The 72,089-nt window shown below is 39.7% G+C and overlaps 4 protein-coding genes across 7 annotated transcripts in view; 1 reads left to right on the top strand and 3 right to left on the bottom strand.

The window, feature by feature from the left end:
* LOC144705388 (Thioesterase/thiol ester dehydrase-isomerase superfamily protein) overlaps positions 1-24 on the bottom strand; it is a 1,900-nt gene extending 1,876 nt beyond the window's left edge. The window contains exon 1 of the mRNA XM_078578022.1: positions 1-24. This exon is cut by the window's left edge and continues 696 nt beyond it. Coding sequence (XP_078434148.1) covers positions 1-24 — 24 coding nt within the window.
* Positions 25-54: 30 nt separating this feature from the next.
* Positions 55-5,752, bottom strand: SYN4 (sister chromatid cohesion 1 protein 4). The gene is made up of 15 exons (XM_078578020.1): positions 5,112-5,752; positions 4,229-4,490; positions 4,041-4,138; positions 3,897-3,946; positions 3,506-3,561; positions 2,837-3,333; positions 2,437-2,763; positions 2,146-2,284; positions 1,877-2,013; positions 1,431-1,781; positions 1,165-1,343; positions 1,040-1,073; positions 620-731; positions 410-545; positions 55-320 (listed from the first exon to the last, which is right to left on the bottom strand). The coding sequence occupies exons 1-15, from the start codon at positions 5,233-5,235 to the stop codon at positions 222-224; spliced, it is 2,601 nt and encodes an 866-aa protein (XP_078434146.1). The 5' UTR covers positions 5,236-5,752; the 3' UTR covers positions 55-221.
* Positions 5,753-14,752: 9,000 nt separating this feature from the next.
* Positions 14,753-46,607, bottom strand: LOC144705503 (carbon-nitrogen hydrolase family protein). Of its 4 annotated transcripts, none has more exons than XM_078578211.1 (14): positions 46,475-46,607; positions 45,939-46,137; positions 45,238-45,543; positions 44,311-44,534; positions 38,866-38,969; positions 36,417-36,551; positions 18,800-18,968; positions 18,590-18,725; positions 16,413-16,551; positions 16,133-16,309; positions 15,615-15,782; positions 15,452-15,547; positions 15,254-15,382; positions 14,753-15,161 (listed from the first exon to the last, which is right to left on the bottom strand). In XM_078578211.1, the coding sequence occupies exons 2-14, from the start codon at positions 46,130-46,132 to the stop codon at positions 14,943-14,945; spliced, it is 2,196 nt and encodes a 731-aa protein (XP_078434337.1). In that variant the 5' UTR covers positions 46,133-46,137; positions 46,475-46,607; the 3' UTR covers positions 14,753-14,942. The 4 variants fall into 4 exon arrangements, with proteins under 4 accessions (XP_078434337.1, XP_078434338.1, XP_078434340.1 ...); XM_078578212.1 differs by having other exon boundaries at positions 46,517-46,574; XM_078578214.1 differs by having other exon boundaries at positions 46,506-46,524.
* A 14,843-nt stretch (positions 46,608-61,450) lies between these two features.
* Positions 61,451-68,698, top strand: LOC144705362 (2-alkenal reductase (NADP(+)-dependent)-like). The gene is made up of 5 exons (XM_078577984.1): positions 61,451-61,744; positions 61,870-62,047; positions 67,563-67,729; positions 67,863-67,945; positions 68,050-68,698. The coding sequence occupies exons 1-5, from the start codon at positions 61,517-61,519 to the stop codon at positions 68,426-68,428; spliced, it is 1,035 nt and encodes a 344-aa protein (XP_078434110.1). The 5' UTR covers positions 61,451-61,516; the 3' UTR covers positions 68,429-68,698.
* Positions 68,699-72,089: the final 3,391 nt, after the last annotated feature.

The raw sequence follows: 72,089 nt of genomic DNA, 5'->3' as shown, positions 1-72,089 counted from the left end.
ATGCTGGTAGTTTTTCACAAACATCCCCGTTAAAATAAGTTTTGAGAGTTCACACCCAGGAAATTCAATTCTCTTGAAAATATATATTACAACCGTCGGCGTCAGAATACACTACCCATACAGGTCATGTTAATTTAATATATTCACAAATAGACGAGGGTGAAATCTACAGAGGATACAGGATGGGACTCTGGGTTGACCAAGACGTTGACTTGGACTCGTCAGAATTCAGATTTCAGGAGCTTTGACATGGGTCTGATGTTGATGTTCTCAAAGGAGCCTTCTTGGTCAACGAGTATGAACTCCTTGGTAGACAACACCTAAAAGTCAAAGAAAGAGATTTTGATGCACATAATATATGCACATTGACTATGTACATTGGCATGATTTTTTTGGGTTTAGGGCGTACCAAAGTCTCGAAGAACATTCTAGATGCTTCCTTGCGGGTTTTACCCGCCAGGAGCCGGTCAACGGCCACAGCGGCTCCCCCCTGCCTGGTCTCGTCGACGTCGACAAACAGATTCTTGAGGAATCTCGCCACGCCCCTTTTGGATCAGCCGTTAAACAGAGATCGACGAGGAGGGGCAAAATAGGTATAAAGATGAGGACGAGGAATTACTTGGTGCGAGCCGACCAGCCGCTGTTCTCGGTGGACTGGGCTTCTTCGGCGTCGGGCTCTTCATTTTCAACCTCCTCAAAGTCAGCTTCATCGTCATCGGCAATCAGGAAACCTGAGAAAATATTGTCACATGTTCAGCAGAGTGTCGAACACCGGAGGTCGAGGCGATGACGAATAGCGGCCGGGGTCTGCGAGGATGATGGCAAGAGAATCATCACCATCATCATTATGTATTTGTCATTGTCTTCAGGAATGACAATGACAAATACATAATCATTGCCAGGAATACAATGACAATGCATCATCCCCTCTCGTTGATGAACGACGACAACGATAGAATCATCCTCAATGCTCAAGCAAGCAGCCGACGACGACGGGTTTTTGGATGAAGCAAACACGAAAAGGTGAAGGGAAGCAGACCTGTGTCGTTGCCTCTGACAGCGCTGCAGAAATCCTGGTTGACGGCATCGGAGTGAATATAACTCAACAATTAACACGAAGGAAAAGATGAGAGAAGAGGTTTTGAAAAGGGTTGGCTCGCTCACGTTTGAGTCCTTCGGAGCGGCAGAGTCGAAAAGTTGGCTTCTTTCCAAGTCCATTTCGTCGTGGCAACCGGAGTTCTCCCCCACGGTTGATGGGTTCTCCACTAAATCTGTCTCCGAGGCGCCGGTCAATGCTTCGGTCAACCATTGACTCTGGTCAACAGTTGACTCTGCCAAAACACCTGATTCTCACGAAGTTAAACCATGTAAGGAACCTTTTTTAATATTAAACCAAGTAGGGTACTAAAGTCTCTGACTCGAGATATCACCTTCTGGATGACTCTCCACAGGATTAGTGGGCACATCGTGGTCAACCTCAGCAGGTTCTTTGTCGTTGACTTCAGATCCTTCAATGTTAGACGGTGACGTCACTGCTGGCGCTTCTGAGAGATGCTGAGCGACCGGCGAGGTTGGTGGGGCTTCGCCGCCGACATCATCAGAGACAGGAATTTCCTCTTTTTTGCTGTCGTCTTCAACCTGGTTTTCTGTTTTGTCCCTAATATCGGAGTTTTTTGCTTCAGATGCTTCTGAGAGGGGATGATCTGCGTTGAATTCTGGATCAGGTGCATCATTCAGGTCAAATGTTTGGTCGTGTAGACCAGCCAACTCTGCAGGTAGACCTGAATGCAGCTCGCAGATCAAATCAATGCGTTCAAAGAAAAGATAAATTAAAAACTTTGTAGTATCAAGAAGTTGTTTTCTGAACAGTTCTCACCACTCAAAATGGGTTCGCAGAAAATTCGTTCTTCCAGTATGCATTTTTCGATCATCCAGATTTCAGGGCGCGTGCAGGGAGCCTTTCTTCGAGTTCGTCGTATATCCTCAGTATTAATCAGCTGTTCCCGTATTGCACTGATGGAAGGAAATGAGAATCAATAGTTTTTCTTTGTGAAGAAAAAATGAGAATCAATAGTGAGTAGTAAAACCAAAGCCATAGTAAAAAAAACACATTTATTTCAAAAAAAAGTAAAAAAAAACACATACTCTGGGAGCAAGACCATTGTTTCATCCAGCAGAGTCTTCCTCTTGGTGACTCCGGTTTTGGGTGTCTGTCTTTGTCGTTTTAATGGAGGTGTGGTCGAAATAGAGGGAGTTGACTTCAGCTTCAAAGAGCTCCGTCCAACTAAAACGATGAGCCATGAAAATAAGACCTCCATACAGAATTCCGCCATCCAGGGTTTAGGGTTTAGGGTTTAGAGGTTAGAGGTTAGAGGTTCGGATCGAAGGTTCAGGAGTTTAAGAAAAAAAGAAACAGAGAGTAAAGCATGAACGCACCTAGAATAGATGCCAGCACATCATCGTCATTATGAATATTTTTCACCTTCCTTCTCGATTTGGATGCCCTGGACGACTTGCCAAAGCTTCCTATCAACCGCGGACTGTTCTCCGTCACCTGTCTCTTCATTCCACGCGTACTTATCCCTCGATCAACGCTTCCATCAGACTCCATTACGCCTTTGTCCGCCAAAGGACGTAGATCTTCTAGATCCTTTGCAACGCCTTCACCTTCCCCAACGGCTGAAAGCATCTTCTCTGGTTCAGGATAATCACTACTCGCTGAGCAGTTAACCTCTACCCTTGAACTCTTAGAGAGGGCTGTTTCTGTAGAGAAGAAATTGGAGTAATTACTGCATTGCTATTTAAGTAATATGCTAAACATGTAACAGAAACAAACCTTGTGACTGATCTCCTACTTCTGGAAATTCTGATGCATCCATGACAGGAACTTGAAGTGGTGGGTCAGCGTTTGTATCCTGATCTAAACCAGATGTGCAGCGTTGGAGGGTAGAAACGGAATTTAACTTATCAGCATCCATGCGGAGGCCTGCGGCTTCTAATTCGTGCTTATCCTTAAGTTCACCACTCTCATTGGAGATATGGCACTCCGAATCTGTTTGCAAACGGGATGGATTTGTCAGGATAGCTTCAGCATCGATAGAAGGTGAGGCTTTTTCAAAATTGGCAGGGATTGCTTCTTGAATCAATGCAGGTGTTCCTGGCGTTTGGGCGTTTTCACTCGTGTCTAGAAGTTGACTTTCAGTCAGATCAGAGATATCCTGCACCTTTCCCAAAGTTCCGGCAATATGTTGCTCTTCTGTGTTTGTTTCGGGTCCCTCGGCCTCCATATTTGGGCAATTTTCTTCATTATGGAGCGGAGTATAATGTTCCGTGCTGAAAATTTCATGTTTTCCCATTTTTAATAATATAAAATACATTATACGGACTACCCGCCGTGAATAAACAAGAGTATCGAGCATTGCAAGATAGTTCCAAATAATTTAAAATAGGCAGATAAATGTTAATGAAAATAAAACCCCATAACTAGGATACAAAAGAGACATACCCCTCTGGCTCCAGAAGGTTATCAGGAAGGGAGGATTCCTTATCCAGGACAATATCCTAGGAATAAAAAAAAATCAATGGAGATCGTAAATGAACATGAGAGACGCAACAAAAAATTCTGGTAATTGGAGAGATGATGACTTCTCCATAAAATTGTAAGTGAAGTCAAATGATTTAGATTAAAGGGGAGGATGCATAAAACAACAATTTTTGGCTCCACGCTAGGGCTCTACCATACTATCAGGTTTAAGATTGTGAAATTTACCAGCGAGAGAAACGAGATTTTTTTCCTGTTATATTATATCCCAAAAAGAAGCATTAAGTATATAATTAGCCCTTAGTTCGAGAGAGATAATTCATGCACATATTGAACAAGCGACAAATGGACTTACCTCATCAAGATTTAAGCCGATTTGAGAAGCATCTCCATCACCGAATCTCTCTGATGTCAAAAAGAAAAATTACTAAATTGTCATTGAATTGATCAGACTACAGAAGATAGGCGCAAGCATGGTGGGAAAAAGGAAGACACTGACCATCTGACCCAAACTGTGAGATAGAATATCCCGATGCTCCAACATTGTCTTGAAGTGTGATCTGTTCTCTTGCACTTATATGATGATCAACAAAGTTCCTGCAGAAAGTGACGAATAAAGAGCGAGGTAAAGAAGAGCAACGGCGCTAGCACCCGAAACTAGGAATATTGAAAAAATTTAGGACTCACCCGCTCAGTAAGGCAGTATCAGGTAACTCAAAATCATCAAGATCAAAGGTTTCGGGAAGCGTGATGGAATGATAAGGGGCAGTAGATTCCTCTGGAGGAAGATCAACAGCCGTAGAACGAAATGCATGTCTGACCTTGAGAAGGGTCTCACTGCAATCGTGGAAAAGATAGTTCACCTTTCTCGAATATATTCTCACAACTCCCAGAAGAAGATGGCTGGACAGGCGAAGGGCGATGGGGACGTCAGGGAATAAAATTGAGTCTGTAAAAAAAAATTTAATTATGTTAGAAATCATCACACAGTAAAAAGAAATGGGGAAAAGCCGTTGATCTGATCGTTTCAAATTTTTGACAACCAAATAATAGACGATTTTAATTGGGATAAAAGATTTTCAATATTTGCTCGTAAAAAGCAGAGTCGGAGTTCTCACATTTTATATTTCAGTAATAGTCGGGCAGAAGGCCATAATGGGTAAACACTATCATCATTTGACTTCCGACTCGCAAATGAATATTTAATTGGCCAGAGCGTTCCACTGACCTTGGACGCTCTTAATGCGTCATTTTATCTTAACAAAATGAAGCATAAACAGAGAAGCAGATTAATAGGGAAAGAATTTCTACTAGTTACATTTCATAAAAAAGCCGGTGCAAATTACGAAATTCAAAATTCGAAGACTACTTTGAACTGCTTCCCCTAACATAAGAACCGTTTACATCACCCAACGACGAGAAAAAAATCATCAAATAAAGACGAAATTTCTGTATCCTATACCTGGAGATAGAAAAAAAACGAAATCTTTAGATGGGCATCAGGCGAAGACATTTCAGTATGAGAAGAGTAAGGTTTATAAGAAAACAGTGAGGATGAATCAAAACTCACCCACTGATTCCCCAATATCGGTATCAGCCACCTGGTTCTTCCTCAGCTTCCGCTCTAAGTGAGCTGCGATCCATATCGTCCCAAGCGGTCCTTTCCTCGCTAAGATAAACTGAGAATAAAACATTCTCGCTCGATCCCCGCTTCAGAAACCCTAAAATCCCATCCCACGCCAAAAACAGCAGCACCCAACTCCTCCACTTCTGCAGAAAGCATCCAAAACCCTAAGCCGCATCTATCCGGAATCCCGTCAGATCTGGCCAACGAACAATTGGCAAACCCTAATTTTTCAAATTCGGAGAATTCGGGGGAAAAGCCACAGCAGAAAGAGCAAACACAAACTACGAATACTAGAAAGGTTCGAGCAGGAGGCCGATTTCAAATGGGTGGGAAGGGATTGAGAGTTGGGAGATAGGGGGGTCGAAATTTCGGCAAAAAACTCTCAAATTTGACGAGATTGAGAGATGAGAAAGCGGGGAAGGAGTTCAAGGAGAAGATGGAAGGGAAATCTGTCCAGATCGCGATCGGCGAGAGAGTTGAAATCGCCACGAAGTCGTCAGCTCGAAGAAGAAGGTAGTCAACAAGCTCCAAATCTCTACAAATTACGAACTCACGGGAGGAAAGCTGCATAGAGAGTGGGAGTCTTCATCGCCGCTTGACAACCAATCAAAACGCGCCACATGGATATTGCTCCAGAATAGTTCCCCAAATAACCAGCCCAGAATTTAAATTTAAACCTCTACCCAGAAAATGCCCGTAGAAGCTCTTCCGCCAATGGGAACGCGACACGTCTGCGAATAAATTTAATTAATTATAACATAAATAATGATAAAAATCATTTTATTTTGACATAAATAGAAATAAATAAGCGTAATAATCAGACTGCATTTATGAAAAATGAAGAAAGAAACATCTCGCCATGGCCCAGCCACCAATTAAAGACATGAACTGCACTGGTGACCCTTTGTAAAATTAAATGAGTGGGTAATAGAGACAAAATTTGAGACAGTTTGACATAAATAATATCATAACGATTAAATTATTGGATTCCTGGAGACGAATGTCATGTATAGAAGCCCCCACTCAAACACCAATTAATTTATGAGATGAGATCCCTGGTAAATCGTAAATAATGGGCTTCTATTTAAAATTAAACAAACGATAACAATTTCACAAATATAAATAACAAAAAATTGCTTCATCTACTATTCAGATTGAGAAAGGCATAATAGAAGACATTGTGGCACGACACTTGTGCAGACACCAAAACCTTCACATGATGCTTATAACACAATCTAATAAATGAAAAAGGAAAAAAATAGAATATTTATGTAATGATATTCTAAAATTTCCCCATTTTGATATATTTATATTATTTATTGATACCAATTTCGTATATTAATTTATTTTATACTCTATAATATTTTATTCAACTCATTTAAATATGCATTATCACGATGTCTTCTATTATGCCTTATGCCACAATCTGGTTTATTTTTTATTAAGGCCAACATTGGCTGTGGAAATTATAATGTACACAACTGTTAACAAATGGTGTTTTCTAACGAGTGATGCCTTTCCCTGGTACTAACTCAAATGACTGATTAGGGTTTAAAAATTAATCATACTAAGTCACTATACGGGAACAAAGGATTAAAACACAGGACAATCGTTGAAAAAAGGGTTCAACATAAGAGTTGACATATTTCTTTGTATATTCTAGAGCACAAGGTGTAGCTTATCAACACATGGACTGGAAAGCTAACCTATTGACTAGGTTAAACCAATTCTTGATTAATAAAATTATATGATGATTGAGTTAACTTATGAGGTAGACAAACAAAAGTTAATGCACCATTAAACTTTTTAACAGTCAAATTCGGTGGTCAAAAATTATTTTATTCATTGGATTGTTTCATTTGATGATTGCTTTGCTCCTGAGAATAAATAAATAGAGAGACTTTTTCTGAGAAGCCATTGGTTTTTCCAACCAAGAAAGACATTGGATGTAGTATATCGAACCATGTCTCTTGGAGAAGTGTTCATGACTCCCTCCTAGAGTTTAGTTGATTCCATTTACTAGACTGATTGACATTGGACAATGATTAATATACACCAATATTAAGGACTACTATGAAAACCTGTCAAATACTATAACCAGATGATGACACCTACTTTGAGTGCCCATCAAAGTCAGATCTTGGCTCTTCCCCTTTATTATCCAATTCTTTCAGAAGTATCCATTCTAATGAGAGTAAATGGTGATGCTATCCCCTTAGATTTCAAGAAGCATTGTGCAATGGAACAACAAGGAGAACTGTTGTTTTAAAGAACTAATGGATACATCTAGAGGCCGGACACCTAAATTGCTTGAAGAGACTTGTCGGATGAAAAAGGTGATAGCATAATATATTATGCACAAAGAAGTGATTCCATACTACTAACTTTGGCTTTATATTACATGATTCATCTTGGATTGAAATTATTTTGGTAGGTTGAATTCATTTTTATGTCAAAAACTAGTCTATTGAACCGAACAATTACTACTCATAACTTATTGTGTCAATTAAACCACTTGATAAAAGAAATCGAATAAAAAATATTATAAAGTCAAAAAAATTTTTTTTTTGCTCGTTGATAAATCAAACATAATGAGAAACTGTTTTATTTTGATTTTTATAATCTCAATTAATTATTATTTTTTTATTACTCTACTTTATAAAAGAAAGGGAATAAAATTTTCGTTTGTTATTAATAATTAGAAAATATAAGAAATTAGAAATTAAGTTTTAAAAAATAAGTAGTCATCATTCATCAATGTCAAAATTGAGAAAAAAAGTTGATTATAAACTCAAAATAGTAGCAGCAGTATTTTAGTCAACACCCTGCAATAAAAAATAAACCCAAGGTTTTGGCATCACAAATATAGTAGCCAATCCAAACTTCCATGTCTTATTCATCATTATTTAGAGATAACTATAGTCTCTTTGTCCTCTTTAGTGACCCTGTTTTATTCTTGTATTGTCTAAAAGTCCAAGGTAACCAGCATGACTATCGTATTGTTTTTCAAAGAGTACCTCATAGATGTAGTCCAAGGGCATGTTTGTGGCGCATATAAACAGAATTATCGTGCTAAACATACAAAATTTGAAAAATAAAAGTGATAAATTTATGCCAATGTAATGGATTTCAGAGAACTAATGTTGGGTTAAGTACTCTATTTTGCTTGTCAAAATATTTTTGGTGCACTTTCTTGATGGCTCATAAATATTGGAATTTTGAAAAAATAGATAGGCATGTTGGATTTTGTGGTAGTGAGTGACAATGCAAAGACTTTATGCATAGCTCAAAATTTACAGTCTTTATTTCATGCATGGTTTAAATGCATAACATAACTTCAAAATAAAATTGAATCACCTTGAGTAGAATCTAGTCTACTGTAGATTTGGTTCTTAAAATGAGTTGTCATGAACCATGCATGTTGATAACACCCAAATTTCAGTCTTTATTTCATGCTATTAGCACAATTTAATGCATTTAAAGAGCTTAAAATCGGGTTGTTATCATATATTTACATAAGTTTAAGGTTTCCAAATGATTTCTCATTTTCCCCTAATTTTCTGCTAATTTTATGAATTTTCTGGGATTTATTTGAGCTTGAAATAATTATTTTTAAATGAAAATGGCAGGTATAAAGTTTAATTTCAAGCTTAATTATTATGGGGATGAAATACTGAATTTTCCAGAATTTTTTATAATTTTATGGAATTTTCTAGAATTTATTTAGGATTCAATTGGATTTTTGAGATCTATTTAAGTGAGAAATGAATTTTTAAAGAGGAAAAGGATACATTTATAATGAGAAAATGAGTTTTAAAGCAATTTGTACTCTTCCAGGGGCTTTCTGTAATTCGGAGTTGCAATTATATCCCTAAAAACGGCTCTTGGTTGTGGTTGCAGGCGTAAAGATATCATTTAAACTATTCCAAGGTTTTATTGCAATTATTTAATATTTGTTTTAATATTTTTAGGAGAAACCAGAGGAGAGAGAGTGCGGAAGGGCACATACGCAAGAATTTTTGGGTGGCGTCCATCTGCAATTGCGCGTTTTAAAAAGGGTTTTTAAGCAAAAGGTTTAGAAGCATTTTTCGGGTGTTGACGTGGCCTCATCTCTTATCCGACGGCCCTTGATGATGGGCGCCACCGGGAGGTAAGTTCACTGACCGCATGGCGCATACAACACGCGTGCGCAGGTGGTGACGTGGCGACACTTAACTCGTTAAAGCGGAGATAAAACGCACACGTACGTGCGTATCAAAATGTATACAAGTCGCGACTTTTGAGTTGTTTTTCTGTTTTTATTTTCGCCAGGGGGGTACGTGGCGCAATGAGAAGGCACCCGCACTTAGAAGTTGAAAGGGTGCCAGCCAATCAGAGGCCGACACTTCAGCGCGTGTTTAATATAAAATTTATAAATAAATGGATTTAAATCCAATGGCTAAAATTGGTTTAAATTCATTTATTCATAACTTTTGATCCTGAAGTCCGATTGAGATGATTTTTTTATGAAATTGGTTGTCCTGGTCCCCTCTTTCTATCCGTATTGTTGGATCAGTCAGATCAAACCTAAATTGATAGATAAAAATTGATTACTAATCAGGGGTAAAATGGTAATTTTTACCATTTAACCTAAGTATAAAGCCAAATTTCAAGAGGAGGGGGTCATTCTTGATGGTTCTCTATCACAGCTGCAAGACAGAGGAGCCATAGCCTGGATCAACCGTGTTTGGTACTTTTCTCTTCATTGTATTTGAATTTTTGGTGCATTTTGGATGAAATTAGTTCAATTTCTTGATTGTTCTTCTTGATACTGGTCTGAACCTCTAAATCGCTTGGCTTGAGCGGCATGTACAAGCCCTGATTAGGATGGAGAGGAGTAATTGAGAGATTTAACTAGGTATTCAAGTGCATTTCAAAAGAAAACTCTAAAAAAAAATTTTTAATTCTAGGGTATTAAAATTTCTTTTTTCATTATTATTTAATAGTGTAGTTAGTTCTGAATTATCAAACCTACATAAACCAACCAACCAAATCAAAATTTTCTTCTTAATCCCTCTTATTGAATTCTTTGATCCTTTTATTTGGATCAGTTAATTCAACTTAGAGCTCCCTTCTTCTACTCTTCTCATCTCTTCTACCTCCCTCTCTAAATTCCTTGTCTAATTAGGTTGGTATAATCTTCATTGAAGATCAAACTAATCCTAATTAGGGTTGATTTATCAAACGAATCATTGAATTGAATTCCTTACTAGCCTCCCTTGGACGATACCTCTACTCATCATTGTACATCTTAAGTGAGGTTTTATAAATTTTATTGTATAAGCTAAAATTGACAACGACAAGGGTTTAAAATTGCATAAAGTAACCCCTATTTTTGGCTTATCACATTTCTATAACCTCTAAATGTATCCACGCTGTTTTCAACGGTTGAACCCCATTTTCACCAACTTCACAAGCAACACAAAGACTTTGAATATTTTTCTCACCATTTTGGCTGCATTAGGAGGGGAGGGTGCCCACGGAAATACTACGACCATATTTTGTTCGGGCTTAGTAACAGGACTCTTGAATGTACCATCTTCAAATCTGGGGATCTAGAGTTTTTCGAGAAAAGGTCCATCCTTCAATATCATGATTGGGTCGACCAGGCCAGATCATGAGTTAAATATCATGATCAGGTCGACCAGGCCCGTAAGTGAATAGAAAATCGGAAACGTACATTGTTGTTCCAACGGAAATACTTGGAATAATTCTACCACTTCTACTAGGAGTAGCCTTTTTAGTGGTAGCTGAACGTAAAGTCATGGTTTTTGTGCAACGTTGAAAGGGTCCTCATGTAGTGGGATTGTATGGATTGTTACAACCTCTAGCAGATGATTCGAAATTGATTCTAAAAGAATCTATTTCAACATGTAGTGATAATTTCTCCCTTTTTAGAATGGCTCCAGTGGCTACATTTATGTGAAGTCTGGTCGCTCGGGCCGTTCTACCTTTTGATTATGGTATGGTATTGTCAGATCCGCACATAGGGCTTACTTAATTTATACTGAAAAAAATTAATTATTATTACTATATTTTAAACATATCATATAATGTTCAATAAATCTTGCATGTGATCCTATAGGCCTATGCACCGCTCCATAAATGACCTCATAAGCTTTCAAAAAATTACTAACCAAGCTAATTAATAAACTACGTGTAACATTAAGATTGTGTAATCGTAGGTCAACTAAACCTAAATGATAGCAAGACTCACCAACACATTAGGTGGAAAGCTACACTGTGTGTCCTAAAAGGTATAAGAAGTTCATTTACAATTTCATAGAATATTTCTTTCGTTGGCCACTGTGGACATAACACTCCCCAAATAAGTTAGGATAGGTCAAGCATCCCTAATTGGCCATCTTCATTAGTACTAATGAATTTGACTAATTATTAGAGATTTTGTTATTCCATATTTTTACTCTTTTGCCCAATGATTTCATGGCATTATTTACATTGAATTATCTCATCCTCTACCATGGACAGATGATTTCATCTTGACTCAATAACCACGTTGTAAGGTTTATCACAACACCTAGGCTAAGACCATTTCACTCCATTATTAGAGACTCTTAGGCCACAATCATAATGTAAATGGTACTTGACTATCTCTCTTAACTATTCACAATGTAAATTAAATGTTACGTACTCATATAAGAACCATTGAATTAACTCTTTCTCAAAGTAGTGTTTACTATCTGTAATAACTACACTATATATTTTAGGATTAACCATACTAATCATATGAGTGGGTATTGCTATTATATCTAAATATTTTAATGTCCTTAAATATCTTAGTGAATGTACATGATACATATTTAAAGATAATTAATTAATTTTTATGTTCTGATCAGAACTCTCTTATCATTGTAAGTACTATTAGACATCATTATATTGATCATGATTTAAATTCTGAAATGTGTGATTTGTTTACATACCAATATATGCCTCCATCAAGATTAGCACTTGTGACATAGTTCATATGGCGTTATGCATTATCCTAATCATATCAGTAATTGTTTCAATATTTCATGCATACCTAAATTCATTGACATTTGAAAGGTACATGTGTAGTTTCTTTTGAACCTTTTGAGTTATTTCAATGGAAACATGACATAGTTTGTTGATTAGTTCAAAAGCTTCCATCATTAGGTAAACAATGTTTACCTTCAAGAAGGCCTCAAACTTAGACAACTTCTCCTTCAATACCTTGTAAACATGATTTATAGACTCCACCTATTGATGTGGAATAGGAACCTCCATTTTGTTATCCTCAGTTTGTTGATTAGTTCAAAAGCTTCCATCATTCGGTAAACAATGTTTACCTTCAAGAAGGCCTCAAACTTAGACAACTTCTCCTTCATTACCTTGTAAACATGATTTATAGACTCCACCTATTGATGTGGAACAGGAACCTCCATTTTGTTATCCTCAGTCTCTGGAAAATCCATGTTCTCTTTTATGATATTATATTCATCAAACTTTCAGTAATAGATAACACACCCGAAATGGACACCAACTTTGTAGCATCACACAAACGTCACAATGCATGTGCAAAGACATCAATCAGGTCCCACTCTTTGTCAGACACCCACTGCTTTGGAATGATGTCTACTAACATTTACAAGATTGAGTTCTACCTGGTAATGATGTCCCTACCATTAGCCTGTTGTAGCACTCAACAGTGAGTACTTGCTACCTAGTTGTTTGCACATGTTTTTCTATGTTTAAATCTTTGTGAAGTCTTCTTGATCAAACTAATTACTCATCTTCGATGCTTATGCTTGGACCTGAAGGATCATTAATCACTCAACACCAGTTTTACGTTAATTGATCCTTGATGTTGGAATACCTAGCTGTTTCCATCCACCTAGCACAACCAAATTCAAAACATGTGCGTTTCACTGTATATCACATGTTGAATCAAATGTGCCGTCCTTGCCCTTGAACTTGTGCATTTCATATCGCCACATCATCGCAGTCATTAGTTGTGTCGGCGTATACATGTAGAAAAAAATACAGAAATCATTTTTTTTTTTAAGTTCACAACTATATCAAAAATGCTAACAACATGTTTAACTTTGTTAGATATCTCAAACTCATGTAAGACTTTCAGCAAAATGTCTCCCATCGTCTCCCTTGAATGGTAGCTATACAGTTCTTCCAAGTTCAAGACAAGCTCACATCATCCACTTATTATCAATCCAATGGACAATCATCTCTAAAAAGGGGACTTAATTTTCAGGTGTCCAAGTAGTGATCGTAAGCACAACTCAGCACATAGGTAGCAATTTCTTTACAATTTTACGTTAACATCCTTGATGTCTTGAATAATGTGTTTCACACTATCTTTGCATACGTTAGTGAATGGGCATTTTATGCGAACAATGAAGAGTAACATTTAAATTAGGGAGCATATCTAAGGGTAAATAAGTAAACATAGATAAAATAAGGAATAGAGAACATAACTGAAATATAATAATTCAATTAAGGCACATATTTTTAGGGTAAAAGAAGACAGAGAAAATCAAGGAAAAATAATACAATAAAAAATAATATTTTAATCAGGGAACAAATCTGCCAGGTAATCAATATAGAAACAAATTTTCAAATTGAAAACATAAATGAAAAACAATATTTAAATTAAGGAAGATATCCGTAGAGTAATAAGTAAACAGAAAGAAAATAAGGAATAAAGAAATAAAAAAGACAAATAAGATTGAAATGAAGGATCATATTTACGTTTGTGTGGTAATAAACGTAAATAATTTAAATATTTTGGAATTAAAAAATAGGAAAATAAAAACATTAAAGTAGAGAAAATTGAGCTAAAAAACATAGCCTTAGGATAATCCGATGTCAAAAAGTAAAACAAATTAATCTAGCTAACGGAACCTGGCTACAGAACAAAAAAAGTTTCAGAAAATTCAAAAGATCTACCTTTGGAGGAGCCATGATCTGTGCAAAGCAAGGAGAACGGATACTTTGGAGAGTACTTGATGATGAGAAAAACTGAAAGTAAGGGGGAGAAACAGCCTGAGAAGGATGATGGAGGAGAGGGAAGAGAGAAACACTAGGGAGAGGGAGAGAGGGACAACGGGGCAGAACGATGAGAGAACACGTGGAAGGCTCGCGTGACAACAAGAATTAACTTTAACTCATTTTATACCTCGAGTCGTGGTTTTTGTGCACTTTCAGTTTGTGCATGTCAATCGCGCATGCACGTGGGCCAAGTGTCCTGTACTTCACATGTCACACGAGTACGATGTCATGTGCTTCACACGTCGCACAAACACGATGTTGTGCACTTTGCATGTCGCACAAGTACGATGTCCTGAACTTCACACATCACACGAGCACAATGTCCTACACAGGCTGTGCACTCATTTCGGTCATGCATTTTGAGAGGTGTAGTGGGGGCCGTTCTCACCACTTGAACATGACAATTCAAACACGACATGTATGCACACTGACCCCGAACCACTCAATAATCCCAGTCATCAATTTTAAGTCACACAAGCAGGTAACAATGAGATAAATAATGACCAAACTTGTAAAAATTGAACATAAATAATATTTAAATTATAATACATAGACTCCTCGACCCATGAGCATTGAAAGTTGGGGGCCCAGCTACAAATTTGGACACAACACGTACAAATTTAAACAAGCTGGTGACAATAACATAATAAGAACATAAATCAACAAATGAACTCGCTGTGGATTGTGAATTTAGACACCTGCCCTAGGATTGGCCGAGCCGGCGGCAACTACACCAAGGCCACTCCCATTAGTGGACCCACCCTCCAAGTCAGGGATCAGAGGAGAGAATGCTTGTTCCTTATTCTCCAGATCGGTGGCCAGCTCATCGATTTTGCGGAACTGGAATGGCCAACTGGAATTGTACAGGAACTGACGCAGGTCGAACCTGTTGTCTTCAGGGGAGTAGCTCTGAACAATCGCAGCCGGAGATGCATGCCGTCAATCAATCAATCAATCAATTGGTCAATCAACTAGCACAGGGAAAAGCAAGATCAACATACCTCCGCATGGTATGATGGTGTGAGGACGGTCATCTTGTGTCGGTTGATGGAGTAGTATTTAAAGAAGTGTTTGACCTTCTCTGCCACCTCCGATGGGGTCAACCTCCCACACCACTTGTGGCAAAGATTCTGCAAGAAAAACACCATCGGTTTCAAATTCAAGGTCAACTGATGGGTTGAGTTTGGGTTGAATCTCACTTGAAACATTGACAACGGTCCGCAGCGGAAGATCTTCCGCAAACGGCCGTACGCGGAGAGTTCTTCATACGTCATGCCCATGTCTACCTCGTCCAACTGTTTCGGATATTAAATGAGCGTAAGATAGTCCTCATTTGATATTTTTGTGAGAATTGTTTGTTACCTGGTTGTAATTTGGGCGAATGGGTTCCAGCTCGGCTGTTGGAGGAGCTTCCTCAATTTCTTTCAAAGATTTGAACCCTAAGTTGATCGCAGCCCAGCGAAGAAATGCCCGTAGGTCCTGCTTACTAACACTCCCGATTGGGTTTATATCTGCCGCACTGCAATCATACTGCAGAGCAGATTCCAGATTTAGGATGTAAGAAAAAACGTGCTCAACAGCTAAGTAGGTCACGATGTGAGTGTACTATTATGAATTTGTAAATCAACTTTTTGAAAAACCAATACGACTCGTATCATCTTCTGCGTTATTATCAATACCATTCATATCTTTCAGTTGTAAATAAATTTCTTGAAAAACCAAACTTCACCTAACGATCCAATGTTTTGCCTATTTCTTAATTAAAATAAATTCAAAGCAGAATGATCCATAGAAGTAATCATCTTGCTTACTAATATGTAATATCATTATTTTTTTGTTGAAATTGATCTATAAATATTGCTGAAAAATTGAAGATTCACCTTAGTTAGATAACCTCGAAGAGCTTCATCCACGTTTGAACTTCCCAGCACAAGGAAAAATCCTGACTTATTCTGAACCCAGGGCATGAGTGACGCTAGCATGAATGCGACAACCATTCTTATACGGGCTTGGATGTTCTGGAGCCCTAGATTTTCAGCATTTGATCCACCATCAATCTGTAATCAAATTAAAAAAAGTTGAAAGACCTTGTAATTATAAATTTACTTACTGATCATTTCCTTTCTAACTATAATTTTCTAGGGAAGCCAAAGGGATGACCTTGTAACGGGGGCGCTTCCCAGTTAGTGTCTGGAAGAGTGACAGAAGAGCAGATATTATGCTGTCAATAGCAATATCCAGGTGATAGGAGCCAACTTCATTGGCCAACGTCTTAGCCCGCAACCTCGTAGCATCAGAACTGAAAAACACAGAAGTGAGAAGCTCTTTCCCATTTTAGAAGCTATTTCTTCCCAAGTTACATTTTATTTTACACAGATCCCTAATGTCTGTCATCAACATTGAGTGCCCTTAACTGATGCTGCAACCTGCAGGTATTTTATTCTGTATCGAACAAACAAGGGAATGAAAATCTAGCCCTTCAAAAATCTAGGGCTCCAGAACCATTGACAGATTGATGGTAGATTTTCAGCAATTGATTTTTGAATCCGTCCAGCATTTGACTTCAGAGCCATTGCCATTTTTAAGTGGATTTGACACTTTAATAATCAGTTTGTCCAATTGAAAAATCATGAACCACTGCTTGTTGCCGCTCCTGCCGATTTCTGTTTGTCATTGCTGACAGATTTTCAAGGGGAACAGAATAGATCCCACAGTTCTGGGAGTCACCATTATCAATCAAAATATAAATTATTCCTCCCCCCACCCAAAACATGATCTGATCGGCATCTGGATCGCCAATCAGATTGTGTTCATCTTTGATCTGGTTTGGTTGTCAATCCCATCAAATTCTTGATTGATATAGAATCGATGGTTAGCCATCATTGATTTTTTTATCAACTATGATGTTCAAAGTGTCAGTCATGATCTATCATAATCTCTGCACCTAATTCAACAGTAGTGTCATAGAGGCAACTGATCTCACACTTAAGTATGAACATGAGGTGATCCTAGATAAGCAAAGTTCAGCACCATTGATGTTCCGTGATGACACAATGTTCAGAATCAGTCTACGGGAATCCATGATGGCATACATCATCCAGAAACCAAAGATGTACCACAACGAAGGGACTCCATAACAGATGAGAAGGCATGCTAAAGAAAGGAAACAAGTGTTCTCTTGTTGTCCACAAAAGATTTCATCCTCTTCTCCTCGTTTATTTTGGTTGACTGTGATACGATTCCTTTGAGAGTTTACGAAAGAAGAAAGAAGAAAGGAATATTGGGCAGTGAGCCAGCTGGCACTAATGTGCCAAAATAACTAACTATCTTGAAAGATAGTTAGTTAGGAAATAAAGGCGATGATATAAATAAAGGGGAGACACGGACAGAAGGAGAGGGGGGGAGGTCTTCGAGGTTTCTTGGAGCGGGATTTCCGAGAGGAGCTGGGGCTGCATTCGGCTGAAGACTCGTCGGGATTTCTCGATTGCTGAGGAGCACGGAGTATACTCTTTAGGGAGCGGAGAGACGGGAGCTACGGAGGAAGTAAGATCCAAGTTGTAAGTCGACCACCTGCATTGATTTTACGTTTTATTTTACCAATACGATACCAGTAGTGTATCAGACTGTTAGCCACTTACTGAGCCAACTGACTGAGGAACTGACTTTTGACCTGGTCAATTGACCTGGTGAATTGACTACTGACCTAATTAGAAGAATACTTCAGTAAGAGCAACTGCCGAGGAAGACCTGGATGGATGCAGATGGAATCTAGCAGTGGGAAGCAGTATATGACTTGAAGCATGAAGAATGGTAACTTGGTTGGCTGAAACGAATTAGAAGTACCCTAATCAAGAGAATGGTGTCTGGCAATTCACAGTACCTGGACCAACAATGTCTCTGCGAATGATGCACACATCACAAGCGAGAGAGAGGGCTTGGGATTGCAGACTACATTTTAGCATATCATATAAATTTTCACACTTTTGTACACAACCACAAATGCTTGAAAGTCTATTAAAAATTTGATACCTCCACTGCGCCACAGCCATGTTACTCTTTACCCCCCATAGATATCTCTCATCCCAACTACATAAATTATACTATATTCTCTCTATTCTAAAGTGTTCAATAGAAGAATGATTGAAATAATACTAAACCGGAAAAAAAAAACTATTAAAAGCTAATATTGAAAAACATCTTGAAGTTTTGAGCTGCACATAAGCCAACAGTTAAGTGATAAAAATTGCACATCTTTTAAATTATAAAAATAAGAGCTTTCACAAGAATGATAAGAAAAAACATTAATAACATCTTGGACGAATATGTGTGCAGCATACCTATTTTCTGTTCCCATATAAACAGTGTAAAATATACGGCTGGCAAATTCTTTGCTGTCAGTTGGAAACTCTCCATTATTGTATTTCCCTATTCTCACTGCGTCAGCCTTTACTTGTTCCTCCCCCTTTTTGATGTCTGCACACATTCACTCAATAAGGGCTAACAAATTGAATCAAAAAATGAGAAGCAGGTATTAAAGAATAGAACACCTTCTACAACAAGCTGGCACATTGACCCAACAATAGCTGCTACCGAAGAACTGTCTGCACCTCCAGAAAGTGGAAGCAAGAATCCAGAAGCCCCACTTCTCCGGAGGTAGTCCCAGAGCCAACAGCTAGGTCCAAGAGCAATCTCTTCTTGTGGGCAGTGGTATTTTACCTGAAACCATTGAATCATAAAATCTAAATAAAAAATTTTCTCGACTGCCATTTAAAAAAATTGGAAAGATAATCACATAAATAATGAACAAGCATGACATTTTCATTTTTTAATCTAAGATGAGAAGGGCCAACATCAAATTTTGTCCAATAGTTGCAGTCATTTCAGAGTACGCAAGAAGAACCTAATATTTTCTGCCAATCTTGTATTTGAACAATGAAGACAAAAATATGATTGATCAAATATTCGTGCAGAGGAATTCAAGAACTTTCAAGTATCACAATCTTGAAATCTTACTTGGATCTTCAATGAACTTACATGCACTTCCAAAAGATGAAAAAAAGTCGTCAGCTGAGGGAAATAAAACCCTACCTTAAATCATTCACTAATAATGACAAGTCTTAGTTATTGTGTAGAGAGAGCAAAATGGGCTTTTTTTTTGAATGAAAATATGGAAGACCACCTGGGGCCGGTGGTCTACCTGATACCATTAAAATGAAAGTCATGTACAGACCATATACAATCAAGGCCCAAAAAGGGTCTGCCTTTCAGCCCCCTCCAACCCACAATGATGCAAGCGCCTGAATGTCGTGGATGACATTCTCCACCGAAGCCTTCCTCCCCTTAAACACCACCTCGATCCGGTGCAGCCACAGCGCCCATAATGTCGCTAGCAGCCTCCCCCACTCTAGTCTGCTCCTGGGCCTCCCGTGCGTGACTGAGGCCCAAAATGCCTCGTCGGAGGAGATAACCACCCCTGGGACCTGCTGTGATGCCCATACTCTCTGAGCAAACTGACACGTGAAAAACAAATGGGAGCAATCTTCGTCTTCGTCACTTGTGCACATAGGACATTTGGTGGAGTTTTTTGGGAGCCACCTCCGACGGAGAACCTGTGTGACCAGCAAAATGGGCTTTTGAAAATACAAGTTCATAGGGATTGCGATCCCCCCCCCCCCCGCCCCCCCAAAAGATGGAGCGTTGGTGTCATGTGTACTGAACTGTCCGCATAAATAGCCAATGATGGTTAGCCATGGGTGGCTAGGTGAAGACGTCATCCGGCTTATCATTCAACTCTCTGAATGACGCCATTTAAGGCAGTTGACGACTTCAATGTACCTCCATCATTATAGCAGAATACCAACTTTATTTAGTGATCACTGCAGTCTACAGTTATCAAACCATGACTAAGTCAGCTAAAAGCTCTCCAATGAGCTGGCTGAGGAGCTTCTGTCCAGAACATATCATAAGAGGACGAACAAGCCTACAAACACGTGTGCGGCTGTCCTGGCACATGACCCCTTAAATCACACTCAAGGCAAGAAGTGTAGCCTAAAAGTCAGACTGGCAGGTGTGGACACGGTACGGCTTTCTTGATTTCAAATCGAATCAGAAAATCAAAGGGAGCAGGGAGAACCTCTCGCCTCGTACATCGGAGGATTATTGATGCGATATCTCTCAACTCATGTCTATCTTGTGTCTTCGATCCTGTGATTGTGATATGTTCTTTTCAAGAAAATACAAAAGAAAACAATTTAACCAAAGAGCCAGGTCCATGTCAGCTCAAGGGGACAAAGAGGGTTAACAACCCTATAAATAAAGACAGTGGCAGACCTACAGGTACGAATTTGGCAAGAAGTGTCTGGTCCCGTCAAGAAGCACGGGGAAGGGCTGGAGAGCAGGAGAAGCCTGCGTCCAGAAGGAGGATCTCTCGATCCTAGGTTGGTACCTTTTATCCATTTCCGTTGTAAGCTACATTGTATTGGTTTGTGAAACTCTCTTGATCTATCTTGCATTGAATCGAATTGATTGATCTTTATCTCTCACAAAGACAAGAAGAACACCTTTTCAATTTTGTTTTTCTGGATCATATCAGTTTGCGCATATCGTTGATGAACTCATTTCCCTTCTTGAAAGATATCATCTCCTTTCAAAGTTTTCATGGATTTGAATTGCTTTTTCACATAGCAATCTTGAATCTTCACCAAAATTGTTACACTGACTCACAATAATACAGATCAACATTGGCCTAACCTGCAGTTCAATCCTAGGAATCAAGTGTACAGTCATATGATATGATCCAGCAGGAACTATATGTTCAGAGGAAGGCCCAATCAGGGCCCATTACGCAAGCACAGGCCCAACCCTCAACATCTTCTATTAAAGGCCTCTCTCGAGGTAGCTCTGAGAGGAAAATCACACAGTAAGCTTTGTCCCCTTTCTCTCTTGTCATCTCTTCCTTCTCCTCTTGGTCATGACCTTCCCTTCCCTGGCTCGCAGGTTGGCGTCCTCCCTCCCTGACCTAGCCCACCGCTGCTCTCTGGCGAACCATCGCCAAGCTCCTCATCATTCCTGTTTCCTTTCTCTCCACCCCGGGAACTCCTATCTTTCGTCTCTTTTCCTCTCTCTCTCCAGTGTTCCTGCTACATTGGAACATTTGAACTTATCTCAATGAATTTGGCATTACAATTCGATCATTGATCCGTCCCCGACACGGGAACGTATTACCATACAAGCCCATTGGATGAAATCCTACCCTCCCCCCAGAAAAGTTACGCCAAGTCCGTTGCCCTGTTTTAGCTGTTACAGTGAATCACAATGATATGATCTGGAAGTCACATCTATGAAGGGAAGAAAGCCCGGCCCACTAAGGAGGCTCAGACCAACCAAAAGGGCCCACAGCCCCCTAGTGAGTGGTCCTAAGCCCTTCCTCGACACCTTGGCAGGCAACGTCCCAGACATGACTTCTTATCCTCCCTACTCTTTTTCTTTCTGCCTATTAACTGGTTGCAACCCCTCCCTCTCATCCTGCAGTCAATGACGTTCACTAAAGAACAGCAGCCCTTGGCATTACATCGTCCTCCTCCCCCATTCCTATTCTTCTCTTTTAATATGGGGAACCCCCTATCTCTCTTTCCCTTAAAACCTTCCCATTCTGCTGTGCTGTGGAACGATAGTTTGAGTTGAAGTCTTTTTATTGAAAATCTCAGATAAATCTAACATCTCAGTGATAAATCAAGTAGGGTTGCATCACAACACGACAACATACAAGGTGCACCTCCGATTCTTTTTCCAAGACCTTTTCCATGTTCTACAACAATACAGTCTTTAAATGTGCTGATTGCCCTTGACCCTTGTGATTGGACATCAAAAACGAATTTTCATCTCCCAAATCCTTGAATGACATTTGAACTCCTCATCTAGTGGCAAGGACCTCTTCATCTGGGGTAAATATTGTCCCATGAGTACCAGGATCATCTACATAATTTCCTGAGAGGAACAATTCTGCTTGACCTCCAATTTTTTATATTGAAACTGCGAGCATAACACTCTCCACTCTCACTACCTTGATGCTATCTTGACATGGATACTGTGAGCATAAAACTCAAGAGATCCATTTCATCATCATTCTTTAAAGAATTTGAGAATGAAAAGTCAAATAAAGTTAACTTTATTGGGTAAATCTTTCAATCAGACGTACTATGTTATATTCAAGGAGTCATAAATTGAGATCCTTCCTCAATGGAAACACATTCTGAACTCCATAAAAGCATATGCTCTAATTGCATGATATGAGCGGGGCATACGATGAAAAGCTCTTAAAAATCTCTAGTTTTTGCATCAACAAACTTGACCCAGTTCCGCCTCAATAATTGATTCACTTGGCCCAGTCCCATTCAAGAGCTTTCTAGCAAAGACTAAACCTCAGCCATCTTTTCAGACAAACATCCCCCCACTGTGTTGCATGTTGCTCAAATTACGCAAAGAGACATAACAGTTTGACAGTGTTTGTGTTACATTGAAATTTACTGTTTCGTTAACCACACTTTTTTTTGAATTTGGAATATTGTCCTTTAGTGAATCAATTATACAGATGGACAATCAAGGACACTTAAGGATCCATCCCCAAATGGAAGTCGGGCAGGGATGCCCCTTGGCACCAATATTACTCGTCCTGTCAGTGGACATCCTGGTCATCTGTACTGTCGAAGTATGCAAAAAAGCATGCTTAAGGGTTTTCAGTCGTAGAGTTTTCTGTTGCGGGCGGCGGCTTGCGGGCGGCGGCGCTGCTCGCGGGCGGCTGCTTGCGGGCGGCTGCGCTGCTCGCGCGCTGCTCGCGGGCGGCTGCTTGCTTGCGGGCGCTGCTTGCGGGCGGCTGCTTGCGGGCGTGCGGGCGCTGCTCGCGGGCGGCTGCTTGCGGGCGGCTGCTTGCGTGCGGGCGCTGCTTGCGTGCGAGCAAGGAGAAGATTGAGAAGAAGAAGAAGAAGAAGAAGAAGAAGAAGAAGAAGAAGCCCGCACACAGGCTTAGGGCTAGAGATGGGGATCAAGAGCTTGGCTCTGATACCATGTTGAACTCCATGCTAGGGCTTGGAGGAAGGAGAGGAAATGAATTCCTTAACTAGAATGTACATGAGGAGGGGTATATATACCCTAGGAGAGAGAGAGGAGAGAATATGAGTTAGTGATAAGTGAGGGAGCCTAGTGGGTTTATAGAACATGACCCACTAGGAGAGGCCTCTCACTAACATTTTCCAATGGGCATTCTACTACTTAACTATGCGCATGACACCACCTTCTTCATGGATGGCTCAAGGGAGGAAGCTTAAAACCTTTCAACGCTATTAAACCTCTTTGCAGACCTCTCAGGATAGCAGATCAATCAAACCAAATTCCTTTTTGTGGGGTTTGGCCTTTCGCAGGATCAAGAAGCCTAATGCTTTGAGACTCTGGGAACTCCCATTGGGATGTAACCCATGCATTCTCTGGGATTGCTCTTGACGAGGAGGCAGATGTCAAGTATGGATTGGGGATTGATGATTGAGGAGGAGAGGAGACTAGAGGGCTGGCAGAGACCGCGCTCTGTCACGAGCTGGCCAACAGGCATTACTGAGATAGGTGCTCTCTGCAATCCTGATATTATACCTCTCCGTTTGCAATCTGCCTAAGGGCGTGGGACAACGCCTGGAGTCCTCGATGAGGCATCTTTTTTCGATAGGGCCTGGGATGGCCAATAGTGGCGTATCTACCATGGTGTTGTGGGAGGTGTTTTGCCGATCTGTGGAGCAAGGCGGGTTGGGGGTACTACACCTACAAGACATGAACATAGCCATTGTTGAAAAAATTGGCGGGCAAGATTATGGGACCAGAGGAAGAGATAGCCACGAAGGTCTTGAGAGAAAGCTATGGTACGGAGATGAGCTGGGAACAGCAGTCAACCCCAATCACAAGGGCATCCATTTTGTGTCAGGGTTTGAGACAGATTATTCCACAAATTCAGAGGTTTTTTGAACCCAAAATAGGGGATGGAGCCTTATTCCGCAATTGGACAGATGAATGGTCAGCCTGAGGAAAGTTGTGAGAGGCTTCCCCTCACTTCTTTGCATTGACAAATAATCCTCAAGAGTCAGTGCGACTATTGGAACAACACATGGAATCAGATCATGGAGGGCGCGCTATCTGACCGGAGGCTGGAAGACCTAGTGAACATGCAGTAGTCCATCTTATAGCTGCGGCCCACCATTGGAACACAGGACGTCTGGGCCTGGAGGGACCCATCTGCTTTAGTTGGGGAGGTATACAAGGAGTCATATTAATATTTGTGAATGTTTATAGAAGAGAAGGTCCCATTAAAAGTGGGGATTTTTGGGTGGCTCCTTCTTGGGAGACAAATTATGACACGAGTCCTTTGAAAGCACATGATCCCATACACAACAGCATTGTACCCCATGTATGCACATGACGAGGAAAGCTGCTCTCATCTGTTTTTTAAGTGTTCTTTTGCACATGCAATTTGGAGATTGTAGAAACTCATTTGGGTGGATGTGACATTTGATGAAGCATACTAGAGCTCGCTCCAGAGTGCGCATGTAGAGGACGCTCGGGGAGGGGAAGACTCCTCGTGGTGCTCTGGGCATTATGGCTGCACCGCAATGATGTGGTTAAGGGACGGCATGTGTCTGTAAATACTGTACTTCATGATGTAAAGAACTATATATCTCTTTTTACTCTTTTTCTTCAAAAAGAAATTATATCTCTAGCAAAGACTCAACCCAGCTGTCACATGTATTTATACAGGAGCCGCATTCACGTAGGACATATTTCACTTAATGTTGTTTTTTGCGAAGACCCAAATGGGAAGGAGGACATTTTTCTCCCCGAGGGAAAGGGGAGGACGCAGACATGGTATCAGAGCCCCAGACGGCTCCTGATGCACATGTGGAGGATGAAAGATGAGGTCATACCATCTCCTACATATGCATGAACTCTGTGACGAGGTACCATTGGTTTGTGATATGAACGCACCTGACTCTATGAAAGGGAAATGGAGGTATAACTCCAGCACCATGAGGGAGTTCTTCCGATAGTTTTCTTAAGTATGCTTGTGTTTATGATGCGATATTAACCATATTACCTAATAAGGAGTATTATTTTTATTCATGCATTTCTCTCTTTAAATAGGTGTATCCCTCCCCTGAAGCAGACAGAGAGGAGTCATTAATCAAAGTTTCCATTCCCTAGTCAAAGAAGGGAAACATACATAGCTTGCCCCATCAGAACGAAGGGAGGAAATTCCAGTGAACCTGGAAATCAACCCAACAGCCAACAAGGCCGATTCAAACAAGTTAACTAAAAGGACCCGTACTATACATTCTGCAAGAAGTGGAGACGCACTAAAGTGAGCTGCCGGAAGCTACACAGCAAGCGTGATCATACAAGAAAGGCCAATATGGCTGTGTCTAGATGTCCAGGCGGGAGTGATACACCTCCCACTCCTGCTGTAGAGGCCCTCAATGCCAAAGTTCAGATGAGTGAGCTGGAGAGGATAAGGGAAGACCTGGATTGCCTAAAGAATATGCTGACAAAGTGGTGGGCCGGAAGATTGGCTGTGTTAAAACGAAATATCAGCATAATTTTTTTAGAAATACTAGTGCCTTGCAAGCCAATAGCACATTTCACATCTCCTTTAAAACTCATTATTATAAAATATTCATTATAATGCATGTGCAATGCTTATAATTGAAGTCCATGAATACATGCAATGACCACGTGAATTATGATGAGATCAAAATATGGCAATCACAAGTCTTTAAACATGTGTTCTAAATTATTCGAAGGATACTCGAGAAGGACAACGAAATATCTGGAAAGAATAACCGCCTGGTCTCACTCATATGACGACTAAGGTGGATCTTGTACCCATTAGTGGTGGAGTGATACGACCCTCCCACGCACATACATGCGAAGAAGGAAACGTAACCGTCCCCAACGTGCTGAGCAGGACGGGGGAAACGAATAGACACGAAAATGGGAGATAAAGAGTCCGCGAAGGAGACTAAGGACGGGGTTTTTTGGGCGAGAAGTGGAGGTTCTCCACCTGATCGAGGCTGGGAGGGGATTCCCCTTCCTTCAAGACCACAACTGACCGGTCTACTGGGGGTCGAGCTATCTTTCTTCTTTCTTTACTTCTGCAAACGTTGTTGAGACTTGTGCTACCATTTGACCTACTTTTGCTTGTCCTGGGTACAAGTTTCTTCTATAGATTACTCTTACAGCCAGGGGCGTAACATTTGGTATCAGAGCCGACGATTCTCGGCCAATCTGCAGTATGGACCAAGATCCAAGGCCGGAACAGTCAAATCTGGAATTCCAACGAAGAACGACGAATGTCCTTGAACATTTGATGGAGCAGATTGCAAGCATCAATCTTCGTATCAACGACATTCCACCTCCTAATCCCCCAGGAGTAGAGGGAGAAGAGTTTGCTAGACCACTGCGTGGTCACCAAGAAGCTCCTCCGTATGAAGCAAGGTTAGAGGGTATTCGTTTCAAACGAGGAGATCTGCCGTTTTTTCAAGGAGAAAATGGTGATGGATGGATCACTTGCCTGGAGCGATTCTTTCTGATGCATCCTATGGGTGAGCACGACAAAATGCAACTCATCTCAATTCATCTTAACAATTCTGCACAGAACTGGTTTATTTACACAGAGAAGGAAGTGGGATTTCATGATTGGGCAGATTTTAAGCATAAATTCTCCAACCGGTATGGGCTTTCATCTGACAGTTTATATCAAGAACCACTGGAGGTGACTCAAACAGGATCTGTCGACAAATACAGGGCAGAATTTGAGAGTTTTCTGGCTCAGCTTCCCTATATTGAACCAAAGATCAAAGAGATGGCTTATCAAACCGGACATCTGCTCTGAGGTCTGAAGGTACCGACCCTTTTGTCTTCAGGAGATCATGGATTTATCTATCCAGGCAGAAATAGATCTGGATACCCTCTGGAATACACGCCAAGACAGCACTATTTACCCAAGTGCATGCACAACAAGGAATTCTTATCGGAAGACGACTTATACAACATATACTGGCTCCTCTGAAGCTCCTTCAGCCAGTCGCCAAACTCCACATCAACGCAACGCAAATCTGCCACTTATTCCATCCAATCCAACGAATCAACAGCCTCCACAAGATCAGACAAATAAACGGCGCAATCTGAAGCTGAATGAAGGCGAATTTCAATTGTGTAAATCCAAGGGTTATTTTTTTTATTGTAATGATCGTTTTACTCCAGGTTATAGATGCAAGCAAGATTTAAATCTCATCATAGTGCTGGATGGTGATCAGGATTCCCTGCCAACTGAAGATGTCGAGGACTTCATGCAGACAGACGAGACTCCTATTACAGAAGGTTCCCTATTTACAGCTCAGCTCTCCTTTCACTTTTCTCAGTCTGTCTCCTAATGGATTAGTCAAGTTGTGGGCCAGTATGAAGGAAGACCGGTCCGAATACTCATTGACGGAGGTGCTACTCACAACTTTATGCACTCAGATTTGGTAACCGCATTAATCCATTCCTGTTTTCCAAGTAGGATCAGTCGATATTCTCTTGGCCAATGGAGTGCTCCAGCATTCAATTGGCATTTGCTTGAATATCTCCTTATACATGCAAGGGCTTCAGATTAATCAAGATTTAATACCTACACCTCTCAGCCATATGGAAGTGATATTGGGGGTACAATGGCTGAAATCCTTGGAGTGGTTCTGCAGCAATTATAAACTGTTAAAGTTAAAGGTTTTATGGAATAATCGTATCTACTCTCTTGCTTCGGATCGAGAGTTACTGCCACAAGGAGTCTCTCCAATTCAAGATACTCAAGCCATCATGCAAAGTAAAAAACAGTTCAGAGCTTTACACGCCACATGCCATCAAGATCGTCTAACGATATCCCATCTTCAACTAAACTCTATGTTTACTAAATTCGATAAGTTTTTACTCCGAGTAATATCCCACTGTTTTTACTCCGAGTCACAGCTTCCCCCCGAAGAGATCATGGGACCACAGAATACACCTGCTTCCAAATTCCAAACCTATTGATCTTAGACCTTATAGATATTCTCATCTGCATAAAAATGAACTGGAAAAATTGGTTCAAGAATTACTGGATTCAAAGTTCATTCAACATTCATCCAGGCCTTTTTCTAGTCAGGCATTGCTGATTAAGAAAAAGGACGGGGGTTGGCGTATGTGCGTCGATTACAGAGCTCTGAATCAGATCACAGTTCCTAACAGATTCCCTATTCCGATTGTGGATGAGTTACTAGAAGAATTGTATGGATCAACAATTTTTACAAAATTGGATTTAAAATCAGGGTATTATCAAATCCGCATGCATGAAGACGATATACAGAAAACAGCCTTCAAGACTCATCAAGGTCATTATGAATTCGTCGTAATGCCTTTTGGTTTGTCTAATGCCCCGGCTACTTTTCAAGCCCTGATGAATTCAATTTTCAAAGCCCAACTGTGTAAATATGTCTTAGTCTTTTTTGATGATATATTGATATGCAGTCGAAGAGATGAAGAGCATAAACGACACCTCCATGCAGTCTTTGAAATACTAAGAGACAATCAGTTTTGGATCAATTTGACCAAATGCAAACTCGCTCAAGACAAAATTAATTTCCTCGGTCATTGGATTTCGCATCAAGGGTTGTCTACTGATATAGAAAAAGTTGAAGCAATTCTTCAATGGCCCATACCCACTACTATAAAGCAACTAAGGGGACTTCTGGGACTGACTAATTACTATAGGAGATTTGTGGTTCATTATGCTTCCAAGGTTCAACCCTTAAATCGGTTGCTGAAGAAGAATTCGTTTGAATGGAGCAAGGAATCAACTACTGCCTTCAACAATCTAAAGCAAGTTTTATCCACTACTCCTATAGCAAGGTTACTGGACTTCACTAAGATTTTTATTGTGGAGACCGACGCTTCAGGTGTGGGCATCGGAGCGGTGCTAACTCAAGATGATCATCCAATCGCATATTTCAGTCAGGTGTTGTCTCTTCAAGCTCAATTGAAATCTACTTATGAACGAGAAATGATGGCTGTGGTTTTATCAGTTCACAGGTGGAAACATTACTTATTGTTCCAGAAATTTTATATCTACACCGACCAATTCAATCTGAAATTTCTGAATGATCAGAATGAAATTCCTCAACACATCACAAGTGGGTTGCCAAATTTCTTGGGTTTGATTTTGAGATTAAATACAAGGAAGGAAAGACAAATACTGTGGCTGATTCTCTCTCTAGATCTATGACTGATTTGACAATTTCAAATCTCCATTTCCACGGTCCATTGGCTTGACAAGGCAGTCCTCATTGGCGAGATTACAGCAGACCCAAAATTGTCCAAAATCAGGGAAGCTCTTCTCTCCAATGAAGAAAATCATGAAAATTATTCCGTTCAAGGCCAACTCCTTTCCTATAAAAAGAAGCTTGTACTTCCCAAATCATCAACTCTTATTCCACTTATTTTACAGGAATTTCATGATACCAAAATAGGAGGTCATGGTGGTTTTCTCAAAACTTATAAGAGGATCAATCAACAACTTTATTGGCAAGGAATGAAGACACAGATCAAATCATATGTCTCCAAGTGCCAGGTTTGCCAACAGAACAAGTCGTCCAACTTGAGTCCAGCAGGTCTACTCCAACCTCTTCCTACTCCCGACTTAATTTGGGAAGACGTCTCACTCGATTTTATTGAAGGATTACCTACGTCTCTTGGTTATAATTCAATTATGGTGGTCGTAGACAGACTGTCAAAGTATAGTTACTTTATTCCACTCAAGCATCCCTTTTCAGCTCAATCAGTTGCGGATCAATACATTAAAGAAATCGTCAGATTGCATGGAATTCCTAACTCCATACTCTCCGACCGAGGCAGTGTATTCACTAGCTCTTTTTGGCGTGAACTTCATAAACAGCAAGGCACCACTATCAAGCTGAGCTCATTATATCATCCAGAAACTGTCGGCTTAACAGAAGTCACTAATAGAAGCCTCGAATGTTACCTCCGATGTTCCTCTTTTGAGTGCCCAAAGCTTTGGGTCAAATGGCTTCCTTGGGCGGAATATAGTCATAACACTTCGCATCACTCTGCTATCAAGATGTCACCTTTAAAGTGGCTTATGGACGTGATCCACCAACCCTAATTCGTTATGGATCTCAACCTCCGCCAATTGACTCACTAAACCAAATGCTTCAGGAACGTGATATTACATTGGACAAACTTAAAACACATCTGGCTAAGTCACAAGCATATATGAAGAAGCAAGCTGATAAACACCGCAGAGATGTTCAGTATTAAGTAGGAGACAAAGTATACCTGAAGATTCATCCCTACCGCATGAAGACCTTGGCGAGAAGAAGTTCTGAGAAAATGTCACCTAAATTTTTCGGTCCTTTTACAATATCTCAACGAATTGGATCAATGGCCTACAAACTAGACCTACCGAATCATCTTCTATTCACCCCGTTTTTCATGTTTCTCAACTAAGCCAGCCGTTGGCGATCCTCAACGAATTACACCTCTAACCCCTAATCTTTCTTCTGATTAGGAATGGCAGGTCTAACCCGAAGCTGTTTTGTCCTCTAGATCTAACAGGGATGGCATGCAAGTTCTCGTTAAATGGAAGAATCTACCATATTATGAAGCCACTTGGGAAGGTGTTCTGGTTTTCCAACGCCAGTTTCCAAATTTCCAAATTGAGGACAATTTGGTTCTCGAAGAGGGAAGCATTGATACGACCCTCCCACACACATACGTACCAAGGAGGAAATGTAACCGTCCCCATCCACACGTTGGGGACGGTTACATTTCCTCCTTTGTACATACGTGCGTGGGAGGGTCGTATCAATGCTTCCCTCCCCGAGAACCAAATTGTCCTCAATTTGGAAATTTGGAAACTGGCGTTGCAAAACCAGAACATCTTCCCAAGTGGCTTCATAATTGGTTAGATTCTTCCATTTAACGAGAACTTGCATGTCATCCTTGTTAGATCTGGAGGACAGAACAGCTTCGGGTTAGACCTGCCATTCCCAATCAGAAGAAAGATGAGGGGTTAGAGGTGTAATTTGTTGAGGATCGCCAACGGCTGGTCTTAGTTGAGAAACGTGAAAAAAACTCCTACTGAAGAGGAGTTCTAAATATGGCAATCACAAGACTTTAAATATGTGTTCTAAATATTCATATTAGAATGATACTCGAGAAGGACAACAAAATATCAGGAAAGAATAACCGTGTCTAGTTTCACTCATACGACGACTAAGGCGGATCTTGTACCCATTAGTGGAGACATTAAGGACTGATGGTATGTGCTTTTTAGGAAAAGAGTTCAATGGGTTGATCTTTATGAATCCCTAAATGGTATTATACATTCGTCAATTAGGCTAATTTATGTCACAACTGTGCATGCTGTTCTTAGACCTAAGACACCAAAGATGCATTGTGGATGGACAGCTGTGTTTTGACTATGACCTACGAGTCTAAAACATCCAAGCTTGGATACAGCAATAAGTCCACGAAGGTGATTGTGTAGTCAAGATGGGATCATCCACTTCGGTATTATAGGAGGTTGGCTTAAAGAAGATGCTACAGTCAAATCCCTGGCCAAGGAAGTGGAAATATCAGAGGTGTTTTACAATGATTTGCCACACATTAGTTCTAAAAAATTCATATTCAATTTTTCCACCAGGGAAAATGTGTTAGATGGAATCAACTACTTTGACACATTTTCACTAGTGGAAAAGTTGAATATGATCATGATATCAATTGCACTGGTAGCCCACTTCAATGGGAACATAAGTCAATGTAATGTTAAAATTTCATTCTTACATGGAAAAAGTATAAATGTACACCAGGGTACAAAATTATCACATGACAGATGTTGTTTGCAAGCTCAAAAAGGCTGTGTGGCCTGAATCAATCACCATGTGCTTTGTTAGGGAAGTTCATTAAAACAATACTGAAGGGCTATGAATCTCAGGCAGACAATTGTCTCAAGAGTTTGCCATTAAATCACTCGGCAGAATTAAGTATTTCTAAAAATCAAAGTGTCCCACTCAAAGAAGGGTATATTTCTATCTTAAGTACATGTTTGACCTACTTGAAGAGACAGAGAAACAGGCCTGTAAGCCTAAAACCGGATGGATCCTCACGTTTAGTTAGGGAGAGGGGAAGATAGTGACCCAGTAATCAAGAGTCATACCAGCGGAGAGGATGATCTAACCTCAACCATTGTCGCCAGGTATTTCCTTTGTAGGAGTGTTGAGTCCTTGATTCAACACTCCTAGCCACATACAGGGTCTTATCTTTGAAGATAAGGGTTGAACAAGGACTCCTCTTCAGTAGGAATGGTGATGTTTTTTCTTGTTTTGTTTTTTTTTGTGTCTTAGCATCTATACTGGTGATGTCGTAGTACCTATACTGATGCAAACTGTGCAGTATCAGTCACATGATGTGATCCTAAATCACATCTGGATATTGCTCATTTACTGGAGGCAACTAATGTGATCCTAAATCACAGTGAGGAAGGGATGAGACAGGGATACAGAGAATGATAAATGAAACTACCAAGAGGAAAGAATCCAGGCATGAGGATGGAGCACCCATGATGTGCAACTGTGAATAACTAACTGAATAACCAAAAGCACGATTCACTTGTCCAAAATCATGTCTCCCCTCCCCATCGAAGGACTACAAGCATTTGACCAAAAGAGGAAAGATATAAAAGTCTAATATGCCCCTTGAGAAGTATTGAATTCATATAAGCAATCTCGATGTGGCAAAGCAAGAAACAATATGTGGTGGCTAGATCCAAAGCAGAATCAGAACTCATAGCACTTGCCAGGGTGTGCATGAAAGGTTGTAAAATGAGGAACTCTTAAAAGAGTTGCGAGTCAGGAAAACAGAACCGATAAGATTGCTTTAAGCTAAGAAATCAGTAATCACCATTGTCAACAACCTAGTTCCACACAAAAAGACAGGACATTCAAATTGATAGACACTTTATACAGGAGAAGGAAGAAGCTTGCATTATAGGCCTAGTCTTTGTTTGCTCTGCAGACCAGGTGACAGATATCTTGACCAAGGGCCTGCCAGGACTTGTACTGCAGAAGCTCGTGACCAAATTGGGCATGTCAAGAATCTATTCTCAGCTTGAGCAGGGAAGGGGAGGGGCTTAAACATTTCCCATGTTATATTGCAAAGCTCTTATACTCTTTATACACTCTATTTTTTTCTGAACATATGTCCTTAAGCAAACCCATTAGCAGACGGACGCTCAAGGACATCTATTTAGGCAGGCCCAACCCAGGTGTAACCTGTTTGTATATGTCCCTCATTCAGCAATGAACAACGTTGTTTTCTTGGAAAAATCCAGAACATCAGAGTGGCGGATGTATTTCTCCAAGTGGAGGGGGAGGAAGCAGATAATTTGAATATCAACCAACTTTATTGTCTATTGCATATTGTTAGTGAGATAGGTCTCTTATATGGCCAATAGGCCCTGTTCTATTAGCCCATTAGCCACTTACTCTCTTTCTCTCTCCTAGGGTATAAATACCCTTCTACTGTAACTTATCTATTATGAGTGTATCTTCTTCCTTACCTCATCGACCCTTCTCCTCCTCCTAACCCTAACCCTAGATTAGGGTTTCACATGGTATCAGAGCCAGTGCTCTTGATCCATTGCTGTGCCCTAGTCCCTGGCCCCTTTGCTGCCACTGTCTGCTAGCCAGACTCACCAGCCTCGCCAGTGGACCATACGCCTCACCAGCCTCGCCAGGGGTCCGTCAGTGCACTCGCACACCCTTTTACCCACTTTCTCACTATCTTTCCTATGACAGACTGAGTACTCCTTACCGTCTGTTTTTGACCCGCATTGCTTCAGTTTCTGTCCCACGCCGCCTTGCCGATGCTATCGCTTGTCCTCATTGGAAAGCGGCGATGGACGAAGAAATGCACGCCTTGATCAAGAACCACACGTGGGATGTGGTTCCTCTTCCGCCTGGTAAGAAGGCCGTGGGGTGCAAGTGGGTTCATACCCCGAAGCACCGTGCTGATGGGTCCCTTGAGCGTCGCAAGTCTCGCCTTGTCGCTCGGGGCTTTACGCAGTCCTACGGTGTTGATTATTTCGAGACCTTTTCTCCCGTGGCGAAGATGGAATCTATCCGTCTACTCTTGGCTCTTGCTGCTCATCATGGGTGGTTGATTCGGCAATTTGACGTCAAGAACGCCTTTCTCCACGGCGATCTTGAGGAAGAGGTCTACATGAGTCATCCTCCCGGGTATCCTCTTGGTCCTCCGGGCACCGTCAGTTGATTGCGGAAGTCCTTGTATGGACTGAAGCAGTCTCCGCGGATGTGGTTCGGTCGCTTCTCTTCCGTCATGCGTGCTGAAGGCTACACACAGAGCAACGGCGATGCTACCATCTTCTTCCATCATGGCCCGGCCGGGGTCGCTATCCTGGTGGTCTATGTCGACAATATCCTGATTACCGGTTCGGATACTGTTGAAGCTTCTCGTCTTAGACTCGCTCTTGCTCGGGAATTTGAGATTAAGGCACTCGGCCCCCATCGTTATTTTTTGGGCCTTGAGGTCGCCTACTCGTCTTGCGGCATCTTCGTCTCCCAACAGAAGTACACCGTTGACCTGCTGACACTGACTGGTATGACCGCTCTCCCCTCCGAACGCCTATTGATCCCAACGTGGAGTTGGGTGAAGGGGGCGACTCCCCGCCGGTCAACCACTATCAGTATCAGCAGCTGGTGGGGAAGCTCCTGTATTTGACCCACACTCGCCCCGACATCAGCTTCGCCGTCAACCTCCTCAGCCAGTTCATGCATTCTCCGCATGAGATCCATCGCCAGGCAGCTAATCGGGTCCTTGCATACCTGAAAGGCTGCCCCGGGAAGGGACTCCTCTTCCCACGGAGCTCGGACACGACTGTGAAGGTATGTACAGATGCTGACTTTGCAAGGTCCATCGTCGACTATCGTTCCACCACCGGGTACTGCGCCTTCGTGTTTGGTGGACTTGTCAGCTGGAAAAGCAGTAAGCAGGACAAAGTGTCCCGCTCCAGTGCCGAGGCGGAATTTTGGGCCCTTGCTGATGGGGCTTCTGAAGGCCAGTGGATCTACGGGATTTTGCACGAACTTCGTGGTCAAGTATTCCGGCCCGATCCACTTCTACTGCGACAACAAGTCGGCTATTGCTCTGGCCAAAAATCCTGGCCAGACTGGCCGGATCAAGCACATGGAGAGAGACCGCTACTTCTTCAAGGAGCGGATGGACGAGGGCATCTTCGACGTCCATTTTGTGTCTTCCTCTGACCAGGCCGCCGATGTCCTGACCAAGGGCCTGTCTAATCCCCTCCTGGTGCGTGCTGTATCCAAGCTCGGCATGAACGACATCCATACCTCGCTTGCGGGGGGGCTGTTAGTGAGATAGGTCTCTTATATGGCCAATGGGCCCTGTTCTATTAGCCCATTAGCCACTTACTCTCTTTCTCTCTCCTAGGGTATAAATACCCTTCTATTGTAACTTATCTATTATGAGGGTATCTTCTTCCTTACCTCATCGACCCTTCTCCTCCTCCTAACCCTAACCCTAGATTAGGGTTTCACACATATTATTCAAATCATATATCAGCAGGCGATTTCCTTTATTTCTTTTACTAAAGCCTGTGTTTTCTCTTATTGTATACACGCCTTCATGAGATCCACTAAGAGTATCAACCAACTTTATTGTCTATTGCATATTATTCGAATCATATATCAGCAGGCGATTTCCTTAATTTCTTTTACTAAAGCATATATTCTCTCTTATTGTATACATGCCTTCATGAGATCCACTTAGATTGGATCCATCATATGGAGTCCTCCAAGACCTGAATCAATGTAACCCACTAGAAATTCTGTGCAAATCTAGTTTAATAGGAACAAGGAATTCTTTTCGTTCTGTCTCTTCTTGTTGGCGGAGAGTTTAATTTTTACAATGCAATAAATGTTGAGCAGCTCTAACGTTGCTTTCAGATGTCAAGATTCTAATATCATCATATTTGGATATTCCAATGATAGAGAAAAAGAAACTCACCTTCAATGGAATTGTTGGGAATGTCTCGAGTTTCATGCGTGTACAAAGTTTGTAAGTCACTTTCACAGATGGAACTTTTGATTCACGGCTCGCTTGCTCTCTGAAACTGCTGATAGATCCACGATAACTGGAAACCTGCCACTCATAGAGAAGTTTTACATATTATCACCAGAAAGAATATAAGAAATCCAAAGAACATAGAGATGGAACATAGGCTAGGTCCCCAGTAAAATCAAAAAAATGTAACAATGAATACAACTTCCAGTCAAAATTTACATTTCTTATCTCCATAGCATTCTCTTGTGCATGGCATCAAAAAGGGTAAAGGGATCAAAATGTTAGACAGATGCCGTATCGCAGCTTTTGGTGGAGCTATTTTTCCCAGATTTTTGTAAATTTTGTTTGTCCTTTTTATTACTGTCTGTCGTACCCACTAATAACAGGTCTCACAAACGGCTAGTGGAAACATCTTTATGTATAAAGATTAGGGTTTCTGCCCATAGTAGAATATGAATTTTCTCGTCCTTTCTGCTCGATAGAACTTCTCAGAGCTACTCCATGGCAGCCTGATTGGAGGTGCATTCTCTCAAGCTCTTACACAGATTATCCCCATCTCTCTCCCTCTTGTCTATCTGAAGCAACGGTTACCCTTCACCAGCTTATGCCTCATTTTCAGCATCTCTTGACATCACTGAGGATGAAGCACTCAACTATTCATCATTTCCGGTTTTCATGCTTGTACACAATACTTTACCCATTAGTCTCACTTCTTAATTGAACAGAACTCATCACCAAAATATTTTAACATCCTGATATTATGATGATCAAAGTCTACAAAGGAACAGAAAATAAAAAAGCGCTTCTGAGTGAAGGGGTATTTCATGCATTTGTTTATGACTTAAGGGCTTCTTTGAGAATAATAGGTGGCCTTTACAGTTAATGGGATTGGGAAAGTAATATTAAAACGGGTTGTAAACAAGGAAGGTATCTTGCAGCAGGAAATCCTTGGACTCAGGACTCTATGAGGCTGGATGGGGGAGGTGAGCGCTCGTTCCTTATGAGGAAGTTCTGAAGCAAAAGAGAAGTCGTTCTCAGATCGCTAGCTGACAGCAGATCCAGGAGCTGGATCAGTGGAAATTGCAGCTACCACAGTATTGATCTTAGTTGATTGGAATTTATGATTCTATTTATTACACATGTATCATATATCAAAGATTAAAATGTATGCATTTGACTTTGAGTGGAGAGCGATCTAGACTGCATATGCACAAGTGAGAGAGGAATACTAAAGGAGGGACAAGGGTATACATAATTGTCATTGAGGTAAGGCTGACGTTGTGAGTGGAGACTGATATGACACCCAATAATTCTTAAAGAGAATTCGAGATTGGAAGATGTCAAGAAGGGGACTCGAAGATTTTTCTCAGAGAAGCAACATGACTCGAGCAAAAGCAGGATTGAAAGGACTAAAAGAAGAAAATGACTCAGATGCAGCCAGATCGGCAGTGTTCTTCTGGATCAAAGGACCCTCCACTCTCCAGATGCTGGATGTAGCCTCTAACAGAATTATTTCTTTTCACTGGAGAATTATTTACGGTGTTTCTTCTTTGGTCTAAGCTCCCATTTCACGTGCGTCCTGAAGTCGTGTTGCACATGGCTCCCTTCTAGCTCTCTTCTTGTGCGTCTTTGAGTAGTTGTTCGGGAGAGTCGTATCAGAGAGATCTCAATTTCTAGCAGTAATGCACTTAGAGATATTTTGGAGATGTTAAATAGAAAATGGTAGAAGTCAGAGTAAGTTTCTGACTAATATGCCAATCAACTCACCGGTACCATTCACATAACCACTTCTTGCTGGAAATAAGGATGTTGATGAAAAAGAGAAAAACCACCATAGATTATAACCACATGAGCCAAGATTATATCCAAGGCTTCATAACTTAAACTTATATCCTTCCATGGGCCCTATAATTTCTAGGAATTTCCATAGTGTATTAACTATTCCCCTGACAATAATCTACAATAGACAAAATTTCAGCGTAGAATAACCAAAAAAATTCAGCGTGAGATGTTGTGGCACAGCATAAACAAAAGATGACTCCACTTCTATCGAATCCCAGTCCAACATTACTGCCTTTGATGAGGTAATGTCCTATTTTCTTTTGGGACACCTAATGAATTTTAACAGGAATTGATCAGGAGACAACACCAATGTGTTTTCATATGTGCCCTAAAAGATATGATGAGATCTGAAGCTTACTGACATCCCTACTCCATATCATATTGATTTCGAATCACTCATTTTAGTTTAAGATAAATAAAAAGAGTTTGAAGTGATAAAGGCCTATCGTCATACTGGACAAGAAACAGACTAAAACAGTAAATGATCAGGAGAGAACAGTAATATATCATGATATGTCCCCTTAAATGTATGATAAGATATGGAACTTACGGCATCCAAGTCTACTTGGGCAGTCAAGACCTCCACATCCTTCAAAGAAAACTGAGATCCTTGGGCCACGACATCTCCATTTATGGCAATGCAAGAACATCCATCTGTGAAACCAGTCAGGCACAGAAAATGTAAATAATCAGAATTTTAATCATACTTTTTGAGACAGAGTCCTGCTACTCCAGTTTATACACATTTATGAGCAAATATTATTATTATTTTCATAAAGGTGTATAAATTGGAGTAACAGCCCTCTATCTAAGAAAAAAAATAACGAAGCAGTGAATGCGGAACAAATACTTCCCATGAAATGAGCAAATAAAGAGTAAACACACTTAAAAAGTCTATGTTTAGTGTTCTCTCTTATATCCTGTAAATGTGCCACATCCCATTTCAATTCTTTCTCTCTATCCATCCTATGCTATGTATTTATTTATTTATTTAGAATAAATATGTTATGTATTTATTTCCTGTATCTTTGGTAATGAACGAGGTTGTTTCCTCCAGTCGCATAGTATCAGAGCCCACATCTAACAAGGGCACTGTTCATTGACATTAGGGATCATCACTGTCATCACTGCACACTGCCAGTTAGCATCTATCATTACCAGTGTCACTTTAAGTCGTCTTCCTTCTGTATACACGACCAGTGAGGCTGCAGTTTCTCACTCACATCTGTGTTGCTGAGTTGCCATTGACACTTCTGTTTGCATGTAGTCCGCATGATGACATCAGGGTTTAGTATTCAGCCCGGGGACATTCGAACTGTCATCTTCAAGTGATGATGACAAGTGAAATTATCCCTCACCACTGCCATGGCCTTCAGCAGTCTAGTCACAGCTTCCAGCCGTTACAGCTGTCAATGATCAGTCAACCTGCTCCAGGCTGGCTCACCAGCTGGCAGGTTCAATGTCACTATAGTCATAGTCCAGTCAGCCATCCCATATTAATAATTAACTAGTCAATTGGCAACAGGGAGTTAATAAAAATGATGGGTGATGACAGTGTGCCTGCGGAGACTTACACATCTGTCCCTGATGTCCTTTGGCAAGTATTCACATCTCAAATGGGGCAGTCCATTATTTTCAGGGAAGTCAGGGGTTGGCCTTCTCCGTCAGGGGACATGGCAAAATATCCTTTAATTGATCATGATAACACAAATCCAAAGGTTAGTGAAGATACACTTCTATTGGGTTCCCCATCCAACTCTTTGGATTCTAACACTGTAAATCAGGTCGTGTCTGTGCACCAGCAAGCAGGACGAGATCATTTGGAAGTATTCCAGAGAAATGTACAGGATGACTGAATAAAAGATGGAATATTATGGAATGAAGAAACATGATCTCAGGCTTCTGGAGTACTTCATTGAATGCACACAGGTGCCGGAAAAGCAGTGGACTATGATGCCAATCACTAAAGTTTTCAGATCAAGCACGGACACTAGAATCCATTACGCACTGAACTCCCTTTGGGGGATTTCCAGATGAGTATTAGGCAGTGAACAGTGAACTTATGTCACCATTGGTGCCTAGATTCTTGCAAACGGCATTCATACACCTATATCATTGTCTCATTTCAACTAAGATATTTGCACCATCAAGTCCCCGTAGGGTGCTGCCTTGGAGATCATTCAGTCCACTTCATTCTTTCAGTTCAGGTGAAACCACATAATGGGTTCATGGAAATGGACATTTAGGCTTCAGAGTATGTTAGTTAAGGACAAAGCTCAAGTTTCTGTAACCAAAAAATTGTGTGCTCTCATTTTGATGGAAAGAACAGCACAGGGAAAACTAGTTCTATCTTCATGGCTATCTTCCTCAAGGTCATGCAAGGACAAGTGATGAGATACAGGTGTCAGATCCATTTAGAAGATCAAACTATTCCACATTGCCTAATATGTTTTGTTCAATTTTGACTCTTGGATTACAACAACATATCATAGTTGCAACTGAAAAGTTAAAACTTTACTCCCTCATTCTGACTATCTTGTTTTTGTGTTGTTCAGGCCCTGAAGGCTGGGAGAACATGTTCACCTTGTTTAAACTACGGAGGAGAATAAAAAACTCATCATTTTTGTCCATATTCATCATAGAAAAGTTAGTTCACTGTAATTTTTTTCCTCTCCTGTAACTGGATTTTAAAGGAGAAATACTTTTAAATCATAGATACGTAATTCAAGTTGAGGGAAAAACTCATATAACTCGTACAACAAAGTTCCTGGAACTCAAGGGGAAACAACTGAAATACCTCATTTTGTATCCCTTTCTTCTCTATGCTTCTTCCATTGAGAGACAATTTTATACCCCATTCAGAATCATCCTTGAGAGAAAACTTAACCCCATCACCTTTGACAAAAGCCTCTTTTTTTTAATTAAAGTCCATAATCTTAGAGAGAATTTTCATATCCGATTCAGAATCATCATTGAGAGAAAACCTAACTCCATCACCTTTGACAAAAGTCTTTTTTTAATTAAAGTCCATAAATATAAAGTTAACGTCTTTGAACACAGTTGCAATGGAATCATCTGCATGACTCGTGATAATGCGTGTCAGCATACTAGTGTACCGGATCCCATTTGAACTCCGAAGTTTACCGGACCACTTCAGAACAGTGACCAAGTGGGGGGCTCGCAACCAGTGAAAATGGGAAGGTACAAGCGTATCTCGGTTATCACAAGCACAACAGGCTGACCTAGTGAAGCCTTTCTTCATGGAAGAGGTACAAAACGCGATCCAAGGTTTTAATGGAGAAGGAGCCCCGGGCCCTGATGGACTCCCAGTCTTCTTCTTTAATGAATTCTGGGATGTTGTAGGCTCAGACGTGATGGATACATTGGACGAGTTCCGGATGGGTAACTTTGGCATGGAAAGACTGAATCGGTCACATTTATTTCTGTTGCCCAAGTGCTCAGGAGCAGTGAATGTGGCCGACTTCCGACCCATTGCTCTGTCGAATTCTATATATCTCATCATTGCCAAGGTGTTGGCTAACCGGTTGAGAGGGGTGATTGGGGGCCTAATCGGACCCTATCAATCGGCCTTCACTCCGGGAAGACAATTGCAAGACAGTGCGTAGGTGGCGGGGGAGATCATTTCAGCTTGGAAAAGAAACAGGACGAAAGGCTTTATTTGGAAGGTGGACTTTGCAAAACCCTATGATTCACTCGATTGGAGATTTCTATGGTCCGTCATGCAAAATCGAGGATTTCCCAAGGACTGGGTGGCCTGGGTGCGACGTTGCGTTACGTCCCACTCTTTCTCAGTCTTGGTCAATTACCAGGCAGAAGGAGGATGGATCCGCCCATAGAGAGGAGTCAGACAAGGTTGCCCATTAGCCCCATTATTGTTTGCCTTGCAGTAGACACTTTGGCCACACTTTGTCCTTAAGGCGTGCGAACACGGCCTGTTGCGCGGCTTTCACATGGTGAGCTACCCCAAGGGTATTCCACTACTCCAATATGCGCATGACACAACATTCTTCATGGAAGGAGCTGCAACAGAAGCTCACATCATATCATCCCTGTCAGAATTATTTGCTGATTTCTCAGGGTTATGTCTCAACAGAGAAAAGTCAGCCTTTGTGGGATTCGGCCTGTCCTTGGAGGAGGGGATCCAATGTGCTAATGCGCTAGGCACACCCCGAGGTTCGCTACCAATGAAGTATTTGGGTCTTCCACTGATAGGGAGACGCATCCTAGCTGCAGACTGGCAGCCAGTGATTGACAAGGTGGAGCACAGGTTGGAGGGCTGGCAGAACAAGGTGTTATCACGAGGGGGTCACCTGGTACTTTTGAGGTCGGTGCTCTCAGCGATCCCTATATTCTACCTATCGGTATATAAAGCACCGGGAGTTGTGATAAAGCGGCTAGAGGGATTAATGAGGCGGTTCTTTTGGGAAGGTGGTTGAGAGGGGGATCCTTGGGGGATACCTCTAGTAGCGTGGGATGTGGTCTGTAGACCTCTGAAACAAGGAGGGCTAGGGGTTCTCCACTTGGAATCCATGAATTCAGCATTGCTGGCTAAATGGGCCAAACGAGTTATGACACCAACGGAGGGTCTTGTTTTCAATGTCCTAAGAGACATATATGGCCGTGATATGGATTGGGAAAGGTGATGGGTGAGAAGTAGGGGGGAGTCCCCTTTTTGGCGCAGCCTACGTCAAATCATCCCTCACATCCGTGAGTTATTTGATGCCGAACTAGGAGATGGGGAAGGCTTTCGGTTCTGGCATGATAACTGGTCAAAACAAGGTCCCTTGAAGTTGAAGTTTCCCAGACAATTTGCTCTAACACGGAACCCAGCTGCCACAGTCAGCGAATGTTGGGACGGGGCTTGGGTCGCAACCCTCTCTGAGACATTATCAGACCTTCGGTTTGAGGAGTTGTTGGGAATGCAGGAGATCCTCCTATCTCTCAGCCCATCAGCAGATTATCAAGAAGGATGGGTATGGCAGGGGCCACCTTTCTCGGTGAAGATTTGACCCAGAAGTCAGGCAGGCATGTCACATAATGCTGAAACTAAAGATTCCTCTTAAAGTGAGACTTTTCGGCTGGTTGTTGAGGAGAACGAAACTCGTCACATGGGTCTATCGGCGGAGGTGGGCACCAGCGGAGCTCATCGACTGCCCCTTGTGCGCTGGGGGCGAGGAAGACTGTTCACACCTTTTCTTCACATGTCACCTCGCTCAAAGAGTATGGGCCTCGCAACAGATTTCAGGGGTGAATATCTCCTCAGATGACGATTTTTGGGCATCAGTCACGACGGGTGGATACCAGAGCAGAATGGAGTAGGGGAGAATTCTCACAATACTGTGGGCGGTATGGTTGCACCGAAACGAAGTGGTGTTCAAGGGAGGAAAGGCTTCAGTCGAGAGTGCCATATTTGACGTTGAGGCGCTAATATCTTTTTGGGGCGCAGGGGGATAAAAGCAGGATGTGCGGTCATATTTGTAAATGATGTGTACATGACTTTGTTTTTTTAATAGTATCAGGTGAGCCACCGGTTTCGGGTGGTCTGCCCTATTTTCTTCAAAAAAGAAAGAAAGAACCTCCAAGTTAATCGTGCTTGGGCGAGAGCAGTACACGGATGGGTGACCGCCTGGGAAGTCCTTGTTGGTGACCACAGCATGGGCATGTGATCACAGTTCAATATTTCAAAAAAAAAATCATCCGCATGACTCAGCGTCAACTTTCACCTTATTTTCTAAAATAAATAAATATCTAACTGGATAAAATTTTAGCCTTTATTTATCTGCACGACATAAAAAGTGAATGAAAATTTTTTGAGGAGTAGAGTGAAAAAAATAGTATTTCATATGATTGAAAGCAAGAGATCATAATTTCATAATTTAAAGAAGAGGGAACCAATAAGTGTCAAAGATGGGTATGTTGAAAGCTTCATACTGACTGTTGAAAACATCAAACACTACATAACCAAGATACCTACCATAATATAGACGACCGCCATCACATCCCTGGTGATTACTGTAAATATAAACACCTCCACAAAAAAGAGTCGCACTCTTGATTGCATCCATTCGAAGATTAAGCTTTCTAAGTTGATGATGGCTTCCACTGGCATTAGTGAACACTTCAACACCATTGAGTGCAAGAGCAATGCGAGGAGCGTCAGAAGTAAATAATTCTTCACATGTTTCAGCAGCAACAGCTCTGTGAAAAAATTGAGACATCAATATTATTAACTGGTGAACAACCCAAGAAAGGTGCAACGATCCAATCAGGCAGAGACTTGGAGGTCGAATTAAATAGAAAAATACAATTTTTAATAATTTGAAATAAAATCGAAATTTACCCCTCTTTTTCGTAAATGGAAAGAGTGAAAATATTAAATTCTAATAACCCCATTTAAATCCATCATGCCAGTTTTTGTGGTAAAAAAATGTAAGATGTAGACGATATAAAAAGAGAACCACGTTAAGATGTGATACAATCAGAATGATCCAGATTACAAGAGTGAGCTTACTGGCTTTTTATCAAAACAAAGTCATCAGTTATTTTTCTGCATTATATGGGGCCTTACTTGCTATCATCCAGGAGTTTGCTTTTGCCCAGATAAAATGAGTAAATCCTTGAAAGAAAATGAAAGTATAGATAACCGAGATGAGCAACAGTTTTCAAACATCACAAAGAATAGGCTGACGTGCAATGGGAAAATTACGAAAGGTTATGACCTTTAAATCTATGATTGAGATGAAAAAATGATTAAATTCAACATAAAGAATGTCTTCTACGTGAAAATAATATTAAACAAGGTCAGCCATGGTGCTACATTAGATGACACATACTACAATGGAGGCTGGATATCAACATTTAAGTAAAGTGGATTCTCATACAGCAAAGTATAAGGAGTTACACATCCAGAAATTGAATATATCCGTAACCAAACGGAGCAGACTCCTGCAATATGCTCTCGGCAATATCAATTGGAAGCTGGAAGTCCACAAGTTCATCTCTTCTTGTCCAGGATGAAAACCAACGAAATTCCCTGTAATTTCCATCATTTGCGAGGCACATCTTTGGGCGGATCATTACTATTTTTCGGTTCAGGCAGAAGACCTGGCAATTGTAGCGCACACTTTCGTAAATTATGGGCATGCCAACACTAGACAATATTCCATCAGTCCAATCACCTGACAATAACTCCTTCAGGCATTCCCACCTACGACATTGAGCTTCAATTAAAAGCCAAGAAGAAAAATATGAAAGAATTATTATAACAAGAAAAAGGTCTCTTGAATAGCAAAAGGTAGAGTTGATATTATCATATCTTCCTTTTCTTCAAAAAAAAAAATTATCATATCTTCCTAGATTGTATCCTTCAAACTTGTTTGATAAAAATATGACGGAGAATATGCAGATTTGAAGGAAAAAGGCGGCACCAGAGAGAGATTGAGCGTAAGTCAAAAGTTACCATTAATTGCACGACCATAACTTAAAAATATGTGTATGGAAGACTTGCAACGTGTAGACGTGTAGACGTGTAGAAAATTTTCAGAATGTTCCTTTGTGGAGATGCAAAAGTAAATTAGAGAAGTTCTAGAAGTATCTTCTTACGAGTGAGCCACGGTATCTTGTTCTAAGAAATGATCTTCACAACCGTATCCGGTTATCTCGAGTTCAGGGCCCACTCGAATTACTGCTCCTAAATCCTTAGCCCTGGTTATGCTCTCCTTAATGTTCCGCAAATTAGTATCGAAATCCATAGCCCATTGATTAAGATTACAAGTGGCAACTTTCAACAGCCTCATCCTTCCTGAAAACAGAATACAGAAACTTCTTAATTAAGAATTAATTTTCGATCCTTGATTTCTTTAATGCCAAATTCTGCGAATCGAACACTAGCTCCAATTCCGAGTTCCACGAATACAGCAAGTAGAAGCTCAAAACAGATCACCGTACTAATGCACAACCAAAATTAAAAATTGATCCAGGGAAAGTAATATGGTGCAGTACGAACAACCTCCAACTCAACACGACGAAAGGACGCCTAACAGGCTATTCGACAGATTGTTTGTAATTTAGAAACAAGAATAGGCAAGAAAAATCACAGCGAAATTGAATGTATAATCGAGTATAAGAAGAACGCAAACCAGCCACAAGAACAAGTCGAAGGATTTTCACCAAGAAGATACCAGACAACAGAGAAAAAGATCTACGCGGAGGGATAGCCGCAGAACGATCGAAAGATATGGTTTATTGTTACAGCACTAACCAACGCGCATGGACTTTCTACAATAGGCTCGTGGACGGATGACGGTTCGTCATCCGTTATTTTACGTCATCCGTCCTCGTGCGCTGGCTGATGCTTGGGCAATGATATACTTCAGGGATGCGGACGTGACGATTTTTTCGTCCCGGGACGATTTTTTCATCCCGGGACGAAATTCGGAATGAAAATTTGTCTCGGTTACCGTCGGACGGGATGGTTTTCGTCCCGTGGAACGAAAAAGCAGTCCATCCGGTCAGACGATGGACAGAGGAATGTGGACAAAATACCGTCGGATTCATCCAACGGTTGAGATGTAGCCACGTGGCCTCACTATGACAATTTGCATCAAAGTCCCTGTATTTTTTCGCGTGTACAAACTTACGCCGCTCAGAAATAATTGTACATATGTCCATTTGGATTCTCTCTCCTCCATATTTCCCATAGATAACTTAGAAAATCTATAGTAATATATTAAAAATATGAAATGATTTTTTTTCTTCTGAGAAGAGGGACGGGACAAGAATTTGACCTAGGAGAACTGGACCAGACGATTTTTATACCGTCGGACAAAAACTTGTCCCATCCTTCGTCCCTACATTGAATCCGGACGTTGAACGGGACAAAATTCGTCCCGTCCATCGTCCACGTCGGGGACGATTCAGAACTATAGTAGTGATGCCTGTCTAGGTCTTAGGCGACAACTTACGTAGAGTTGATGCCAATTTTACGTGAAGCATTGGCAGACCAGGGGTGGTGACGACGCATGGTAGGTAAACCTGTGCTTAGTAGGGTTTGATGATCCCTGGTCTTTAACATGGACCTAAAACTATCTAAACTTTGGTCTTGTTTCGGTCCGGTCTTGTCCAGTCTCATTCCAGTTCCAGTCTGGTCCTGGTCCCATCATGTTGACAAGTCAATGTCAAAGTCAAAGAATAAAAATCAAGGAGATTGGCTTGGATGTATCTTAACAGAATAATGTACACATTGCAAGGTAATATATAAAGTCCATCTTCGAAAATAAAAAAACTCCCACTACATGTTGCCGAAAATATTAATAAAATAAGAAGAAGAATAGAAGAAGAAAGAAGATAGAAGTATTAATAAAACAAGAAGAAGAGAAGAAGAAATGAAGATCAAAAGAAGGAGAAAGGAAATAGAAAATAAAAAGACAAGAATAAGAAAGGAAGATGAAAAGATTAATAAAACAAGAATAAGAGAAGAGGAAAAGAAAAGACAATAATAAGAAAGGAAGATAAAAAGATTTTAAAAAGGAGAAAAGAAAGGATGATGAAAAGAAGAATAAGAGAAGAGGAGAAAAAAACAAAACAAAAATGAAGAAGAAAATTAAAAGAGAGGAAGAAGAAAATAAGAAGAAAGGAAGATGAAAAGAATAATTCAAGAATAAGAATAAAAGTAAAGAAGAAAAGAACATAATTGATAGGGAGAACGGAGGAGAGCAACGATGGAAATATATGTGGCCGCCAAGCCAATTACACATTCCACTTCTTTTTCCATGTTCATTAATAGAACATATCCATTATAGTTCACATGTTATGCTTATAATGAAGTCCATGAATAAATGGTCAAACTTAGTGAATTATGATGAGATCGTAATACGGAGATCACTAGTCTTTAAGCATGTATTCTAAATATTCTTATTCGAAGGACACGCGAGAAGGACATTGAAGTGTCCTGATATAATATCACTATCTAGCTTCACTGATATAATGAGTATGGCCATTCCCATTGCCATTAGTGTGGAGATACTAAGGATAGATAGTGGGTGCTCTTTAGTGGAAAGAGTTCACTGAATTAATCCGTACGAATCCCTGAATGTTATTATATCGAACTGTCAATAAAGTTGATTCACGTCACAATTGTGTAAGTGGTCCTTAGATCTAAGCCTTAAGACATCTTGTGGACGAACATTTGTCTTTTGACTATGACCTACGTGTCCCTAATCATGGGATTCTAAATAGTCTTAGGTCGAGTGCATAAAGAAGTTCACGAATATGATTGAGTTGTCAATATGGGATTGTCCACCCTCGATATAAGAGGTGACGGCTCAAGAAAGACGATGTGATGAAGTCCTTGGCTAACGTAGTGAAATATGGGGAGAAGAGTTCTACGATGATTTCCCAATGCATCAGTACTAACTCGGATGATTGATTATGTTTTGGCAATTGACCATACCCAAAGTCACACTAGGAGCATCAAGTGGATGAGGGACTATACCTACACAGTAATCATTGAGGAACATATTCCACGAGTAAGACGATACACACTCCTCGATATCATGTAGAGCACGCGGTATAGTTTCGCACCCTACATGTTTGAGCCTCAACCTATTGATTGTGTTCAATCACTACGACATTAATTAATCTATATGATGATATAATTAATTAATTTCAAAGGTTAATAAAGGTTATTGGACCGCTAGAGTGGTTCACTGGACTGATACATGGGCCTAGAGGGTCACATGCACATGGTTTGGAAATACCCACTTAGTATAAATAGGAGAAGGACCTGAATGAAATTTACACATGCTGGAATTGTTTAGGGGTCTTCCCCTTCTTCTCCCTTCCCCCACACCTCCTCTCCACTCCCGATGTGATCGGCATGGCATAACGATGACGACGGAGCATGAATAGGGCCCATCAACGAGAAGGAGGAGATCCGACATGCCAAGGACCGCATGGATATTTCTAGAGGCTTCTCACTTGAGAAGCACAACTCATCTCGTTCAGGGACCTAAGAATTCACGAATGCGATCTGTGCCGAGATACTTCGTTTCAATGGTTTTATCGATGTCGTTTGATTCCATTTAAGTCGTCCGCTGCATAGAATCATCGTGTTCATTTATATCAAGGCCTGTAGAACCCAACAAGTAGGAGGATGATAGTCAAGGGGGGTGACAAGGGAGTGAGCGGCTGTTGGTAGCGGCACGACGAGGTAAGGGGTCAATGACCAGGAGTAGTGAGGTGAGCAGGTAGGGGGGAAGCGGTGACTACTATGGGGTAGACAGTAGCAAATGCACTCGAGACCAACAGCGGAAGGATGACCACAAAATATATTTTTAATATGTATTACTATTCCGTCTCTATCTGTTTTGACACTCAAACCAAATCATGACCTGTCCACCATGAAATGGTAAACATATTTTTAGGTTTGGAGAAGGCATTGGAGCTCATCCTTTGCTGATGACTAACAAGTCCAGAGTGTGCCCTTCGGGATTGACCACAAACGCATAGGCACTACAAGAGTAGAGTAATAGAATCGACATGACCACCCCTAGTTCAGGAAGACGACCTTACAGGTAAGGCATAGTGCCTTCCTATGCATTGCTCATGTAAGGTTCAAGTATCAAATTAGCCATGATGTGCGGCTTGGCATGCCTGACTTAATAAATTATTTTGGCAGCATTCAACATAATGTTCTCTCGTAAGAGCCCACCCCACTACTAATTCTGATATACTCGAAGACATCTGTTGTACTTGTAGAGGCTACTCGGCTTGTTGCACTAGATCATCAAGGCTGACACACCACTAAATTTTGAATTTTACCCTTGCAAGCTTAGCCCCGTGATAGTTATGGTTTGGTATCGGTTTGGTTTAAGCAAAAATGTCTACCGAGACCTGAACTTTGGTCCTGTCTCGGTTCGATCATGTTGATTAGCCAATGTCAAAGTCAAAGTTAAAAATCAATCCCATGTTTTGAAAAAAACTAAGAGTTCAAAGTTAGTATTAAATGATAAACATGCAATTTTGCTCATGGAACCTATTAGAGTATATTATGTAGGCCCGATAATGGCCTACCCATGTAGGCCTTTTAGGCCTACATCCTCTTATATGAAGCCCTTATTGGGCTTCCATAATCAAGCCCAATAAGGGCCTCTATGAGATATTATCTCTCTCTCACTGTCTATATCACTCTATCTCTCCTAATGGGCCTATATTAGCCCATCTACCATTCTCTCTCTCATGTGCCCTATATAAGGGTTGTATGGAAACATCACATCAATGACCTAATGAGAAAACCCTAGTTTCTCTCTATCTCCATCTCTCTCCATCTTCCTTCATCTCCATCTTCTACAGAACCAATACAATAGACTGAAAAAAAAATTGGCACGAACTTCCAAACAAGAAATAATGTCTTATAAGTATTATTTCAATATTAAAAAACATAATATTCATCTTTCATGGATTCCACTTAACATGGTCCCCCTATCAAGTTAATGACATTTCTCAAACTGGATAGAAAGTTATACAATTATGGAATGTAAGGGTATAGAAACATGGATACTGATTAGAGAGGGGGGAAGTAACAACGATACAGATATGGGTCGAGGGAGAGAGTGATAGGGAAATAGATAGTTAAAGAGGGGAGAGAGTGAATGAAGTAGACATAATTATATAAGGGTAAAGATAAAGAGGGAATGGAATAGAAATAAAGAGGGAGAGAGGGGAAAGGGATATAACTAGAGAAGGAAAGAGAGTGAGTAGGGAAGAGTTAGAGTTAGAGAGGGAGAGAGAGTGAATGAAATGAGATATTTAAAGATGGGGAGAGTAAGGTGGAAAGAGAAAAGAGACAGAGATGGGAGCCATAGGGATATATAATAATGATGAATAAATATTTCTTTCCATGAACTTAAGCAATAACTTGATAGTATGATTGGCATGAGATCCACATAATATCCATCACTAAAGACATCTTGTTGATGGGATGTTATATTTTGACTATGATCTACAAGTTCTGAACCATGTGATTGTAAACATTCTTAGCTTGGATGCAAAAACAACTTCCCATAGGTGATTATGCGGTCAAGATCGGACCACCTGCTCTCTACATAAGAGGAGAAAACTCAAAGAAGAGGATGTGAGTCTGATTGTAGGAAGATACTATGAAGGTTTTGCTTCTCGTAGAGGAGCAATCCATCACATATCTAAACAAGAATCAAACTTAATCCTCTAAAGATTGTGTGTGTATATATCTAAAGGTTAGGCATTACATGGTTCGTATTAGCTCCTAGAAGGAATTAAGGAGTCACATATTCAAACATGCAAATGCAATAGAATCATCATTTTATTGGTTTTTAGGTTCATATTCAATTTAGTCTTTTATTTCACAATTGATTTCAGACCCAGTTGATCGAGGCTACAAGTTCTAGAAATTCATCAGTATTGTAATCAACATTATCTCATATTGTTATCCGAGACCTATAGATTGTTGGATATCAATTCCCCCCTTTTGGGATTTGATTTTGCATCCATCCTATTATCAGACTTTGTATGGGCAAATCCTACTTGGATTCTATGAACTAGGTCTTTTTCCTGTTGCTCCACAATTATAACACAAATCAAAATGTCCACATTTCTCAATGCACATAAATAAGATACTTCAACCCATCCACTACGACAAGTTCAGCTTTTAGTTCTGAGATATCAGTTCTCAAGATGAAGACACACTATATCTATAATTTTTACAAGGTATTGCTTCAATTTAGCAAAATCAATTCTAAACAAGGGTGGATATAAGGGAGATGAGTGGCTGGGTTGAGCATGGGAGGTTGGTGTGTAGTAGGGCTAATTAAAAGGGTGTCGATCACTTAGTTGTGTGGGGGGGGGGGCTGCGGGGGCTAATGAACGTAGACTATTGCATTAATACCAGTATTATGACAAAGGCGATGCCATATATTATAAAATTTATAATTTTTATTATTATGTTGTTATAATACTATAACCGCACACCCATACACCGTACCTCCCATCATGCACGGTGGTTATGGGTGCATGTGTGATTGTGTATGGTATGAGTTGGAAGGTCACATGCTCCTCACATTGTGCAGGGCGTGTCAAATCCAAGGGGAGTTTTCTATTGGTAACAGCTATGGAAAGCCCACTAGATCTTTGCTCATTCTACATGTATATCACATTGGTTGTACCTGAGAAATCAATCTTTACTGAAGAAAAATATTATGAGTTTTACTTATTGTTAAGATTAAGGAAGAAGTACCAGAGATCAACTCAAGTGGATGCCTCGACTGTAATTCAACTTGTTTGGGATTGAAAACATAATTTTTTTGAGGATATAAAATCTCTGGTAAACTTGCATAAAAAAATACATTTTAATTCTGTTGGGATAAACTTGATATTCAACCTTTGAGAAGGTCTTCATGAAAATTTCAACATGATTACCTAAAAAATAACATAGATCCTCTGTAAATTTATTTTACTGAATGTATCACAAAAAATGAATGGTCCCTTGTCATCATTGACACAAAATCCCATATACCAGTAAAACCCCATACTACACAGAAAACATAGTTCCAAAAGTAAAAGCGAATCTTCCACCTAAGATGACTTTTCTTGCAGAGTGATCTTTGTTTTTATTCCTTTTTTGGTGGAATGTTTTCATCAAATTTACATAAATTCAACACTTGACCCTAGCGATGCCTCACAATTAACAGAACCATGATTTGGATCAATTTGGTTTTTTTCTCTTTCACTAGGGATGTTAATATTTTGAATGTTTGGTATTTGATGGTGATACTTAGTCGCGTATGATATCAATGAATATACATATATGCTTCTTTAAAAATTATTAATTCCATCATAAAAGATATAAAATAGTCTGAATTCAAATTTTTTGAAAAATGACTTTAAAGTGGATTCCAATATTTTCTAGTGTAAGGTAAAACAATAATATCAAATTGAAAAATAAATGGGGTTTTCATATTTTTTTTAAATTCTATTTTTGAAGGATCTCGAAAAACTTTTACATATCTTCCCTAGGCAATGGCAGGTGACAGATTTGATCAGAAAAGATGATGATTCATCATCTCTCTGACAGATTCTAGGGGAGTGTGTGATCTATTAAGATGAAAACAATACATTGATTTAGTTGAAAATTTCAGTATAAATTGAAATCAAATCATGGAACTAAATTTAAAACAATAATTTCGTTTTAAAATTTGGCTAGATTGAGATATATTTTCCCGATATTAAATTTTTTTTTTACAGATAAGATTCAATATTAAATTAATGAAATGTTTGTGAATTCAAAGATACATTACATAAATAGAAGTGTGACATAGTATCTTGAGGTATCTGAAATTTCCATTATCAATTTATAAGAAGCAAAAAAATATTTTGGAGGGCTTTAGAATATATAGGAGAATAAGGAGTGATCAAGTTTATTTGGTGTCCGTGGGAAGTAATTTTATTCATGGAGTACTAAATTTTGATTTTTTCAACTGCTTCAGTTTTTATCACTGTCCTTTTCAGGGGTAGGGTCATTCCTGAACCTGTAAAAATAACTCATGTGTCTCATACCACCATTTGCTAGAAAGGTGTGTTTCTTTTGAAGGTGTATTCTAAATATTTACTTCTAATTTTTTGAAAAACTGTTTCACATTCCTTAACAATTCATTCCATATCAGGATAAATCAAAATTCACGTGTAAAGAAAATGTTTAGAGAGATATTGGATCATTTATCTACCAAATCAATTGGATGAAATTATTTAAAATACATATTATTTATTGTATGCATGTATAATATAGTTCAGAGTTATTGCATGAAATCACATTTTGAATGAAGAGAAAATAACTTTTAGCTATTTAAAATGGATAATTTATTTAATAAAAATAGTTCACTAAGAATCAAGATTCAACTGCATAGGATCTTAGTAGAAACAGAGGCAACCAGTGGAATAATATGTTTAGGGATGTACTGCCTGATGAACCACAACAAAAAATTAATTACCTTTTTTAACATTCAATGCATCTCTATAACTAGTATTTTGTGCTTTGCCCAGATATTAGGGCATACAGCCTTCAAAAAATAATGGAGTCAGATGGAATAAGAAATCTATCTGTTGTGATGATAAAAAGTTCAATAAATTTGATAATAAAAACCAATATGCTCTATGATAAAATGTAATTTAAATGGAACCATAACTTTATTAAATATTGTATCAGTACCAATGATATTTTCACTAATTTACTGAAATTGAGAATGGTTTTGGATTTGGATTAATTAAATGGAATATAATCATTACACGCTTTGAAGAGAGTAGAATGACTTGTACAAAGGGTTAATCATGCATAATGCTTAGGAACAATAATCTTTATTTCACTTTTATGTTTTATGAGATTTTTCAAGAATGATATGTGTCTTTGAAAATTGAAGCTTTGGATAATCATGAGAATTTGATTTTGGACTTTAGAAAAATGTCTTAAGAAATTTGGAAAGAAATTCATTGAAATTACATCTTCTTTGTTTCTTTTGCATTTTTACCATAAAATTTGCATCAACACACTCAAATATTATGACTACCAGTCTCTTCAAATGATATATCCATGGTTTATGCTTCCAAATTATAAATGATGGTAGTTCCACGTTTACAATTCATAAAAGTAGTAATCACCAGTTTTGTAAGCTGAAATTAGGGTGTAGAAATACTTCTCATATTGGATGTCATTAAAAATGTAAAGAAATATGCAGAGGGACAGTGGGAGCGAAGACATAGACACAGAAATAACATTATATGGATTTTATAATTCAAAGTAGTGTATATTTGAACAATTATGTCAGCTCGTGAAATAAATCCTACCTCACATTTTAAATTCATCAATATGATGTTTTGAATAATTAACGTTAGGTCATTGGCCTAGAATGCAATTACTGATGTGTTAATGAATCAGAGATAATTCGTAAAGCTCTTGTAACGGAATTGTCATAGGCAAACCTATTTCAGTGATATACATAGCTCAAGAATATCCCAATATGTCATATGACAAAGAAATACATAATTTTGGAGTTAAATGCGTTGAATGAGTACCTAATATAAGTCTATTTATAAGATATTTGACCTCTGACAGCAAGGTCAACTTAAAAACCTATGAGTTTTGAACTTAAATTTCATGATACTGTGATAAATGTATCATGCATCATTTAGCTTAAAACTAATTTAATTGACTCCTGAAATTTCATGATAAATGCATGTATGTAGTATTGGGTGAGTTATAGAGTTAAAAATATATGTAGAAAATTTACTTGTTGGCTTGTAGTGAAGTAAATCAATTATAGTTTATATGTGCATTCTCTAGAAAATACTTAAGGAAAATTTATCTACTTGGTTCATTTACCATTAATTCGAAGGTTGATAATGATGGAATTATTAATGGCGTGAAACCCAACAACATATTTCATATCTCATTGATCATGGATTAAAACAAACCTTTAAATTATTGATAAGCCAAAAATAGGGGTGAAAATTACGCAAAATTTTTAGCCCTTGTCATTGTGAATTTTTGGCTTATGCAATAAAATTTATAAAACTCTACTTAATATGTATAGTGATAAGTATGAGTGTCGTCCAAGGGAGGCAAGTAGGAATTTCAATTTGATTTTATTTTTGGTGTTTTAGATCCTAATTAGAGTGAATTTGATCTTCAATGAGGATCAAGTCACCCTAATTAGGTGAGAATTTAGAGGGGGGGGTAGAAGAGATGAGATGAAAAGAAGAAATGTGGGCTCTAGATTGAATTAATTGATCCAATTGGATGGATCAAAGAATTCAATTAGAGAGGTTAGAAGAAATTTTTGATTTAAGTTTTGGTTGGTTTTGAGAATTTGCTAAATCAGAAATAAAAAGGGAAATCTTAATCTCCTAAGAATTAAAACTAAATTTTTTAGAGTTTTCTTTTGGAATGCAATTGAATGCCAAGGTAAATCCCTCAATTTCTCCTCTCAATCCTAATCAGGGCTTGTACATGCCGCTCAAGCCAAGCGATTTAGAAGTTCAGATCAGAATAGAGATGAAGAAACAAACAACTTAACCTAATTCATTCAAAATGCATAAAATTTCAAATACAATAAAGGAAAAAAAGTACCAGATAACTTGATCCAAGCTAGAGCTCCTCCCTGTCTTGCAGCTGTGATAGAGCACCATCCAGAATGAGCTCCCCCTCTCGAAACTTAGCTTTTATACTTAGGTTATAGGGTAAAAATCACCATTTTACCCCCGTTTAGTACTTAATATTTATCTATCAATGTAGGCTAGATCTGAATGATCTAACCATACAGATAGAAATAGGGGATCAAGACGAACAAATCCATAAAAAAATCATCTCAATCGGACTTCAGGATCAAAAGTTATTAATAAATCAATTTTAAACCAATTTAATCCATTGGATTTAAAATTGATTTATTTATTAGTTTCGTTTTTAAACACGCAATGACGTGTCACTCTCTCATTGGCTGGCGCATTTTGAATCCTCCTTTTTGCAGAAAAGTCCTTAAAAAGCCTGGAATTGCTTTTGGGCCGCCAAAAGTAATTGCGTATATGCCCGGCGCACTCTCTCCTCCGATTTCTCCTAAAACATTAAAAATATATATTAAAAATTGCAATAAAACCCTGAATGATTTTAAATAGGATCTTTACGCCTGCCGTGGCGACCGAGAGCTGTTTTCAGGGTCTTTTTGCAACGAAACGTTGCAAAAAGGCCCCGAAAAGTCTAGAAATTGCATAAATACATTTTTTTCTCTTAAAAATGCATAGAATAAATGCATTTCTTCTTGAAATAAATCCCAGAAAATTCCTAAAAATTCGTAAAAAATTCTAGAAAATTCCCTGATTAATTCCCATGTTGATAAATGTCGAAATAAACTTTTTAATGTGCCATTTTCATCCAAAAATAATTATTTCGAGCTTCAATAAATCCTTAAAAATTCATATAATTAACAGAAAATTAGGGAAAAATCAGAAATTACTTGGAAGCATTATTTTTGTGTAAATATATGATAACAACCCAAATTTAAGCCTTTTAAATGCATAAATCATGCTAATAACATGAAATAAAGACCGAAATTAGGGTGTTATCAATTATCATGTACACCCTATACTTATGATGAAGTCCACAAATAAATTCAGTGATTGGTGAATTATGATGTGATCGCAATACATAAATCACTTATCTTTAAATTATTTTCGAAACACTCTTATTCATATGATATTTGAGAAAGATGTCAAAATATCATCATAGAATAACCATCTCTATCCCCACTCATATGATGAGTATGGTTGATTTTGTAACCATTAATATGGAGATTATGAGTGGAGATAGTGAGTGCTCTTTATGGAAAGGGTTCACTAATTGATCTATATGAATCTATGGATGGTTTTTATTCCTTAATGTGAACCAGGTTGATTCAGTCATTATATAAGTGGTCCTTATGACTGAGAAACTGAATAAATCTCGTGAATGGACAACAACAGAAACAAAAAAGGGATTCATTGAATAAAGCTAATGGGTTTTCACTTGTGGATTCTATATCATGAGGAATGATCTTATTGGCTAGAAAACATTTATTTCTGTATTTTATCCCTCTATTAAAAAATATATAATTTGGAACCAACCTGAAAAGATTGATCTGCATAAAGCTAATGAGTTTTTTAATAGATTCATTTATAAATAATATAATAATATAGCATTATTATACATCCCTAAGATTTGTGTTAATATTTTATACTGTAAGAACGTTAGAGATACACAATAAAATGTTGGAAGTCGCTTACATGTTTCCACAAAAAGTATTTTTTTGACACTTTTTTTATCTAACTAGGAGTGGTTTGCTTTCGTTTTTCCTTTTCTTACTTTACTTAACACCATATTAGAAGAAATTGAAGAAGCGGAGGTAAGAAAGAGAAATGATATTGAAGACTATTTCTGATGAAAATTAACAAGATTGTAACAAATTTGATTTAGCCACTAAATTTTCAACCCTGAAGTTGATATTCAAAATTACTATAGTCTAGCTGAAAATAATAGAAATAAATTGAGACCATTTGATTCAAACTGGGCATCCACTAGGGTGAAAGAGTCAAAAGTTGAATAACAAGTAAAGGTGTAACTCTGTGCACAAGGAGATAATGAAGGTCGGTGTACTAGCTTTCCTTAGCGCATTACTGCCTTATCGAGGAAATTTCATGGTCTAAATTAGAAATGTGGCCACTGTTGGGCTCTAGAGGCCTTGAGATGGATGAACAGAACAAAAGGATGCGCAGCGGAAGACTCTTTGCGAATCGAACGGCATCAACGAAAACATTGAAACAATGTAGCTTTGCATGAATCTCATTCGTGATTTCTTCGATCCCGGAGCGAGACGAGTCAAGCTGCTCAAGTGTGCAGCCGCTAGACGTATCCACGTGGTCCTCGGCATGTCGGATCTCCTCCTTCTCGTTGACGAGCCCCATTCTTTCTCTGTCGGCGTCGTTACGTCGTCCGGATCACATCAGGGATGGAGAGGGGTGTGGGGAGAGTGGAGAAGAAGGGAAAGGCCCCTAAACAATTCTGGCGTGGGTGAATTTTGTTCAGGGCCTTCCCCTATTTATACTACGTGGGTATTTTTCATAAAACCCCCCAAAACTTAAGTATATCTTCCAACGTCCAAAAAACTATTTGTGTGTGACCCTCTAGGCCCATGTATCAGTCTAGTTAACGACTCCAACGACCCAATAACCTTTATTGGCCTTCCAAATTAATTAACTATATCATCATATAGATTAATTAACGTCGGATCGATTTAACCCAATCGATAGGTTCGACACGTGGGGTGCCAAGCTACACCTCGTGTCCTAGAAGATACAAAGGAGTGTGTATCGACTCACTCATGGAACCTGTTCATCATCGGTTACTGTGTATGTATAATCCCTCATCCACTTGATGCTCCTTGGACGACTTAGGGTATGGTCAACTGTCAAACCCTAATCGGTCATCCAAGTTAGTACTGATGCATTCGAAAATCATCAAAGAACTCTTCTCTGATATTTCACTGCCTTGGCCAAGGACTTCATTGCATCGTCTTCCTTGAGTTGTTGCCTCTTATACCGAGGGTGGACGATCCCATCTTGACCACTCAATCACCTTCGTGTACTTCTTGATGCACCCGAACTAAAACCGTTTAGAATCCTATGATTAGAGACTCGTTGGCCATAGCCAAAGTGCAACCGCCCGTCCACAAGACGTCTTTGGTGTCTCAGGTCTAAGGACCACTTACACAACCATGATGTGAATCAACCTGATTGACAGTTCGGTATAATACCATTCAGGGATTTGTACGGATCAATTCAGTAAACTCTTTCCACTAAAGAGCACCCACTATCTATCCTTAGTTTCGCCACACTAATGGCTACGGGACCGGCCATACTCATCATATGAGTGAGGCTAGATAGTGCTATTCTATCTGGATACTTCGATGCCCTTCTTGCGTATCCTTTGAATCGGAATGTTTAGAACACATGCTTAAAGACTAGTGATCTCCGTATTACGATCTCATCGTAATTCACTAAATCCGATCATGTATTCATGGACTTCATTATACGCATCACACATGCATTATAATGAATATGTTTTATTAATGAATATGGAACGAAATGTGGAATGTGTGATTGGCTTGCCGGCCACATATATATCCATCAGCCACAAGTTTCTTAGATCTTCTGAAGAAGTTTACTTAAAAAGCAACTAAGATGAAAAGATTTCTTGGTGGAGTTTGACATCAACTTGAATTACAAATCGGGGAGGGCCAATATGGTGGGCATTGCCGTTGTTTGGATGAAGCGTAAATTCTTGTGGAGGCCTTATCAGAGGTTCAAGGGACCATCCTTGAAGAGATTACGTCAGCGTTGAAGGATGATGTAGAAGTCATATGTAATTACCAAGCCTGCCACTGCAGGTGAGATTAGGCATTTCTAGATGGAGGATGATATCCTTTACATGCAATAAAGTGTGCCATATGTTCTACATGCAAATGTTCTGTGGCACATGATGTATGCCATGCTAGGCACCTTGGACAGTTGGGCATGCTAGAGCTTTTTCTCATGTAGTAACAACTAGATGGGTGGCGAAATTAAGTAAAATGATCATTAATTTTATCCGTCATTGATATCAGTGTGATATAATATCGTTGATATCAATGCAAAATTAATATGAAAAACATTAATATTTAAGCCTTATCTCTGTATAATAAACTAACTCCAAAGTGGAATACTGAAATTGGGATGGATAGAAACCGTGTTGAACTGGATTGAAGGAATATTATTTGGGAATTTTACACTTGGCTAGCCTTTTGGATCCTTGCAACTTTTCTTCTTTTTGCTGTCTGTTTTAAGTGGAGAAAATTTGCAGAATAATAGCCTAAAGGAGAGTCAAATTTAAGAAAAAGTTGGAATAGATCAATCTCGAATAAGTTTCTCTCTTTACAACCAGAAATCTCTGGTTATAAACAGAGAGGATAATCTGGATTTTTAACTCCGGATGTTGCACACCTCTGGGCCTAGACTTAGTTTTGGATTTAAGTTGGTTTAGAGAAGAATAAAAATTAGCAATGATGCTGCATTCCTATTCTATAAATAAATATTACTCTCTTAGACGGAATTCAAAATATTAGAGAGGGAGCTATGTATAATAGAGATGGATACCAAGAAATCTGAAGCATATCATTTTATTTTCATATTAACTATATTCTTGTCTCTTCCTCTTTCAAGTGACATAACAATGACCACAAAATGAATTAACTTCTAGGAATTCCTCACGCAACATAAGGTTTAGGCTTCCAATTGAGAAAAATAAGCAGATAACTTCAACTGAACCTAGATCAATCTTCCATCTGCCTTCTTCATATAATATGACCTCCACCACTTATTTAAATTAAAAATCCCTTGAGTTATATATCTTATCCTTTGTCCTGTTTTCTAAAAGTCACAGGAATCTAACATTCATTAATCAGTGAAGTCCATCAACATCGTTCTATGAGCTAATAAATATCTTATCCGTTGTGCTGCCTTCTGTACATTCCATGCATCTACCATAAATTAATCAGTGAAGTGCAGCCGGATTGATCTGCGGGAGAGAGAGAGAGATGGCGGAAGTGAAGAACAAGAAGGCGGTGCTTCGACACTACGTGAAGGGTTTCGCAAAGGAGAGCGATTTCGAGGTGGTGACCTCGGAGACTATCCATCTGAAGGTGCCGGAAGGATCGAACGCCGTCCTTGTGAAGAATCTCTATCTCTCCTGCGACCCCTTCATGCGATCTCGCATGACCAAGCATGATGAACCCAGCTACGTCCCCGACTTTGTCCCCGGCTCGGTAATTCCGATTATCTCCTAAATTTCCTATTTTTATTCCCCCGAAATGATGTTTTTGGTTCGCTATTGTTTATCCGCGTCGTTTTTACCTTGCATTCTTTATCTGGTTTGATTCTCTGCTGGCAGGTGATTACTGGGTTGGGCGTGGTGAAGGTCGTAGATTCGGAGAACTCTAATTATGCTCCAGGGGATCTGTTTTGGGGGCTTACCAGATGGGAGGAGTACTCCCTTATCGAAAATCCGGAATTGCTGCTCGGGATCAAGCACGAGGATCTTCCGCTATCGTGCTATACTGGAGTTTTAGGTAAAGTCCTGGTTTAATTGGATGAACAAGATTGGCTCTCATATGTGTGTTGTTATGGAATTTTTCCATTGAATTCTGTTGATTCTCCTGCTTCCAATTTTGTAAGCAATCACGTCGTTATCTTAAAAAAAAAAAGGAATCAGGTTGTATGGTTTCATTTGGTACAGACCTATTAGAAGATTTTGGGAGCGTCGATTGACCCGCAAAACCTGTTTTGTCATTTGATCCTGCTGAATCTACGTGTTTATTGAACCAATCTTCAGCAGTGTATGTTGAAATGCGCCTGCGTTAGTATCTTTATGTTTTATTTTTATTTAATCCTTTTAGATCCATGTACCGTGTCCTCTACTATTATAGTTCTCACATAGGAACCGTGATTAGCACTTATTTTAATCGCACTCCATCTGTTCTGGCGGAACTCAGTCCCTCGACAGAGTGGATTGGGGGCCATGGAGGGGCATAACGGGAGAATAAACTTTTATTTTAAAATTACGGGAGAATATTTGAAGAGACTACCCATGAAGCAGAAGGGAAAGAAAGAGGAATGCTGTCGTGAAATAGAGAAGGGAGAGCTCTCATCACTTTCCTCCAGTTGCTCGCTGCTGCCTGGCACGACTCTTTGTATCTTGAATCCACAATAGAAATATTAATGCACTTGCACTCATCTGAGAGAGAGATTCAGAGGGAATGATATGCGCGGAGAACACGAGCAGAGAAAGAACTAGAGGGAGATCGACAGAGTTGACAACCAATAGGCAACGACAGAATGATGCCTGCCAATTGCTGGATGGAGGGTTCCTTGGTTGCAGGGATGGCTGTCTGCGAAAAGAACTGTGAGCAAGGGAACTGAAGACGATGGTTGTGAGAATCACTTATGATGGTCAAAAGCTTCATTCTCTGGTTTTGGCTAGGCCTTAAGAAGGCCTGGTTGTTGGGCCTGTCTGGGCCAGTCTGATGTCATGTTGGGTGGGCCAAGGGTGTTCGTAGGTGTGGCTGTAGATTGTATCACAGCTATAGGGCTCTATGGGTTCTATGGTTGTTCATCGAGTCAGCGGGTCTTTTTTTGAATGGTGCTGTTTGTTTCCTATTTCATGATGTACATCATTTGGTTATGTGCCCCTAATTTCTGGTCGTATCAACTGGGTAACAGAGCCATTCCATAACGGGGATGAAGAGCACCTACAACTTGACATTCACTACAGGTTGATAAGGTGGCGATCTTGGATATTTTAGAGGGAGTTCACCAGCATTTACCTGCTCTGGAAGTGGCTATCTGAAAATTTTCCTGTAGAATACAGGCCTGAAACAGCTTTGGTGATGCTCGAATGTCACATTATGCATCTGGCCATGAATATTAATGTGGGCCTGCAACACCTCACCTATGTGCCTTGAAGCCGGAAGATTTGGATAATCAGATTCCTGTGAAATGAGATTGGAGTCCACAGTGGAAACTATAGATTTGCCTCTGCCACCAACAGAGTCGCAGGGGAGGCCTAAGTTTGAGGGAGACCCTTCCAACTGGATTTATCATGGGGAGGTTTATTTTGAGATCCTCTGTTACACCAGTACCACACCATGTAAGGATTAATTGGCCAAATCTCAAATGGAAAGTCCTATTCTGGTTCCAACAGATTAGCAAGAATAAGCCATACAAAGATCGGAGTAACTGTATAACTTTCCTTCGATTGTGGTTCATCAGGAGCACCCTTATCACCTATCAAGAAGAACTGCAGAAGCAGTGAAGGTGAATACTGTCGTGACAATCAGAGAGGACTTGCAAGATGCACAGATCAGCGACTGATGTTGCGTTAGAAGAAGCCTTCTTGAGGGTCTTAATGAAAGATCTGCATGCTAATGTCAAGGTGGAGCTCAAGCTCCAGTGCCCATAATGACATGTGGAGGTAATGGAGCCTGACTCTCAGAGCTTTCTTGGGACTACGCTGTTCTTGCTCCATGTCTACCAGACCATTGCAAAATTGAGGCCTCCTGTTGGCTTGCATCTAAAGGCACCACATGGTGGCATCTCCAGCTGTCAAGACTACTGGGGACCACCTGCAGCAGTACTGCCTGTCTCCAAGCTATCAAGTGCGGCCTTACATTGACAATGTTGAAGATTCACAGGCCTTGAGCCAGGGGACATAGCTTCTAGTGTAAGCAGAGATTTATGCCAGGTCACAACTGCAAATGGGATCTATGTCTGATTGGGTTTCACGAGGACTGTTCGCTGCAGACATCTATATATTATTTTTTTTAATTTCCTTAATAGGCCTGTTATGACTGTATATTAGTATCCCCGTGCATACAAGAGTACATGGGTGATGTTAGGTTTAATGATAAACTCTTTCTTTCATTCCCACCTGTCGGTTTGGCCTTCCCTATCCCAGATCAGACAAGGAGTAAGAGCTGAGTGAGAGCAATACGGTGTGGAAGAGATCTTACAGCTCAAACGTGAAACAGACCAGGCATGGGACAAAAGCATCAGTCGTTGGGGGAAAGAAATCTGGCAAGAATTTCCCTTGCTTTTTTAACCACACGAAGGACTTCCGCCTGACAACGTCGGCTATTCTACCTACTTCCAACAAGGTGTTGTCTTGGTTAACATCTGGCTTTCCTGCCATCATGGGCACAAAGGGCTAAACTGAAAATCTCGTTCCTGACATGTTAACAACAAGATTGATACAACACTCTATTAGCCCCTGCAGTTCAGTGCTGCTGGTGAAGGATGATGACAGAAAGGAAGTTATGTGCAGACTACCACGCTCCATATAAGACAAAAGTTGTTGATCATTTTCCAATTCCTAGCATGGATGATTTACTAGACAAGCTGCATTATGTTAATCTTCTCTTGGTTGGACTTAAGATACCACCACATCAAGACGCGGCTGTTAAATATGGAGAAAATTTCCTCTCAATTTCATTCCAAATGTTATGAATCCATGTTGATGATGTTTAGGCTGAAGAATGTGTTGGTGACCGTCCTCTTGCTGCAGAATTGACCATTTGCTCAAATTTTTCCTCTTTCTTTTTTGGCAATATCTTGATTTATGCAATACCAGGACAGTGTGGTGAGCACCGTGAGTTGTCCTAGCTGTCCAGCATGAGCACCCATTATCCTTGAATGTCAAAAAGTGTGCATTCAAATGGTAGAAGAACACCCTCCTTTCCTTCTATATTTCCAGTATCAGGGTGCAAGCAATCCAGAGTAGGTACAAGTTATGACACAATGGTTGACTCCTTCCTCCTTGTGGGAACTTCTGTTCTTCCTCAGGCTCATTTGGTATTGCCGCTGCTTTGTGGCTAATTATGTCAAGATGTGTGGGCTCATACGTAGCAGCTCAAGGATGCCTTCTCAGCTAAAATGTTGATGAAGCATTCTGTACCCGGAAGTGCCTGGGTTAGGACACTCTGGTATTGACACTTCCCCAGTAGTATGCACTTCCAGAATGAGTGTCCCTAAATTTCTGCTACAAGGAATGAAGACACGAATCAAGGATCATGTGCCGCAATGCAGATGCTGCAAAAATGTCATATATTCATCACTTTTGGCAGCTGGACTTCTTCAATCTGTAGTGCACCCTGATTCAATATGGAAGAGTCTATTGATGGATTTTGTCGAAGGATTGTTGAGATCAAAGGGATATGACTTGATCCTTGTGTAGCTAATCAAATCAGCGATTAATCCGACTTTATACCACTGAAGCATCACATTGTGATCCCATGGAGTCGATATATCAGAAAGAAGAAGGAACAAGGTGACTCTAGGAAGAAAGAGACCTTAGAGGAGTGGATTGCTAAGCGTATGCAAGACGCACATTTGAACTTATGCGATGAATTGCCTCGATCTTGGGGGGAAGTCACCAATTTAAAAGAGAGTCATAAAAGGTGACTGAAGAGGAGACGATCAACTTCTTGGATTCGAATCCAGTTGCTAGTGGAGAGGACATAATGGCAGTTGGTGCAGAGTGAGAGATGGAGTTGATGATTGAGTAGGAAATAACAGAACGAGAAGATATGAACTTTCAAGGGCAAGGAGCTGTATTCGACCAGCCTATCTGAACTGTCTTCTCTCAACGGTAGATCTTATTTGCGGAGAGGGAATTCTCTACTTGGGAATTGGCTTGAATGCTGGCATCGAGAGACATTTCAGACCAAGGTAAAGAGAAATCATCTATTGGTTCGTGATTTGTTGAGCACCAAAGAGGAGCATATCATACTAGTTCTCGGCTCGCAAAGTGACAGAGGCATTCATAACCCAGGTTCTCACGGTGGGTGGTCAGTGATCAAGACACATGTTCACCAGTTAGTTCTGGGAGAACCTATTCAAAACTTAATGGTTGTAACTCAAGCAAAGCTATGATTCATTTATTGGTATGCCCACATGTTAAGATACCAAAGTAATCTTAACTTCCCGACCTGGAGATTGCCGTAGATAAACACAAACATGAGGTCAGAGATGCAAGAATCCCTGGATCTAGTACGTCATCGATACGGAGATCAAATCCTCAAGTAGCATGAAGAAGTTGCTTAAAAGAGCTCGATAGTAACAACAAAAACTAGGAACTGATGTACGATATTATCCTAGCTGAGATCTGGAGTCTGGCGGCCGGATTGGATGTCGTCAGCTCCAATGGGGGCGAATCTCCTTCCGCAGCACCTGGGCTCAACAGTTTCTTCATCCCCCCCAATTGCATGCCCCCTTTCTCTTATATAGCCTTGAATCTTCGGCGCCTTCCCGCTCTTATTCAATTGCTCCCACGTGTCGGATCAGCTCGCATGTGTGGAAGTATTTTCCTGTTTTCTCTTTGTTTGGTAAGTTCTTGTTACATGCTTATCACCACATTAGGGCATTGATAAGTGACACAGGCTGCCAGCCAATGATGCAACATTGGAATTGTTCACGGAGGTCTCCATCATTCTTCTGAAGACCAGGTCGGTTTTCCCATAGGAAATGTTGATACACACTTCATCTGTTGGGGGTGGCTCAGGTCGGCAGCAAAGTGGATCAGGGCTCACAAGAGCCCAATATGAGAGACAAACACGGAAACTACCCACAAGGGTAGACCGTGAAGGAGAGAAGGGGAAGCTCTGTCCATGTCTCCAGTTTCTCTTTTCTGCCATAGGATCCTTTGGGATCTACGATTGTTCATCGAGTCCACAGGTCTCTCTGCTATCGTTTATTTTCTATTTTGTGATCTTACATCATTCAGTTATTGGACACTACTCTGTTCATATCAGATCATTGACTTGTGTACTACTACTTTTCTCCACTCTACTCTGCATTCCTTTGGTTGTTCCATTCAGCAGCTCAATGGAAGGTGTGCAGAAAAGCGACTCACTTCCAAGGCTCGAGAGAATGTGGAGACCACAGTCTGGTGTATCTTTCAGGGTCTACTAGGCAACCTCAGGATTATCCTGTTGTAAAGTTTACTTTTTCCTATCTAGGGCAAAGCTTTGCATAATAACAAAATTACAAATGGAATATTTAGGTCTAGTATCATGCTTTCTTGTGTTACAGGGGTGACAGGACTTACGGCGGGTGCTGGATTTTATGAAGTGTGCTCCCCAAAGAAAGATGATCGCCTATTTGTATCTGCTGCATCTGGCGCAGTTGGTCAGCTTGTCGGGCAGCTGGCTAAGCTCATGGGTTGCTACGTTGTTGGAAGTGCTGGGTCTGATGAAAAGGTATGAAATCGACACAATGAGTATTTTTTTCTTGAATATGGCTGTTTATAGATCATCATTTATCATAAAAAACGATACCTCTCAGAACATTAGACGCTCTATAAACTTTTTTCTTATGCTCTGCTTGTTTCAGGTGGAGCTGCTAAAGGGAAAACTTGGATTTGATGAAGCGTTCAACTACAAGAAAGAGCCAGACTTGAAGGCTGCTTTGAAAAGGTTAGCCATCATATTGAAGTTTCATATCAATGACAAATACCTTTTCTTTTCTAAAATATAAGAAACCAAGCGAGAATCCAAAAAGATGAAAGTGGCCATTTCAGGTACTTCCCGGAGGGCATTGATATATACTTCGAGAACGTTGGGGGGGCAATGCTTGACGCGGTGCTGGCAAACATGAGACTAAATGGGCGGATCGCAGTTTGTGGGATGATCTCCCAGTACAATCTAGAGAAGCCTGAGGGTGTCCATAACCTGACCTATGTCATTACCAAGCGTATCCGGATGCAAGGATTCTTAGTCTCAGATTACATTTATAAATACCCTGAATATGAGGACAGGTTGGCGCAGTACATAAAGGAGGGGAAGATCAACTATATGGAGGATGTGGCTGAAGGACTGGAGTGCGCTCCTGCCGCCCTTCTTGGTCTCTTTACTGGATGCAACATCGGGAAGCAGCTTGTCGTTGTGTCACACGAATGAGTTAATCCCATATGCAGAATAGTGAAGCAAATAGTCAAGCAAATAGTGAAGAGAGAGAAAATTGAGTTGATCTTCTTGGTTTTATTCTTCAGCTAAATAGTGCCCAGGGTCCCCATTCCAGACCCCACAAAAACCAGAAGATGCAAGGTCAAAAAACGATCTCTTCATCTCCAAGCTCTTGATTTTGATATGGAAGGAATTTTGCCAACCCATAATTTGGTACCTGGTAAGCCTACTCTTCCATGCCCAGTATAGTCTTGATTCAAATTAGGGACCAAGGTTTGAATCGGAGCGTTCAAATGTTGATTGAAAGATTTGTTCTATCAAAAGTTAATTTGACTGGAACTGATCAAATTTCTTGATAAAACAATGGGATTGTTCAATATTGATCTGATCGATCCAATTTCAAAAATCAAAATTGATGGAAAAGTTATTCGAACTGTTCATTAAAATCGAACAGTCTAGAAAAATGAGAATTCGTACTGCTTCTTTGCTCTCTCTTGCTTGCTCGCTTGCTTTTGCTCTCTTGTTCGCTTTCATTTTTTTTCTCTTGCTCGCTTTCATTTTTATATCTCTCGCTCGCTTTCGCCGTCTCACTTGGTCTCGTTCATTTTCAGTCTCTCGCTCTTGCTTGCTTTCGCTCTCTCGCTCGCTTATACTCCCTCTCTTTCCCTCTCGTTCTCTCGCTCGCTTTTACTCCCTCTCACTCCCTCTTGTTCTCTTGCTCTCTCACTCTCTCTCTCTGTCTCTCTCAGTCACTTGCTATCTCTCTCTTTCTCACTCATTTTTACTTTCTCTCACTTGGTTGCTCTCTCTCTCTATATTTCACTTTCTCTCGCTCACTTGTTTTATCTCTCTCTCTCACATTCTCTTTCTCTTTTGCATGCTCAATCACTTTCTCTTTCTCATCTAGGCTAATGGGTTAGACCAAATATGAATCAACTTTCTGACTCTAATGATCGAAGTTTGGATTCGTTCTATCAGATGAAATCTCCATCCCCAATCTAAACCAGTCCTCTTTTTCTGGAGTTTTTATGATCCCTATTATCCACTATTCCAATACTTTTCAAATCATTTAAATATTTTTTCTCAGCACTTCAATAACAATCCATTACTGGTGGTTTGACTGTTTTGGCTCTTTTTGTCATGTAAGATAGCTCTTTTATTTCTCTCAATACCTCTTGATCGATTCACTTGCAGGCTCGCTTCAATATACTTCTGAAAGATTTGAATCGATATATTTGAGATTTAAACATTAAAAAATTAAAAAAAATTTAAAGTTCTCCCCCAAAATATATCTACTTTTATCCATCTCTCTCTACTCTAATTGATCTAGAATTTTATTCATCAAGGATCTAATTCCTTATCTCCACTATCTCTTGTCAAATTGTCACGAAAAACAAGTCCATTTTCTCTCTCATAATGTTCGAATTAACAGCAGACTAATGCACGTCGCATAAATGTCTACAACAAAATTACCACAGTAAACTAGCCTTTTGTATATTAAACTAGCCTTCGGTAGAGTTTTAATATGTTTCTATATATTTAATATTTCTAAATATATTTTTGATATTTAATTGATTCATAAAATAACTTTTACAAGGAATAAAATATTTGTATAACTTACCCAAGGAATTTATTGGATAATATTTATTTAATGCTTTTTCTAGAATTTTGTTGCAAATCTTTTATTTAGAAAATTTACTGGTCAGAATATAGTTATAATATTCCTTTTATTTATAATGATAAATGGGATTTAATGTTTTCTTGGCACATGTTGCCTTATCCATGGCAACTTGTTGGCTGATTAGGGCCACAAATCATCACAAGACACATCACTATGGCATCACAAATCACGATGTCATTATCATCTAATCATTGACATGATTTATTATTTGAAGTTTGAAGAGACAGGTGACCTGCACATGTGGACTATAGGTATAAATTGAAATGACCCGTTTTTTGCCATAAACTGAAATGACCCACAGTTAAATTTCAAATTCTAAGGTGCACGTGGTGAGATCCCATTTGTTCATACGTAGTGTCTTTATGGCTCTGAAATGAGCACCATAAAGGTTCTAATATTTTATTTAAAAGACATTAAAATTTTCATTATTTGGGCACGTATCATGATTCTATTAATAGAAAATGTTGCCTGAATGGCACAAAAATCACAGCCTACAAGGCTCTAATTGTTTTTGTTTAAATAATGTCAAAATCTTTCATCACGGACAGGAGGCAACTGGTCATTTTTCAGTATATAATATGGGGAGAAGGTGTTAGATAAATCAGATCACAAATTCTGATCTAGCTGACACGTGCAAAGCGAGATAAAGGAGATCAGAGGACTCACATTATTCATATTAAAATCGTGATATCTGGAGATCCAACCATCCAATTAGGCCCACATTGTGAAGGCATCCTTTTATTGACATCCTGTGTTTATCCTTGGTTGGATTGATTTAGAGATCCAGGAATAAGTGAGAAATGTTTGAAAAGCTCGATCCAACCTAGTTGGCAAATAAAGACATTGATACTCGTGGAGTACGAAATGTTTCATCTTGGCTTCAAGTTGTAACCTTTTTCTTAATCTTTTGATTTTTTTCTTGCATGTCTCTAAAAATATAAAGACATAGAACGAATAGACGTGCCATATTAGTATTTTTAGGATTAACCTCATTTCTTTTCATTAATATAAACATTACAATGCAAAAAAATTAGTCTATTATGCTCCTGATCTCCAGCCAGATCTCATATTCCATGATCCTGTTCAAATTTTCCTTGAAGCTATTTCCCTGAATATTTATCTACTTTAACTCTCAAATACATCTCTTTTTCCTTTCTCTATAGTTTCAAATTTTAACTTTTTCACAGTTGAATTCCCGATCACTACTCTTTGTCCCTTTAATTTAATAAAGAACTTGATTTTTTTCTCTTATAATTTTATCCATTCAAAAATTTAAGGACTTCATTAATAATTTGGTTGTAATTATATTTTTTCTGTAGTTGATCTCCAGATTTTGAATAAATTAGATTAAAATTGCATTAAAAATTAAACTAAAATAAGAAAATTATAAAATTAGACTTCTGATTTTCACGAAAAAAAATTACAACTATATTATGTCAAACTGCAAGAAACTGTAATTTTAGTATAAATAATGGGGTATAAGTTGAGACATGGAAATTCATAAACATTTTTTCGAAAGTCTAAAAATGTAACAACACATTCAACTACCATTATATCAAAATTTTTTGATTTATCTGGTCATAAATACTTGTATTTTTTTATTTAGTCTACCTTTGATATACTTATGCTAAAAACTTCTACATCCCTATTGCATCCCATTATGTTTAAGAACTATCTTTGGACTTTGACAAATTCTGGCTAAGTCTTGGATTCTTCCTTCTGACGGCCATTTGAGTACCAGATCAGCACAGATACCACATTTTAGTGCCCAGCCTTGCTCACACTGCAAACAACCATTGGCGAAAATATTATTTTAGCTTAAATTTATTTAATAAATTAAATAAAATCAATGAAATTATGTAAGATGAATTTATGATTAATCTGAATAAAATAAAATTATGGAAAATTCTATAAAATTCTAAAATTTCTTTCTTTCTTCAAACTCTGTAATAAATTTAGTTCAGATTTTCTTCC

Source organism: Wolffia australiana, chromosome 7, assembly GCF_029677425.1.
Source record: "Wolffia australiana isolate 7733 chromosome 7, ASM2967742v1".
Taxonomy (NCBI): domain Eukaryota; kingdom Viridiplantae; phylum Streptophyta; class Magnoliopsida; order Alismatales; family Araceae; genus Wolffia; species Wolffia australiana.
The sequence above is the reverse complement of the archived record's forward strand: the minus strand, read 5'-3'. Positions and strand labels throughout refer to the sequence as shown.

Excerpts from the sequence above, each read along its gene's own strand:
- SYN4 (XM_078578020.1), bottom strand. The coding sequence starts at position 5,235 with ATGTTTTATTCTCAGTTTATCTTAGCGAGGAAAGGACCGCTTGGGACG. Across the intron at positions 2,014-2,145 it reads ACAATGGTCTTGCTCCCAGA|TGCAATACGGGAACAGCTGA; the intron begins GTATGTGTTTTT and ends TCCTTCCATCAG. Across the intron at positions 321-409 it reads GAATGTTCTTCGAGACTTTG|GTGTTGTCTACCAAGGAGTT; the intron begins GTACGCCCTAAA and ends TTTGACTTTTAG.
- LOC144705362 (XM_078577984.1), top strand. The coding sequence starts at position 61,517 with ATGGCGGAAGTGAAGAACAAGAAGGCGGTGCTTCGACACTACGTGAAG. Across the intron at positions 61,745-61,869 it reads CCGACTTTGTCCCCGGCTCG|GTGATTACTGGGTTGGGCGT; the intron begins GTAATTCCGATT and ends CTCTGCTGGCAG. Across the intron at positions 67,730-67,862 it reads GTGCTGGGTCTGATGAAAAG|GTGGAGCTGCTAAAGGGAAA; the intron begins GTATGAAATCGA and ends TGCTTGTTTCAG.
- LOC144705503 (XM_078578211.1), bottom strand. The coding sequence starts at position 46,132 with ATGAGGCTGTTGAAAGTTGCCACTTGTAATCTTAATCAATGGGCTATG. Across the intron at positions 18,969-36,416 it reads TCCCAACAATTCCATTGAAG|GTAAAATACCACTGCCCACA; the intron begins GTGAGTTTCTTT and ends CAATGGTTTCAG. Across the intron at positions 16,310-16,412 it reads GGAAGCGCCCCCGTTACAAG|ATTGATGGTGGATCAAATGC; the intron begins GTCATCCCTTTG and ends ATTTGATTACAG.